At 44.6% G+C, this 62,119-nt stretch overlaps 4 protein-coding genes across 7 annotated transcripts; 2 read left to right on the forward strand and 2 right to left on the reverse strand.

The window, feature by feature from the left end:
• Positions 1-1,844: 1,844 nt before the first annotated feature.
• LOC114910470 (zona pellucida sperm-binding protein 3-like) lies at positions 1,845-4,317 on the forward strand. Of its 3 annotated transcripts, none has more exons than XM_029251676.1 (8): positions 1,845-2,456; positions 2,536-2,651; positions 2,816-2,919; positions 2,999-3,176; positions 3,534-3,651; positions 3,759-3,852; positions 3,923-3,999; positions 4,070-4,317. In XM_029251676.1, the coding sequence occupies exons 1-7, from the start codon at positions 1,875-1,877 to the stop codon at positions 3,979-3,981; spliced, it is 1,251 nt and encodes a 416-aa protein (XP_029107509.1). In that variant the 5' UTR covers positions 1,845-1,874; the 3' UTR covers positions 3,982-3,999; positions 4,070-4,317. The 3 variants fall into 3 exon arrangements, with proteins under 3 accessions (XP_029107509.1, XP_029107507.1, XP_029107508.1); XM_029251675.1 differs by having other exon boundaries at positions 1,846-2,456; positions 3,759-3,850; positions 3,920-3,999; XM_029251674.1 differs by having other exon boundaries at positions 3,759-3,999.
• A 10,632-nt stretch (positions 4,318-14,949) lies between these two features.
• LOC114910605 (SLAM family member 9-like) lies at positions 14,950-17,001 on the reverse strand. 2 transcript variants are annotated; one of them, XM_029252521.1, is made up of 5 exons: positions 16,937-17,001; positions 16,334-16,651; positions 15,838-16,095; positions 15,392-15,503; positions 14,950-15,216 (listed from the first exon to the last, which is right to left on the reverse strand). In XM_029252521.1, the coding sequence occupies exons 1-5, from the start codon at positions 16,986-16,988 to the stop codon at positions 15,150-15,152; spliced, it is 807 nt and encodes a 268-aa protein (XP_029108354.1). In that variant the 5' UTR covers positions 16,989-17,001; the 3' UTR covers positions 14,950-15,149. The 2 variants fall into 2 exon arrangements, with proteins under 2 accessions (XP_029108354.1, XP_029108355.1); XM_029252522.1 differs by having other exon boundaries at positions 16,334-16,669; positions 16,937-16,987.
• A 2,724-nt stretch (positions 17,002-19,725) lies between these two features.
• LOC108928310 (endonuclease domain-containing 1 protein) lies at positions 19,726-21,173 on the reverse strand. Its single transcript, XM_018742195.2, has 2 exons — positions 20,841-21,173; positions 19,726-20,256 (listed from the first exon to the last, which is right to left on the reverse strand). Exons 1-2 carry the CDS (start codon positions 21,162-21,164, stop codon positions 19,726-19,728), a joined length of 855 nt encoding a protein of 284 aa, XP_018597711.2. The 5' UTR covers positions 21,165-21,173.
• A 9,358-nt stretch (positions 21,174-30,531) lies between these two features.
• plekhg4 (pleckstrin homology domain containing, family G (with RhoGef domain) member 4) lies at positions 30,532-56,427 on the forward strand. The gene is made up of 20 exons (XM_018742194.2): positions 30,532-30,643; positions 32,261-32,473; positions 33,251-33,374; positions 33,463-33,556; positions 36,406-36,492; positions 37,247-37,363; positions 38,126-38,224; positions 38,938-39,083; positions 42,665-42,803; positions 43,036-43,158; positions 43,398-43,589; positions 49,111-50,009; positions 51,061-51,310; positions 52,703-52,792; positions 53,205-53,429; positions 53,943-54,113; positions 54,646-54,826; positions 55,029-55,145; positions 55,304-55,543; positions 55,659-56,427. Exons 1-20 carry the CDS (start codon positions 30,532-30,534, stop codon positions 55,886-55,888), a joined length of 3,849 nt encoding a protein of 1,282 aa, XP_018597710.2. The 3' UTR covers positions 55,889-56,427.
• The last annotated feature ends 5,692 nt before the right edge of the window (positions 56,428-62,119 follow it).

Genomic DNA, 62,119 nt, shown 5'->3' on the forward strand with positions numbered 1-62,119 from the left:
ATTACACAACGGCCGGTAGTCCATCTCGCACTGCGACACTTTATTGCTGTCGCTTCCACAGACTCAGTAAAACTGAACAGTTTTACTATTTATTGTACTTGTATCTATTCCGCCTTTGTGATTAGCACACGTCAGTCACTCTTACGATGCCATTTGCCCACCACTGTTTTCATTTATCTACTACATTGTAGCATCATCTCGACCATTCTTGTCTAAATGTGCTTGTTCATGCCAAATGCGTGTCTATACCGTCAGTGTCGGAATCTGAGCCTCGTCAGAAGCGTTTCAAGGCCGAGCGTACCCAGTGCAACGTACAAATGACAAACGACTCTGGCCACAAGTGTGAGGAGTACAGAAGGCTATTTCCGTGTTAGGAGGCTTACTTCCATAATTGCTCATGTAAATAACTCCAGGTCAACTCGGAATATTATGGATTTTCCCTTGAGCCTTTCACTCCGAGCAACGTTACTGCTATCTGAATAAAGATTGCTTACTGAATACCTTGCTTTCTGTATGCTGAGGGGGGAGGGGATGTTGCAAGAGCCTATTGGAATGGCACATAAGTCATAGTTAAATGGCATGTAAACTGAACAACTGGCCTTGGATGGCAGTTTCAGTTGTTCAGCTCTCCTATGTGGATAGGAAATTTCTGGACACAAACCTACTACAGATACTGCAGCAAAAATATGGGGGGCAGGGTGCAGCGTCACTCCAACTTCATTGCTCGGAGAAGCAAGTTTCAGAAGCTTCTTCATCTCTAGAGGCTACATCTCAGCAGTACCCAACATCTAGGCCAATGTGCTACTCAAGACTTTTACTGCTACACTCGCAAAGCAAATGGTCTCCCCCCACACCCTTATGAAATTTGTTCCAGAAAAAGCCCCTCATGAATTGATCCATTCGTATAAGACCTAAACTATTGCTGTTGATTTGGCTAATTCCTATGTTGAAAACTGCTTGCAGTAGTCATTGCACTAGTACTGTCAAGAGTTACACATAGCAAACACTACCATCACTAACATTTTTAGAATACACTGATTTTAGTGCCATTGTTACATGAATAGAAAAAAGAAATTTCAGGTAACCTTTATTATATAGAATTCTAAACATGCAAAGTGAGACCACAATGTCTTCAGTTCAATAACAATTGCTAAATAGGTAGGCTCAACAGCTAGCTGACTGTTAAGTTTGACCAGGCAGTTAACAGATGGTGCACAAACCACCCATTGCATGTAAATCAAGATGCTGGGAAAAATGCTTACATTTTTTGAAAAAAGGCAATCCAGCGACTTTAAGAAATCATTGAAACTTTTAAAACTGGAAGAGGTTTGGCCTATTTTGAGGAAAATCTGTATGACATAAAACATTGTTAAAAGAGCAGGTGGTTTGGTTGCCCGAAGTGGTACAACGAGATCACAGCAGAGTCTTGTGATGATTGTACTTGTTCACTGCTTGTGTAATGGAGAGGGTCCCTGGGAAAAACCCATTCATTCAGCTACCACAAATAGTTCTCCAATCAGGATGCAGCCTATGTCTCAACAAGGACTATTTTCTTTGCCTGCAAGTCTGGTTCACCAAGGTGGAGCTTCTCTCCTGCATAGATGACTGGCAACTTTAGACGGCTTCCAACATGTATCTTCTGAAAGACATCCTGGACATTTAGCGTTGTTGAACAGTGGAGAACCTGAACAGGCAATTGAAGGCAATTAAAAATCAATCAATGAAACGATTAGGTAAGGCTTCAGGGATGGAACGAAATTTGTCAAATCGTATTTCGGTTCAGCTGTTGGAAAAGCAACGGCTCTTCTGTTTGGTATAAAATTGGTTGGAAGACCCCCTGCTATCATGAGTCTTTTGTTATTAGCACTCCCACAATGGCCTTACTCTATTGCCTTGTAGTGCATCTGTTGTTGGCTTGTTTGTGTGATGGCCAGGCTTCCCAGGTGGGCCCTTTTTCCCAGCTGTCAAGTCAGGAGTCTTTACTACAGCCAGTCCAGCAAGCTGCCCAGGAGCAGTCTTCTCTGGTAGCAAGTGAAGTAGCTCAAAGGTCCCCTTCTCTCCAGCTACCCCAAGGAGTGTCTTCTCAGCAGCTTTCTTCAATGAGGCTAATGCAGTTGGATCCCCTGGCACAGAATTCTAACTTGGCTCTACCAGTTGAGCCAGTGTTTGTGCTGCCATACAGCCAGCCTTCTGTACCAGTTTCCCTGGTGCAGCCACCAGCCCAGGTTCCACCTGCTGTGAAACCCCAGTGGCTTGCTGCTCCCTCTGGTGTGAAGGTTGAATGCAGGGAAGACTCGGTTGTGGTAGAGGTGCAGCAGGACATGCTGAGTAATGGCCAGCTCATCCAGCCCTCAGAAATCACCCTGGGAGGTTGTGTGCCAGTTGGACGGGATCCCTCCAGAGGGGTTCTGCTGTTTGTGTCAGAGCTACATGGCTGTGGAAGTACGCTGATGACGGTATGGGACCTCCTGAATTCTTCCTTTCTTTTCAGGATGGGTTTACACTTGGTAAATGAGCCTTTTCTTTCCTATGCAGATGACCAATTCCCTGATCTACACTTTCACATTGGTGTATGTGCCCGAGGGACTCGGTTCCACCCCTATTGTGCGGTCTCATGGTGCGGTGATTAATATTGAGTGTCATTACTTGAGGTGAGATGTGGGTCAGTTCTAATGAGAACTAGAAGACACTTCCTTTGGCTATATGTATAGCCAAATTTGCTGAAAATGAGTAACTACACCCGAGCAGCTCCATCCATAAGGACTAATGCTGGACTTGCTGTACCCTGCCATTAGCTACTGCTTCCTATTTGTAGGAGGATCAATGTGAGCAGCAATGCTGTGATGCCATCATGGGTACCCTTCTCTGCTGCTCTGTCCGCTGAGGAGCGTTTGGTGTTCTCGCTCCAGTTCATGACCGGTGGGTAAAATGGTCTGTCTGTCTTAAATTTGTGTGCGCGTCTGCCTGTGTGTCAAAATGGTTCCTGTCTCTTCTCTAGACAACTGGGAACTGGAGAGGGCTTCAAACATCTACTTTCTGGGAGACATCCTGAACATAGAAGCTTCTGTAGTTGTGGCCAACCATCAGCCTTTGCGGCTGTTTGTGGACAGCTGTGTTGCCACCTTGGAACCTGATGTGACATCTGTCCCCAGATATGCCTTTGTGGGGAACTATGGGTGAGTAGCTGCATGCAAGTATGTCTTGTCCAGTGCTGACAGCACTGTCAAGTTCCCCATGAGCCTTCCTGTTTCAAGGAGACTGGTGTTCTGGGTAACATCAGTTAATATTCATATGTGGATAAAATTTATAAATATCCACATGAACATGTTCTGGAACAAAAGCCAGAAGCTGGATGTCTCATTGTACATGGGAGGGAAGCTCCTCCAGGATATGGAGCTGAATGAACTTGAGTAGCAATAACTATGATGCAGTTTTTTCTTTTTGACCAACGAAACTATTCCCTTCCCCCTCTAGTCCTGCATGTGTTACAGACTACATGTAGTCTGATCATGACAAATATCTAATGTACTCAGATGCCTGACTGATGCCAAGGTGACTGCATCCCGCTCCCAGTTCCTCCCCAGGAAGCAGGTCAACAAACTCCAAATGCAACTGGATGCCTTTAGGTTCTCGCAGGAGACCAGGAGCTCTGTGAGTACATGGCGGTCATCGTTGACTGAATGTAAAGCGGGCTTGGCATATTTCATCTGGGAGTGTTTATGGAACCTGTCATGCAGTCCAGCCTTTCTCCCCCCCAGATCTACATCACATGCATTCTGAAAGCAACCATGGCTTCCAAAAGACCTGATCCCCAGCACAAGGCTTGTTCCTATTCTGTGTTGGCAGATAGGTCAGTTCAGTTGAATGTCAGTAGTTCTGTTGTAGATGCTACAGAACGTCAGTGGTTTCCTGTTCATAGGTGGGAATCTGCAGATGGCGATGACCAAGTATGTGGCTGTTGTGACACAAGCTGTAATGTGAAGGGAAGAAGTGTAGCAGGTAAGACTGGTTTGAATTGACAGACAACTCATTTACTTGGGTTTGGGCTAAATGATCCTTTCCCTTCCAGATTTCCAAGGAAAAGCTGTTGCTGGACCCATTATTGTTCAGGATCGCTATTAGCCAGGCCATGAGGATAGCTGCGTCTGGGGGGGAAACGGCACCATGGCAACACTTGTAGCTGCAGCAGCTGTGCAGTGTATATCTCAAAGGATCTCCCTTCACGGCCTGAAGCGAAGGCTCATGCAGTCGTGTGTCGTTCTGAAACTTGTCCTTGATTCTTGAACTGACAATTCAGAATAAACCTTCTTAACAAAACTTGACTTTGTTCTGAGGCTAATTCCCTGCCGCTTACCCATTTGCAGTAAAGGGGTTCCTCAAAATGAGGCAGTGCTGGTAGTAGTCAAAAGCTACTGCTTTGTGACTTGAAGGTCAGAGGTTCAAATGCCACCTCTGGCTTCAGCACCTTCCAAGGTACTTAACCTAAACTGCTCCAGTAAAACTAGCGGGCTGTAGAAATAGGCTTGCTTTCAAGAAAGTCATCGGATAATCCATGACTAGTCTCGTTAGTCTGTAAATTGACAGATGAACGTTGTACCACATGGAAAGTGTTCAGCCCTCCTGTCAGATGTCTCGGGACTGTTAGTGAGTCCCAGGATGGTTGTATTATCAGGAAACTGGAAGATATTGGAGCTGGGCTTAGAATGGTCATAGGTGAAGGGGGAGTATGGGAGTGGGCTGAGCACACATCCCTGTGGTGCTAGTGCTGAATGTGAAGAAGATGTAGTTGTCAATCCTGATCACCTGGGGTCTGCCTGTCTGGAAGTCAAATTGAGCTACAGAGGTGACTCAAGACCCAGATCCTTCAGCCTGCCTACAAGTTTTGTAGGGAGGATGGTATTGAATGTAGTGCTATAATCAAACAGCCTCTGCATTTGTGTCTTTCCTCCGAGTATTCCAAGGCAGAGTGCATTGGGATGGCATTAGTGGATCCCTTAGAGCGGTAGGCAAATTGGTGTGAGTCTAAGGTAGCTGGTAGGAGCAGATGTGGGATTTGATGAGACACTCAAGCACTTTGTGATGAGGCAGTGCTACAAGGCAGTAGTCAGCTTTCTTGAGAACAGGGATGATAGTGGTCTGCATGAAGTATGTGGGGATCACTGTTAGACTCAAAGATGCTGGTGAAAACACCTAACTGGTCAGTGCAGGCCCTCAGGACGCATCCATTGCATATCAGATTCCGATTCCTTCCTTGCATTGACTCTCTTGAAGGCCCTGCTCGCTTCAGGAATAGTTAGAGCCAGAGGGCAGGTGTCATGGTCAGCAGGTATTTTCGCAGCAGGGAATGTATTGCCTGTCTCAAAGCAAATGTAGAATGTGTTGAGCTTGTCTGGTAAGGAGGCAGACATAGGCACATCACTGCTTTTCCTGTCTTTGTAGTCTGTTATAGTGCGCAGACCACATCTGTTTGAGGTCGGAGCCTAGAGTGAGGCAGAGCGTGGAGTCACACACCGGTTGCGGAGATGGCGTCTTTGGAAAGAATGGGGTCCCTGTTCGACATACGTTCTATCCTGAATGTATCGTCTGACGGCACACCAGTGCGTTGTGGACCATGTAACATGTATTGCTTAGTTCCACCTGCTGACATTTAGAACATTTCATTTGCTTGAAATGCGTGCCAAATAATGGCTTGGTGCGAAAGGTCCTCAATTTAGAAGCGCGCATGAAGAATTTGATTTCTATACGAGAAACACCGAGTTGGTTGGACTCGGTGTGTCCCGATGCCTCCGTAGTGTCGAACTCGGCGTCGACACTTGCAGGCCCCAGTACAGCTAATGAGAAGCCGGGTAGCACGGAGCGCTCTCACGGCGACTGGGTTACTGTTCAGAGTAAGAAGTCGAATAAGCGTAAGCCTCGGGTTCTCCCGTCCAAACCCAAAATAGATTTTCGGCTCTAAGCAGTTCACCTAATAATAATAAAATAATAATAATAATAATAATTATTATGTGATCATTTTGAGGGATTCGGCTATCCGAAATGTTGAGGTTCGGGGGCCCGGGAATCCAAATGTAAAGGTAAAGTGTTTCCCACGTGCACGTGTGTCTGACATGGAGGCTCGTGTCAGTTCTCTGGCCGATAATGCCGTGTCGACTATGATGGTGCATGTTGGTGGTAAAGCTATTCGTTTTCAACAGTCTGAGGTATTAGAGTTGCTTTATTTCTATGTGTAACAAGGCCAGAAGGAAATGTTGTAATCTAATAGTGCCTGGTCCTTAACGTAGACTCTTCATGGGGGACATAGTGTACAGTAGACTGGTGTCCTTTTAACACGTGCTTGGAGACATGGTGCCGCTCAAATTGTATATCATTTAGGGCTGTCACTATCGATTATTTTGGTAATCAGACAATAATTTTGGCGAGTGCTCGAGTAATTGTTTTTATTCACAATAAAAATAGAATCAAGTGAACAATAACATATCATGCTTTGCATTTCAAAATTGAAAATACTTTATTTGAAAATTAAGAGGCCTTTAAAAAGACTTCAGATACAAACATAACAAGGTTTTAATCCTGCATCAAAAACATATAAAAGACATGTCATAATATTAACCAATACTTTTGAACAGTATATGTGGAAATGTTAATGTAGCCTTTTAATCCTGCATAAAAAACATATGCCATAATATGAACCAATACCGTTAAGAGTATGTGCGAAAATGCTAAGTTTTTTTTTTTTCCCAAACATTCATAAATTCACGATTTTACAGCCCATACCCGTTAAACTATGTTTGCTGCAGTAAAGCCATGGTTAATTTTTGTAAAGGTTATAATTCCTTGATTTGTGTGATTAGGAACCATCAAGCATGTTAACCCAAGCAGGAGTTTATGAGTTATGAAATCACGATGAAAAGTAATGTGAACATTTTAAAACATGGATATAGTGATGCCTTAACTTCACATTTCACAATTGTGCTCTCTGCCGGGTGTTTAAGTGGTGAAACTCTTTATAATGCAAATACACTGCTCAAAAAAATTCAAGGAACACTTTGAAAACACATCACATCTCATTGAGGGGAAAAAAATCGTCCTTGATATCTATGCTGATATGGACTGGGTACTGTGTTAGGAACGAAAGGATGCCACATCGTTTGATGGAAATGAAAATTATCAACCTACAGAGGGGCTGAATTCAAGGACACCCCGAAAATCAAAGTGAAAAAATGATGCGGCAGGCTAGTCCATTTTGGTGAAATTTCATTGCAGCAACTCAAAATGGTACTCAGTAGTTTGTATGGCCCCCACGTGCTTGTATGCATGCCTGACAACGTCGGGGCATGCTCCTAATGAGACAACGGATGGTGTCCCAGGGTATTCCCTCCCAGGTCTGGACCATGTAGTGATCAGCTGTGTTTTCTGTTATTACCTATAGAGGCCAGAAGTGTTCGGAGAACCCAGCGTGAACATTAAACGAGGCTACGTGCCAGTTAACAAAATCAGTCTCAGTGTGTTTGAGTAAACACAACATGGTACCAGGAGTGCTCTGAGCAGCTGACAAACGCGAGGAATACGTAACGATGGATGTTGTTAAACCACCTTGAGTCCTTGAAACTAACCGGGAACGTCGACAGCAGCTGGCGGGCGTTCAAGCAGCAATTCTCGCTGTACATGCAAGCGGTTGGGCTGGATAACAAGCCGGATGCACGAAAGATTGCATTGCTTCTGACGGTGGCTGGACCTCAGGCACTAGACGTGTACATCACATTCGCAAGACCTGGTGATGGATAGGTTTTTGACGAAGTCGTCAGGAAATTTGACGAGCACTGCTCGCCCGAGAAAAATGAGACGTACGAGAGGTATGTGTTCCGCTCGTGCGTTCAGATTCAAGGAGAAAGCTTCGACTCTTTCTTCACCGACCTGAAGCTAAAAGCGAAAACGTGCAACTTTGGTGTTTTGACTGATTCGCTGATTAGGGATCAAATTGTCTTTGGCATTCACGAGAAGAAAGTGAGGGAAAGACTGCTTAGGGAAGTGGAGCTGACGTTAGATGATGCTGTCAAGATTTGTCATGCGAGTGAACTTCCTTTGCTGCATTCGAAAACTTTCAGTGACAAAGTGAGCGTTGCTGTTCCTGACAGTCCAGTAGTCGGCGCCGTCACTCCACAAATGAAAAAGCGAAGTGAACGATCCACGCCGAGGACAGGCACTGAGGCATTCAGTTGTAAAAGATGTGGTTCGGTGCATCAACCCAGGCGATGCCCGGCTTATGGGAAGCAATGTGCAAAATGCAAAGGTATGAACCACTTTGCTAAACAATGTTTCTCAAAGAAGAATAAGTCGAAGTCAACAACAAATGTGCATGCTGTGGAAGAGATGGCATTGTCAGAGACTTTCTTTGTGGGAATGATCAACGGTGATACAGAAAGTGTTCAGCAAAGCAATGAGAATAAAGAAGAGAATGTCTCAAATGTGGACAGTGTGTCTGGGGATAAATGGATTGTGTCATTAGAAATAAATGGGTCCATTGTCTCACTGAAACTTGATACTGGAGCTAAGGCTAATCTGATAAGCACAAGCGACATAAGGGAGATGAAAATTAGACCTCACATTCGGAAAAGTCCAGTGTCGCTTAAAGCTTACAATGGGCAGGACATAAAGACTCAAGGTGTGTGTAGACTCAAGGCACGTGTAAAGAGCAAAATTCATCGCCTTGTCTTTGTTGTAGTCCCCCATGATCATCACTCCCTTCTTGGTGACAAAGCCTGTGAGGAGTTAGGATTGGTCAAACGAGTCTATTGCATCAATAGTCATGATGTAGCATTGGCACAACAAGGAACTGCAAATGATATTGTCTGCAGATTTGAAGATGTTTTCAAGGGGCTGGGAGCTCTCCCATTCACTTACAAAATTCAGCTTAAAGATGATGCTCAGCCTGTGATACATGCTCCAAGAAGAGTTTCAGCACCACTAAAAGATAAACTGAAAAAGGAGCTTGACAGGATGACAGCTCTGGTAGTTATAAAGAAAGTGGAGGAACCCACAGACTGGGTGAACTCCATGGTTTGTGTGAAAAAGCAGAATGGTGATTTGAGGGTATGCATGGATCCTCGAGATTTAAATGCGAATATAAAAAGAGAACATTACCAGATTCCAAAGCGTGAGGAGATTACCAGTGAGATGGCTGGTGCTAAGTATTTCAGCAAACTTGATGCTTCTCAAGGGTTCTGGCAATTAAAACTTCACGAGGACAGCACCAAATACTGCACATTCAACTCACCATTTGGACGCTATTCCTTCCTACGACTCCCCTTTGGCATAATATCAGCATCTGAAATCTTTCATCGTGCCATGGAGCACATCACAGAAGGGCTTAGTGGAGTTCGTGCATATGTTGATGACATAGTGGTATGGGGATCGTCATTGCAGGAGCACAATGAGAGGCTTCTGAAGCTACTTCTAAGAATTCGGGAATATGGACTTCGACTCAACAAAGCCAAGTGTCAGTTTGGTGTAACTGAAATTACCTTTCTGGGCGACAAGTTGTCAGGACATGGTGTAGGGCCTGAGAAGTAAAATACAGGCAATCCTTGCCATGCCGAGTCCAGCGGATAAGAAAGGTGTGCTGCGGATCATGGGGATGGTGAACTTTGTTGGTAAATTCATCTCAAATCTCTCCACAAAAACAGCTAGACTCAGGGAACTGCTGAGTCACAAAAACGAGTTTCTGTGGACAAGCAAGCATGAGGAAGAATGGAATATCCTCAAGTCAACGTTAACAACGGCACCAGTTCTTGTATACTCTGATGCATCCAAGAAGATCAAAATCTCCACAGGTGCATCAAAATATGGGCTAGGCGCAGTCTTGCTCCAAGAAGAGGCTCACGGCTGGAAACCAGTAGCTTATGCCTCCAGAACAATGTCACAATCTGAAAGCCGATATGCTCAGATAGAGAAAGAGTGCCTGGGACTTGTGCTTGGATTTGAGAGATTTCATGACTACATATATGGTTTACCATCATTCACTGATGAAACAGATCACAAGCCTTTAATAGCAATCATTCCAAAGAATCTGAATGAGATGTCTCCACGCATTCAGCGTCTAATGATGAGACTGCAGCGTTATGACTTTGAACTAGTGTACACTCCAGGGAAGTACATTGTCTCAGCTGATGCATTGTCTCGCGCACCATCAGTATGCAAATCGCATGAAGTGAGCTCTACTGAAGTTGATGTGGACATGCATGTGAATCTTGTTGTGGAAAGCCTTCCAGTGTCCGATCAGAAGTCCAAGCAAATAGCTGAAGAGACGAGAAAAGATCCAATTCTGCAGATGGTGTTTACAAATCAAGAGTTCACGTCCACAGTTCTACAGTGTTGGAGCCGAGCTCAGTGTAGCAAATGGTCTTCTGTTGAGACAAAACAGAATTGTAATTCCACAGGTCCTGAGAAAGGAAATGCTTTGCAGGATACATGAAGGACATCTTGGAATAGAGAAATGCAAGAGAAGATCAAGGGATGCAATATATTGGCCTGGAATGAATGCTGACATTGAGAAAATGGTCAGTACGTGTGAAATTTGTCTCAAGCATCAGAACAAGCAGGCAAGAGAGCCCTTGGTCACAGTGGACTTACCTAAGTATCCATGGCAGAAGGTTGGTACTGATCTGTTCCATTTCGATGGGAAGGACTACCTTTTGGTAGTGGACTATTTTTCCAGTTACCCTGAGATAGCACTGTTGTCCAATTCTTCAAGTGCATGTGTGATACAGCACATGAAATCCGTTTTCGCCAGGCATGGCATTCCGACTGTAGTGATGAGTGACAATGGTCCTTGATACTGTTCAAGTGAGTTTCAGAACTTTGCCGCTCACTATGATTTCCAGCATGTGACTTCAAGTCCAGTTTCCTCAGTCCAATGGGAAGGCGGAGAAAGGAGTGCACATTGTGAAGCAATTGCTCAAGAAGGCGTCAGAGAGCAAATCAGATCCATATTTAGCTCTTCTGAGTTATCGCGCATCCCCTGCAGAACTCTTGATGGGTCGCAAAATCAGGACAACACTTCCTTACAGAGGTGACATGAAGCAAGATGTTATAAAGGACATCGCAAGGAAACAAAAAGCGCTACAAAAGAGACAGAAGACAAACTACGACAAAAATACCAAAAGTCTGGAACCGTTATCAAAGTATGACGTTGTCAGGTTTGGGGATTCAAACCACTGGGACAGGAAAGCTGTTGTGCTGGAAGAAGTGAATCCAAGATCATACATGGTTAGAGCAGAAAATGGACAGGTCTTCAGGAGAAATCGTAGCAGTCTTCTCAAGACACAAGAAACAAGCCAACCATTGGATGATCATCAGAGAGAAGAGGTTCAAGCCTCATCGCAGGATCAAGTGCCTTTGAGCACACAGGCTTCCTCGTCCATAGCACCTGGCAATGATCACTCTGCTGGGACGAGTGATCCTCCTGTACTAAGAAGATCACTGCGAACCATAAAGAAACCTGACAGACTCAATTTGTAGATGCCTGTTTTCTGTGGCATTTGTGTATATAGAATATGTATAATTTTGAAATTTCATGGTTTCTGTAACACTTGGCTATCTGTTGTAATATAGTATCTATTATGTCTTAGTTCTGTTTGTCTAGGTTTCTACTTTCAAAGGAAAGGGGATGTGGTGATCAGTTGTGTTTCTGTTATTACCTATAGAGGGCAGAAGTGTTCGGTAAGTACAGGAAGGATATGGAGGCAGCAAGGAAGCGGATTTAGTGGAGATACTAAAAAGCACATGGTTGTGAAAACCCAGCGTGAACATTAAACGAGGCTACGTGCCAGTTAACAAAATCATTCTCAGTGTGTTTATCGAGTAAACACAACAGACCAGGGCATCACTGAGCTCCTGGACAGTCTGAGGTACAACTGTCATTTGTATCGCATGTAAATGCTTTGACTAAGTCGTGCTTCCTTCAGTTAAGAAACATAGCTAAATTGCAGCGTTTCCTATGTAGACGGGATTCTGAGAAACTAGTTCATGCTTTTGTTTCCAGCAGGCTGGATTACTGTAATGCTTTATTGTCGGGTTGTCCATACCAGACTGTATCCAGGCTACAGTTGGTACGAAATGCTGCTGCGAGAATTGTCACTAGAATTAGGAAGTTTGATCATATAACACCTGTACTTAAATCATTGCATTGCCTACCGGTCGCTTAGAGTTGATTATAAAATGCTACTCTTGACCTATAAGGCAGTACATGGCATTGCTTCAGCTTACCTTTGTGAGATCATTAGTTCTTATATCCCAGAACGATATCTCCGTTCAATAGATGCGGGTTACCTTAACGTACCTGTGATCAATAAGACCTCAGTAAGAGGTCCCGCCTTTAGTTATAGAGCACCTAAACTGTGGAATAGTCTACCAGTTACTGTCAGAAATGCCCCGTCTGTTTCTGTTTTCAAATCCCGATTAAAGACTTACATGTTCACTCAGGCATTCCACCTAGTAATGTAATTTGACCTGCCTTGGTTGTTTATCACCTTTATAAAAATGCATATTAAATTTAAGTAACATATTACTATGTCTGTTCTATCTTCTTGAGCACTGCCTCACTACATAAGACCTGAGGAGGCCAGCCAGATGTGACAGACAAATCCTGTGCTGACTGAGGATGATGTCCGTCTTCTGAGCTGGGGATCCAAGATGCCATTTAGCAACATCATCATTAATTGTCGCACACCGGCTTACACACACACATTTTCAGAACCGCTCGTCCCATACGGGGTCGCGGGGAACCGGAGCCTACCCGGTAACACAGGGCGTAAGGCCAGAGGGGGAAGGGGACACACCCAGGACAGGACGCCAGTCCGCCACAAAGCACCCCAAGCAGGACTCGAACCCCAGACCCACCGGAGAGCAGGACTGTGGTCCAACCCACTGCGCCACCGCGCCACCACACCCCCTCCACCGGCTTACAGTTGTTGCTTAATCTAGAATGCCCAGGAGGGGTGGGCAATGTCTGTGTCAAAGCGCTCTGTTTCACTGCGTGAGAAGAGCGCTCTATAAAAATAAATTGAATTGAATATTTAGATTGAGTCATTTAGTACACTCATTTCTCCAAAGCTAGAAGTAACTTCAAGGCAAAGAGAAGAGCATTTCACAACAGCCTAAGAGCTTCAGATACAGACACCGGGTATCGAAACACAGCTTGTGCAACAGGACCATTTTTCTGAGAAATGGTCCTCCAGTAGCGGCGTATAGGATCGAGGATCAGAAAGGAGTGTGGTATGAAAGTTTGATTCTAAAGTTTTGCTATGCCTATATGCTTATGTATTAGCATGTCTAACTAGTGAAATGGGCTATGCAAGAAAGCGCCACATTCCAGGCAGCAGTCTGGTGCCAGTCTGTCCCTTTCTGTGTAAGCATGTACCCATAGCATATTGGGCGGAATACAGATTTACGTAGTTCCCATGAGACTGTGCGTAATGAGAATGATAACACCGGTGATGGTTAGGAGTGTTTTCATTAAAGGACGGGAGACTGGGGGGCACCTTGACCTGTCTGGAATGATGAAACAAAATATGTATCTCACGATGCTTCTGAAGAACCACCCTAGAATATGTATAAATATTTGCTTGTTTAACCGCTGGGGTGTGACTCTCTGGGAGGCTCACCCATGTGAGTGCATGAATGAACGAATGAACGAACTTCCCTGGAATCTGACTGTCTTGCTCAACTGAGTCTTTTCTTCCTTCCACAGGGCTGGAAGTGAGACACAAATACAGTCATCAACAGTGTGGTTCAGCCAAATGGATGTAAAACTGACTGCCTTGGTCAAACCTGTCAAAGTCCATGACTTCCAGTGACAGGATGTATAAAAAAAAAAAAAAAAAGACACACGGCCACAGAGCAGCACATAAGAGACACCAGAAGAGGATGGTGAAAGTACAATTCACCTGGTATTGAGGTACTAAACAAAGTAATTTTTCCACTCAGGCCATCCCATGATGAACACAGAGCATCAGTGTCACCCAGGCAGATGGGAGACAGGAGGTGAGGGAATGGACCCAAGTGCAGGTGGGTTTTATTCTTGAACAAGTTTGTTGGGCAGGACAAATAGTGATGGTCAGGGACAGGCAAATGTCTTCAAGGCGCAGACGTCAATATGCAGGACTGACTCAACTCAGTGGTCAAGAGAACACACAAGGGTCAGGAACCAGGAGTCTGATAACAAATGTGAAGGCAAAACCACTGAGACTGCAAATCCATACAAGGAGGTGTTTGCGAGAATCTGCAGTGGTCTGTAGTCATGGAGCTCCCTTTATACCTGGTCTCATCAAGGAGCTGCAGGTGTTACCACTCTGCTTGTTCCTAGGGTCTTGACAGTCAACTCCCTCTTTGTGCTTTGAGTTCCAGCCCCAGTTACTAGTTTCTGACGTTTTGTACGTTTTGCACGATGTGTCGACATGTCGAGTGGAACCAAACTGTGTTACTGCCTCTGTTTATTCACCCCAAGTGTCTTTATAAGTTGACCAAAAAAGGTATAAGATGCCCCCAGCAAAAAGACAACAGGAGAAATATTTCTTGAATACTTTTGAGTTGTTTACTTATGTCACTTAATTCCACATGAAGGAAGTTGCTCTGCTTTAACAAAAAGGCTGGATAACAAACATGGTCTCAGTTGTGGTGATAATAGTCGGAAACAGTATCAAATACCGTATCTTTACAGTGAGTCTCCACTCTGTACTAAAACAAATTCTGTATGAGATATCAGCTAATTATCAGGTCATATTCATACTTCCAGTTTTTATTCAGATGAGACAGGAATTGAAACAGATATTCTGCAGTAAATAAAAGCAGAGTAAGGAGTATAATACACATCAGGGGTGACCAACCGTAGTGCACTCCCCCATAACATCATAATCGCAGAGATGGTGAGAATATTTCAATTAGTGTCTGATTTACACCTCAGGACCAGATGATAGGACTTGTCTTACAAATGACTGTCTGAGAAGAGGAAAGAAAATTCGGTGCAAAATAAAAAACAGCTGAACCCTGCAGGCATTGAGGACCAGGGTTGACCCCCTGCAGACACACATGGTGCATTTAACTTTCAGCATTAACATGGAGCATCTAGAGTCTGTTCATTGGTGGAAAGTCTCTCATTTCATCTCCTGCCTTTGTTCTCTCCTACTTTGCCTCTTGGTCCTGCGCTCTTTCTCCCCTTCTCTATAAATATGGTGCAGGGTGTTAAGAAAGAGAAACTATTACATGAAATCATTGCTTGAAGTCACTGCTTTTGTAAAACCAACTTCAGTGACTTCAATTTAAAACACTGTTCAAATTATGAAGATGATCCACAGTGTGGCTGATTGATATGTCAATATTGATGACTGAAACTGACCTGCAGAGTCTCTCTCTAAGGTGGATGGTGAGGACAGCTGATACCATGATGACCAGTCCCACAGAGAACAGTACTGCCTTCATAAGGCACAGTGAGAGAGCAGGAGGGGGGGCTGCAGGAAAGATATTATGAGCAATAAAAGAAAGAGTTCACCAAAAATACTGAACTCACAAACCTGTCTGAGAACCACAATTAACACACAGTAAGAATAAGAAAACACAGTGAATATACACAGAACAGGTAAGTCTGTAATATGGGACAGTGAGTCTCTTTTGGAAAAGTGTTTCCTTTAGATGTCTGACAAGTATTTGCAGGAGGATTATTACAATGTGTTGCTTGTATATGTACAAGTTTTTACTGTATTTATCCGTTTTCCTTGATCACACAGGGTTTTGGTTCATCTATATTTACTTGCACGAAGTCATTGTGTCGGTGTGTGAGATCACCTGCAGAAGTGCACCTCACAGTGTCATTCGTGCTCTTCTCACTGACACCATTATGAACAGTACAGGTGAGAGTAACACCCCCCTCTGCTGGTGAGAGAGAGAAGTGCAGCTCTCTGCCCCTCACTGTCTGGTTCCCCTTCCTCCAGGTGTAGGAGGCACTTTGGTCACCTGATGAGCTGCACATCACATGTACCTCACAGGTTTGCTTCACTGGCAGCCAAGTGGTGTTTAGCTGGATTTTTACTGCTTTTACACTTTCTGGTCAGTAAAAACAGAGACAAGTGCATCAGTAGTGTTACAGCTGGTGATGTGGTGTACAGGAGGTACTGACTGTGACCAACACCAGCTCGTGATGTGGTGTAAAGGCAGTACTGATCGAATGTTGGTACTATAAGTGTGTTATAAACAGCTCCAATCAGGAGTTACTAGGCCACAACCAGAGAGCAAAGAAATCTGTTTTCATTAATATTGTCATCATAATTTTTGTATTTCTTACCATAGAGCTGCAAGTGGACGGTGTGTACGGGAATCTTCACTCTATCTTTCCTCAGCACTGAACGCTGATACACACCACTGTCCTGCAGTATCAGCCCTGTGATCGTCAAACTGAAATCAGAGCTGAGCTGCAGTCGCTCCCTGAACTGGCTATGAAGATTTACATCGTCTTTACCACCTGTGTTTTTTACAATATTTCTGTCATTAAAATACCACTGCATTGTGAAAAAGTCATTCCGTGTCATATTCCCCAGGGCTGAAGGCAGCTCCACAGATTCTCCTTCAGTGCCATTTATCAACAGATTCGAGCCACAAATACCTGGAACACAGAAAAAAACTAAAAATAGATGTGAGAAATTACATTTTAATGAGCGCAGACTTTCAGTGAAGTACGTATGAACTCATACACACTGAAACAAGTGTGAGCATTAAAAAAATTTAGTGATGCGAGAAATACTTCTTGAAAAAATTGCTATGCTAAAACAGTTTTTTTTAATAAGAAATAAATTAATCCATTTAGACAACCTGTGGAAACAAGATCACCATGTATGCAGTGAAAGACACACACACACACACACACACACACACACACACAGATACTCACTGTGTTTCCGATGCCAGAATAAAAGAAGCAGGAGGACCCATCTGAGCTCCATCACTGTGTGCAAATGCAAAGGTAAACCTGCCATTATGTGACTGATGTCGACACTGAATACGTTTCACCATGAATCTATAATAAGTATTTGGGACACAGTTCAGTAAAAGAGGAAGTTACTGTTCACTTGTTGGGGGGGGTTTGTTTCTCCCCTCCTTCCTGGTTCTATTTACATCTCTGGTGGCGCTTCCTTCATACTGAAGGAAGAGCTGAGTGCTGATGGAGAGAGTAGCTCCTTTTATGAACAGTCAGTTCAGATTCTGTATCCCAGGAAAAACTCCTGTTTTGTATGGAGGTGTGGACCACACACACATTCTCGGAAGCAATTGTCCCATACGGGGTCATGGGGAACCGGAGCCTACCCGTAACATAGGGCGTAAGGCCGGAGGGGGAGGGGACACACCCAGGACGGGGGTGTGGACCATAATTCCTGAAAATTATCCTCAATTGTTGCTGCTCAAGTGGGCTTCACAAGTTACTACAGCTTTTCACACATGGTTTCTGTCTAATGTAGCATTTTTTGTTGAATCATAAATAAAATTTATGCCAAAAATGTTTTAATAACAAATGAAAAAATAAAATTTATGAAATAGTACATTTAAGACTATTGCATTATTTAATACACACACATTAACTGAAACTGCTTCCGGCAAACTGTAGCCTAACCCAGCAACACAGTGCATAAGGCTGGAGGGGGAGGGGACATACTCCAGACAGGATGCCAGTCTGTTGCAAGGCACCCCAAGCCAGGCTCGAACCTCAGACCCACCAGAGAGTACGCACAGGCTAAACCCACTGCGCCACCACACCCCTCTGCATTATTTTGTACTAATGCAATTCATTTAAAAAAGTTTATGCTTAAATTTATTTAATTAACTTAAAAAAATTAGTAAATAGTACATTTAATGAATTAAAATGTTAGGTTTTGCAAAAACTGCATGGTCACCTGGCACGGAGACACAGTGAGTAGCACAAGCACTGCATGTCTTTTACAGTCCAGTACTGTTTTCTACATGAACGAGAAGACTTGCTTGTTCTCATCACCGTCATTAAATCAGTAAAATATGTAATAACAAGGATGGAAAGCTATAAAACCATTATTATTAAGAAGGGAAAAAATAAATGTAAAATGTAACTTGTATTTAGATTGAGTCATTTAGCATACGGTTTTCTCCAAAGCTAGAAGTAACTTCAGGGTAAAGAGAAGTGCATTTCACAACAGCCTAAAAGCTTCAGATTCAGACACCACGTATCGAAACACAGCTTATGCAACAGCACCATTTTCCTGAAAAACGATATTCAGGGACAGTAGCGACATATAGGATCGAGGATCAGAAAGGGCTTATGGGTAAAAGTGAGGTACAAATTCAGTCATCGACAGTGTGGTTCAGCCAAAAGGGTGTGAAACTGACTGCTTTGGTCAAACCTGTCAAAGTCCATGACTTCCGGTGACAGGATGTAAAACAAAATGACAGAACCACAGAGCAGCACATAAGAGACACCAGAAGAGGACGTTGACACCACAATTCACCCGACAAAGAGGTACTAAATATAAAGAGTAATTTTTCCACTCAGTCTATCCCATGAGCTCCCTCTTTGTACTTCGAATCACAGTCCCAGTTACTAGTCTCTGGCTTTATGTACATTTTGCACGAGATGCTGACATGTTGAATGGAACCAAACTGTGTTACTGCCTCTGTTTATTCACCCCAAGTGTCTTTACAAGTTGAGAAGTTGAAGAAGGTGTAAGACGCCCCCAGGAAACAGACAACGGGAGAAATACACACACACACACACACATTTTCAGAACCGCTTGTCCCATACGGGGTCACGGAGCCTAACCCGGCAACTCAGGGCGTAAGGCTGGAGGGGGAAGGGACACACCCAGGACGGGACGCCAGTCCGCCGCAAGGCACCCCAAGAGGGACCCGAACCCCAGACCCACCAGAGAGCAGGACCTGGTCCAACCCACTGCGCCACCACGCCCCCCCCAGGTATGAAATAACAAATCTTTAATTTTTGTATTTATTTCTAAAGTAAAACAAACAATAAAAAGCTTGTGTATAGGCTTGGCTCCCTCGTTCCTCCAGCTGTTTGAAGATTTTACTGTTGGGTTTGAAAAAGACCTCTTCATCTTTATTCTTGAGATGTCATGAGGTTGTGTTTTTTTCCTGGAGTGTGTTCACATTGCGTAAAACATCCACAAACACTCCAGCAGATATCAGCTCCATAGCTAGGTGCCAATATAAAAGCCTATGTTTACTGCTATAACCATAGGTGAGATTTTTTTAATAAACTTGTTCCAAAACATTCCAGCAGATATCAGCCCCACAGATGCAGTAGGTGCTGATATAAAATCCATTGTTTAGCGCTTTTTTAACTTGTCTTCCAGAAACATCCACAAGAAAATTAAATCACATAATAACACATGAAAATAAAGGGTTGATTGTGTACTTGGTATTTGGTGAAGGATCTTAAGAAATGCACAACCCAGAAGTACTTCAATGCAGCATATATATTTAATGTGTAATTGATGTGACAATACATGTTTTGTTGTTTGATTTTTTATTTATACATTTGGCAGAAGCATTTCTCCGAAGCGACGTACAACTGAGAGAAACAAAGCGCATTCCATAACAGAGAAGAGCTTTATATGAAAAAAACATCACCATAATCTGTGATATAGCCAGCAGATTCATCTTCCCCACATTAGCACAAGCTTAAAATCAGTAAACTGTCTACATTGTGAGGCATTGCTCCGGAAATATCTGAATACCTGTGCTGAAATCCTCCGTTAACTGCAATTCATTCACTGACTTTTGCTCCAGTTGAATATTTGCCTGTTCATCAGTGTTGTAACCCCAGTATGCCCCTGACAACCATTTCCCTGACTTGGTCTCGCAGCAGAATGCCGTCCACATCATCTTTGGGATGATCACTCTGTTCTTCAGCTTGCCTTCACCAGGGACAGCACCAATCAGCACATAAGCTTGTGAATCTTTGCAATCCGTCATCATGATCTTAACAACATGTTCCTCCATTTTACTCCAGCTGCCTTGATTGAAGTTTTTTTTCTGAGGAACAATGTTTGTAAGTGTACAGGTGGATTCGGCAGTGCTTTCATCTGTGGCATATTGCCGGGGTAATAAGTGACCTCTGTCGAATCCACTTGAATCCTTGTAATCTTCGTCGGTGGCTTGATTAGGGTAAATTTTCGTTCGGATTTCGTCTCCCATCTCTTTATTTTCTTCTGTGTGTAATTCATCAAGCTGTAGGTAAAAATGTTTTTTTTTTTTTTTTAGTAATTCAGGTGTTAGAAAACAACAACAAAACAAAATGACAGAATGACTGCAGTTTTACATTTCAACTTTTCAAAATGTTAAACAATGGATAGCTTATTTAGTACAGTTTAAGAAAGCCCAGTAGGAGCTTCAGAAGTACAGTCATGGCAGGAAAAGTGCAGTGGTGCAAGACAGACATACTGGGATGCACTGGATGTGTTTTCATTAGAATATGAGATAATTTTAATCACCTGATGCACTTGGAAATAAGTCCACAAATCTATTAATAATATATGATTAAGTAGTTTGCCAAAACTGGAGATCCAGGCTGGAGTGCAATGAACTCTCTGTGCCAGACCCTCCAGCAGACTATAATCCCATATGGAAAGTTCACCAAGCATCCGCTCAAACATATAACCAGTTGAATACTCCTAACTGCCAAAATGCATGAATTCAGTAAAAACATTACAATGTAATATATACCATTATCACTAAAGAAGGATAATATAAAATGCAAAAAATAAAATGTGCTAATTGTATCACACAACTCAAAAGTAATGAAAGGAACGTACCTGAGGCTCAATAAACCAGTATGCACTTCTTGCACCTGTGTTTTCTGTGCCAGTGAATTTATAAGCAGAAAAAACAGGAATCTTGTTGTCTGTGTCATAGAGCGTTGCAAACCTGTATTTGCCATTGTAATATTGACATATTGCCTTGTAGCGATTTTGATTTTTAATTGTTCCATCTTCAAGGATGCCAGGAATCTTTGGAAAGAATGCGCTCACAAAGAAATCTTTACATGTGTCAAATTTGTCAACAACCTCTTCTTGAGTGACAGGCAGAAAGTTCAACAGAATGAGACACAGAAGTGTGTGTGCAAACACATACATCATCTTCGCTGAACAAGAGCAAATAAAGTAAAGTGAGATGTGCACTTGCTGCTGAATGAGGTGTTACCCTTGTGCCTAAGTTACTAATATACTGATGGTACCTGAGCTGAGTCCACCCACAGCAACTCTACGAGAAGCCTATTGGCTGCTGAGTGTTCCAGCTCATCTGTTCATCTCTGCTTTTACCCTTTTTAAGTATTAAGTGTACTTCTGTTTCTTATTCACACCTCTGTGACATAACACTGAAGGGTGTTCTAAGCCTTTGTGTGGTGTTTGCATGCAGGACATAGCAAGGACAAGTTCTTTTTTGGAACCAATACCAGTAACATGTTTTTGTTTCATACTGTTGTTTCCAAATTAAAATTTGCAACTCCTGGAAGCCCCCTCCGTGAACCGCCACCTTACCGTGGTGGAGGGGTTTGAGTGCCTGAATGAGTCCAGGAGCTATGTTCTCTGGGGCTATATGCCCCTGGTAGGGTCTCCCATGGCAGACAGGTCCTGGATGACAGACGAGACAAAGCGCGGTTCAAAAACCCCTTATGAAGAAAAAAATCAAGGCTTTCGTTTACCCCGCCCGGTATGGGGTCACCGGGGCCCCACCCTGGAGCCAGGCCTGGGGGGGGGGCTCGCATGTGAGCGCCTGGTGGCCAGGTCTATGCCCACGGGGCCTGGCCGGGCTCAGCCCAAAGCCATGACGTGGAGCCGCTCTTCGGTGGGCTCACCACCTGCCGGAGGAACCGTAAGGGGCCGGTGCATTGTGATTTGGGCGGTGGTCGGGGCCGAGTGCCCGGCCGACCCAAACCTTGGGCGCCAACTCTGGTTTTTGGGACTTGGAATGTCACCTCACTGGCTGGGAAGGAGCCTGAGCTGGTGCGGGAAGTTGAGAGATACCATCTAGATATAGTCGGGCTCACTTCCACTCACAGCTTGGGTTCTGGAACCACTCTTCTTGATCAAGGGTGGACTCTCCACTATTCTGGCGTTGCCCAGGGTGAGAGGCGGCGGGCGGGTGTGGGCTTATTAATAGCCCCCCAGTTCAGCCGCCATGTGTTGGAGTCTACCCCGGTGAATGAGAGGGTCGTCTCCCTACGCCTTCGGGTCAGGGAACGGTCTCTCACTGTCGTTTGTGCTTATGCGCCTAGCGGCAGTGTAGAGTACCCGGCCTTTTTAGAGTCCTTGGGGGGCGTGCTGGAAAGCGCTCCCACTGGGGACTCTGTCGTTCTACTGGGGGACTTTAACGCCCACGTGGGCAGCGACAGTGATACCTGGAGGGGCATGATTGGGAGGAACGGCCTCCCTGATCTGAACCCGAGCGGTGAGTTGTTATTGGATTTCTGTGCTAGTCGCGGTTTATCCATAACGAACACCATGTTCATGCATAAGGGTGTCCATCAGTGCACATGGCACCAGGACGCCCTAGGTCGGAGGTCGATGATCGACTTTGTAGTCGTTTCTTCTGACCTTCGGCCATATGTTTTGGACACTCGGGTGAAGAGAGGGGCTGAGCTGTCAACTGATCACCACCTGGTGGTGAGTTGGATTCGATGGCGGGGGAAAAAGCTGGACAGACCTGGCAGGCCCAAACGCATAGTGAGGGTCTGTTGGGAACGTTTGGCGGAGGCCCCTGTCAGAGAGGTCTTCAACTCCCACCTCCGACAGAGCTTCAACCAAGTCCCGAGGGAGGTGGGGGACATCGAGTCTGAATGGACTATGTTCCGCGCCTCCATTGTCGGGGCGGCGGTTCGGAGCTGCGGCCATAAGGTCTCCGGCGCCTGTCACGGCGACAATCCCCGAACACGGTGGTGGACACCGGAAGTAAGGGATGCCGTCAAGCTGAAGAAGGAGTTCTATTGGGCCTGGCTGGCTCATGGGACTCCTGAAGCAGCTGACAGGTACCGACGGGCCAAACGGAGCGCGGCTCTGGCAGTCGCCGCGGCAAAAACTCGGGCTTGGGAGGAGTTCGGTGAGGCCATGGAGGAAGACTTTCGGTCGGCCTCAAAGAGATTCTGGCAAACCATCCGGCGACTCAGAGGGGGGAAGCGGTGTTCTACGAACACTGTTTACAGTGGAAGTGGTGCGCTGCTGACCTCAGCTGAAGATGTCCTCGGGCGGTGGAAGGAGTACTTTGAGGATCTCCTCAATCCCTCCGACACGCCTTCCGTAGAGGAAGCTGAGGCTGGGGACTTGGAGGGGGACTCGTCCATTACCCTGGCTGAAGTTGCTGAGGTAGTCAAAAAACTCCTCGGTGGCAAGGCTCCGGGGGTGGATGAGATCCGCCCTGAGTTTCTCAAGTCTCTGGATGTTGTGGGGCTGTCTTGGCTGACACGCCTCTGCAGCATCGCGTGGAGTTCGGGAACAGTGCCTCTGGACTGGCAGACCGGGGTGGTGGTCCCTCTTTTTAAGAAGGGGGACCGGAGATTGTGTTCCAACTACAGGGGGATCACACTCCTTAGCCTCCCTGGGAAAGTCTATGCCAGGGTACTGGAAAGGAGAATCCGACCGATAGTTGAACCTCGGATTCAGGAGGAGCAATGCGGTTTTCGCCCTGGCCGTGGAACACTGGACCAGCTCTATACCCTCACTAGGGTGCTGGAGGGTTCGTGGGAGTTTGCCCAACCAGTCCATCTGTGTTTTGTGGACCTGGAGAATGCATTCGACCGTGTCCCTCGTGGCATCCTATGGGGGGTACTTTGGGATTATGGGGTTCGGGGCTCGTTGCTACGGGCTGTTCGTTCCCTGTATGACCGGAGCAGGAGCTTGGTTCGCATTGCCGGCAGTAAGTCAGACCTGTTCCCGGTGCATGTTGGACTCCGCCAGGGCTGCCCTTTGTCACCGATTCTGTTCATTATCTTCATGGACAGAATTTCTAGGCGCAGCCAGGGAACGGAGGGTGTCTGTTTTGGTGGCCGTGAGATCTCGTCTCTGCTTTTTGCGGACGATGTGGTCCTGTTGGCTTCAACAAGTCAAGACTTGCAGCGTGCACTGGGGAGGTTTGCAGCCGAGTGCGAAGCGGTGGGGATGAGAATCAGCACCTCCAAATCCGAGGCCATGGTTCTCAGTCGGAAAAAGGTGGATTGCCCCCTCCGGGTTAGGGGGGAGTTGCTCCCTCAAGTGGAGGAGTTTAAGTATCTCGGGGTCTTGTTCACGAGTGAGGGAAAAATGGAGCGGCAGGTTGACGGACGGATCGGTGCGGCGTCCGCAGTAATGCGGTCATTGTACCAGTCTGTTGTGGTGAAGAGGGAGCTGAGTCGTAAGGCGAAGCTCTCAATTTACCGGTCGATCTACGTTCCTACCCTCACCTGTGGTCATGAACTCTGGATCATGACCGAAAGAATGAGATCGCGGATACAAGCGGCAGAAATGAATTTCCTCCGCAGAGTGGCTGGGTGCACCCTTAGGGATAGGGTGAGGAGCTCAGTCACCCGGGAGGAGCTCAGAGTAGAGCCGCTGCTCCTCCGCATCGAGAGGAGCCAGTTGAGGTGGCTCGGGCATCTGTTCCGGATGCCTCCTGGACGCCTCCCTGGGGAGGTGTTCCGGGCTTGTCCCACTGGGAGGAGGCCTCGGGGAAGACCCAGGACACGTTGGAGAGACTATGTCTCCCGGCTGGCCTGGGAACGCCTTGGGGTTCCCCCAGAGGAACTGGAGGAGGTGTGCGGGGAGAGGGAAGTCTGGAGGACTCTGCTCGGACTGCTGCCCCCGTGACCCGGCCCCGGATAAAAGCGGAGGAAGATGGATGGATGGAACTCCTGGAAGCCTGGCAGATACAAATCTCTTGCCAAAAAATGAGATATGTAATAGTTGATACTTATTTCCCACTTAGGGGAGCATACTGGTGTAGTGGTGCACTGGGCTTAGCCAGGTCTGGGGTTTGAGTCCTGCATGGGGTGCCTTGTGATGGAATGATGTCCTGTCCTGGGTGTGTCCCCTCCCCTTCAGCCTTGTACCCTGTGTTCCCAAGTTAGGCTCCAGTTCACCGGGACCCTGCTTGGGACAAGTGGTTTCAGTCAATGTGTATATTTCCCACTTAAAAGATCTGTGATGCTATACTGACTACCTTTAAGCATTTGATATACATTAATAGACAAATATAAAGTGCAATAAGTTTTCATATGCAAAATAATAGTCAGTAAGGCTGAACTATAACTCATCTTGTTATTAGAACAGATAAGCAGACTGAAACATAATACACACACATTTCTGAACCGCTTGTCCCATACGGGGTCACGGGTAACCGGAGCCTAACCCGGCAACACAGGGCGTAAGGCTGGAGGGGGAGGGGACACACCCAGGACGGGACGCCAGTCCATCGCAAGGCACCCCAAGTGGGACTCGAACCCCAGACCCACTGGAGAGCAGGACTGTGGTTCAACCCACTGCACCACCCCACCCCACCCCACCCCACCCCACCCCACCCCACCCCACCCCCTGAAACATAATACATTAACATTATTTCACATTATCTTGTTCTGGAAACATTGAAAGATTTTCTCTCTTCCATCCTCCCACGTGATGAGAAAGCCTACTATGTGCAATGACTGAAAGATATTCCGCTCTTTTGGAATTTGTGGAGTTCCTCTTTTTGCTGATAGCTGCCAATGATTCATTAAAATTTGTATTCGTTTCAAGTTCCTTCGTGTTGCAGCGCAGTCTATTCTGCGTGCAGTTTTTTTAAAGGATTTTACAGTTTCATGCTGCATCTTGTCACTATTTGACCTAGTTAGTGCTTAATATTAACCAAAGCTGTTAACACAGTGTTAAACAAGCAACCTTTTGCAGCTCCATACACTCCATGTACTCACACTCCCCCAATCTGTGTAACTGTCTTAAACTACATCATTATTACCATGTTTCTAGTGACCTCCTCATTCTCTTACTGCTTGACACATATATTATCATAAAAGCATATAAAAAATTACTACAGCAACACTTGTCAATTTTAATGTGACAGTTCTCATAGCACATGCAAAAATAGATCATTAGTCAAGCACCATGCTCAGCTCACACAAACAATTCAAAGAAAAATTGTGGTTTCAGCAGGTTGGTAGTTGTCACTTCTTACAGAATGGAGTACTCGTGCACCTTTCAACACACATATGTTACACGACAGTTTTTGGATTGATTATCATTGACATTCAAACTCCTAAATAACTTCCAAGACAAGTGTGGGTGTGTAACACTATGAAAATCATCACTCTTCTGCTGATGTTCTGAAGAAGGAACTGTTGCTATGCGGTGTGCACAGAACCAGTCCCTGTGTGACCATTCTGCACGGCTCACCCAGCATCAAAGTTACTGTATGTTAAGGATGGTCATTCATTTTTTAAAGAGAAACAGTGACTTCCAGCTGGGGCCTACAGCCCTTTGAGAACAATTGAGGATCCTATCTGGGTAGCATCACACTATTAAATTTAACCATGCTCTGGTTTCCTCCCACAGGCCAAAGACATGCAGTTCAGTTGGATTGGACACTCTGAATTGCTTCTAGTCCATGTAGAAGCGTAGTAGCTCCAGGTCCTTCCTGAGTGGTGGGTTTAATCTTTGATTAATTTTGTTCTTCTATAAAATACTTTCATATATGGGTGGCACAACAAGTAGCGCTGCTGTCTCACAGCGCCTGAGTGGTGCGAGAGAACATGGGTTTGGTCCCTGCTCAGCCTGTGTGGAGTTTGCATGTTCTCCCTGTGTTTGCGTGGGTTTCCTCTAGGTGCTCCGGTTTCCTCCCACACTCAAAAGACATGCTGTTCAGGTTCCCCCATAGTGTGTGAGTGAGAGAGAGTGTGTTCCACTGATGCATGGATGAGTGACCCATTGTAAATAGTGTATCTAACAGTGTAAGTCGCCTTGGTGAATAAGGTGTGTGGGCTGATAACACTACACAGAGTTCATTGGGAGTTGCTCTGGAGAAAAGCATCTGCTAAGTAAGTGCCTTGCTCAACATTACTATTGCCAGAGGTGGGGATCAAACCTGCAACTTTTGGGTCCAAAGGCAGTAAGTCTAAGCACTACAGTACCAGCTGTCCTCGTGACAGCTTTAAATTATTATATTGACGTGCATGAGACATTTTTGTAACAGTGCTTATTTTGAGGACTTATGAAGACTTTATGTAAAGGCATAGGATATTACCTAAACATTTTAGTTCTCTGTCCCTGGGCAAGGCTCCGGCGAAGGAAACAGGAGGTGGGTGATTGGTGCTGGCAGCTGGACCTGTCACTGGGCACGCACTTCCATGGGAATACTCCATTTACGGCAAGGGGCAGCCATGTGCCAAAAAGTCTGGCCAGACCGGTTTAGTCAGAGGAAGAGTAGATAGTGGAATCGTCGTCTGGCCTTTATGTCACTTTGGGCTAAAATCTTCAGCAGGCCCTGAACCACATTTCACATCAGTTCCTGACATGTACCAGTGCTTGTAGGTGCTTCTCTGGAAAATACGATCTGCTCTGGGACATCCCCTCTTTGTATGTATGTATGTGTATGTGTATATGTATCTGTGTATATGTATGGGTATGCTATGTTTTTAAAGAAAAACCCATGCAAGGTATGAATTTTCTTCTACTAAAAAAATTAACATTTACTCTGTACAGTATTTAATTGAATGCTGGACACCTCTTTGGAGGTGTAACTCGCGGTCAACAGTACTTGATCACATGTTCTAAATAGTGAATTTCTTTTCCCTTGTGTTATATATGCAGGTGTATTCATACCATGTCAACTCTTCAGTTTGTATGTTGGTGCTCTTGCAAAGAAAAGTTTTTCCTTCTTGATATTTATCACGGATCTGTCTTGTTGCTCTGTGTGACAGCATATTAATCTGTATTGCTGATTAGTGTGGGTATGTATTCTTGTGTTTCCTGTAGACTGCACAGGACTCGGAGTGCCTGGATAGCTGTGTGAAGAGCACATTGTCCATACTGTATTGGCTGTCCTATGCCTCCAGGGCCACTGTGCTCCGCCAAGTCTATGACACATGGTGATGGATTGCAGCTCTTGACTGACTTAGTCCCAGCCAAGTCCATCCTACAATCCATTCAGCAGGATGCCTTTGTAAGTATCACTGATTATTAACACCATCTCCTCTTAATAATATGATGCTATACAGAGTAAATGAGGCAAAGAAAGACACTGTAGACAGGTGTCATGGAATTTAATTATCACTCATTGAGAAAGTACATCTGGAATCTTTATTCAGCGGTCAGCAGTGTAACTTCAGAAAAAGTACAGCTTTGGGTGAGTCTATAAGGGCACTGACAACACTTACGAGAAGAGGTAGAACTCAGGGCTTATTTCAGGTGCAGGGAGGGAACAACAGCTTAGTCTCCCCAGCAACAAGCTGATATATAAACAACACTTACGGTAAATATAAATATGCATCTATCACAATGCCCAGCACATTCTGTGGTGAACACATTTTTTAAGGGTGCAAAGCGTATAGAACATGTGCAAAAGGTTGTGTGCACCATATGCAGTACAAGATGCAATGCATTGGTTACTGAGGCCTAGTTTATTAGGTTGAGAGAAAATTTGGAAAAAACAAAATTTCTCTGCACAGGGATCTTGCCATTGTGGTTTTTATTATTGAGAAAGGGTTAGAGTTAGGGTTGACGCTTCCTAAAAAGCCTGTCCTTGGTGACACTGCTCTAGTTTGAATCCTGATGCCACGGCTGTCCTCCATTATCCTGGGGTCTATTTCTAGGGTCTATTTCTGTTGGACATCTGACCCAGGGAGGATTTGCTCAGCAGTTGTTGTGACAGCCGGAATAAAGGTGGTTCTAAATTCACTCTTGCAGTGATTTGCTATAAAGTCTGAAATTTTAAAACATTGGTTAAACAGGCCTTAAGGAAGTTCACAGAATCACTGCCTTTGTCTTTCATTTTGCACAGCATGCAGCACCTATGCTGTTAGACACTGAATAATGTTAATAATTAATATTGGATGCTGAATGATCTTCATTTGGTTGCAACATTAAGGCTTTCTTTGTAATTGCATAAGCACATTCATGTTCTAAAAGCTGTTTTGTGTCATTGAAATTGAGTTAAATTGTATTAATATTTACATGTTCATAGTTTCTTAAAGTTAGCAGTGAACCTATAGTTTTAGTTATATTTATTGTTGTGTATTTAATTAATGCTTGTGATTGCCTAAAATTGTCAGTGTGATCCAGAGACTGTGAAAGATTCATATAGAACACTGGACTGTTGTATATACAATATATATAGAATTATATACACACACTCACATTTTCAGAACCGCTCGTCTGAAGCCTACCCGGCAACACAGGGCGTAAGGCCGGAGGGGGAAGGGGACACATCCAGGACGGGACACCAGTCCGCCGCAAGGCACCCCAAGCGGGACTCGAACCCCAGACTCACCGGAGAGCAGGACTGCGGTCCAACCCACTGCACCACCGCACCCCCCTACGGAATTATATACACTACAGTATTTATGAGTAGAGTCTCTTTTGTCTAAGGGGGCGTGGTGGTGCAGCTGGTTTGACCAGGTCTTGCCCTCTGGTGGGTCTGGGGTTCAAGTCCTGCTTGGGGTGCCTTGTGACGGACTGGCGTCCCGTCCTGGGTGTGTTCCCTCCCCTTGCGGCCTGTGTTGTCGGGTTAGGTGCTGGTTTACTGCGACCCCGCGTGGGACAAGCGGTTTCTGTGTGTGTGTGTGTGTGTGTGTGTGTGTGTGTGTGTGTGTATATTTTGTCTATGGAGGAAGTGTCACCCAGTTAATAAACTCTTTGAAGGAGTATCTCATTTATTGACTAAACCCCTTTAGCTTCTATTAAGGCAGAACAGTAATAATATTCTAGCAAAACAAAAACTTGATGTCTTTTAAGCTCCTAAATCAGTTATTCATAGCTATGTATGCTCAGAAATGTGTTTAGTATCGTCCTGTCATGTAAAAAATTCATCCCTACTTACCTCCTGTCACACTCTCCTGCAGTCTCCATTCAGAGGCCTCCTCTTCTGCCCTGACGGTTATCCGGTCTGTGTTTGCGAGAAGGTTGTAATTCAACTCTCTTCCCTGGAGTGGTGTGAGCTGCATCCTGGAGACTTCTACCTGCAGGTGTCAGAACGCTTGCAGGGTGCCCTACAAATTGTGCTTAAAATCCTGACTGGTGATAGGTGATATGTGGAGGAGCTGAAAGTACCTGAAGTGAGCTACACCTCAGTCTTCACCATGGCTTGGGTGGAACTGACCAACAAGGATGAAACATCAAGGGAACTGTAGGATCACCTTCTGCATAAGGGCATTGAAGTGTTTGTATACCCTGGAAGGGCACTGTCCATCCAGAGCTTGCCTACAAGCTTCCAGTTTTTGGTGGCAAGGCTGCTCGTTCAGGTGTGACAGGTGACTAAGCCTTTGGAAGCATCATGGCCAGTGCCAAGGTGGTCCAGACAAATGAGAACATTCAAAGCCAGGGGATCAAGCAGCTCCCATCCCACAGCCAGAGAGCTCAGGATGTTGATGCCCATGAAGGGCTTTGTGATGTTCTGGATGGCCCAGACAAAAGAGCGCTGGAGAATTCAGACCAAATGGTATCAGAATATTCACATAAAAAAACTGAAAACAATGTAGCAGATGATTCCGACCCAGAGGGGGACTATGTAGAACTGGCTGAGATTGTACCACCTTGTTGTCTCTCCCTGAAGAGATCAGTGACTCAGTCCATTAGTTTAACCCGCAAAAGTGAAACCAACATGAAGACCAGCAGATGTAATCCACCCAAATCAGCAGAACAATTTTATAACATCAACACTTGCTCTTGGACTATGGATTTTCCAAGCTTCAGAGAGGAAAACCTCAGCGGTGTAGCTTTCAAGCCTTCACCTTGCCTTGTAACCTTAACTGCTTCAGCACCTGGAATGGAGGGTAAGTTGCTCCTTTTAGGGGTTGAGAGAGCAAATGATATGAGGGGGCGCGGTAGCGCAGCGGTTTTGGCCAGGTCCTGCTCTCCAGCGGGTCTGGGGTTTAAGTTCTTCTGGGGTGCCTTGTGACGGACTGGTGTCCTGTCCTGGGTGTGTGTCCCCCTCTAGCCTTACTCCCTGTGTTGCCGGGTTAGGCTCCGGTTTGCCGTGACCCCTCTCAGGACAAGCGGTTCCAGTCAATGTGTGTGTGTGTGGTGTGTGACAGCAAGTGATTCAGAAGGTACATCTCAGGAGAACATTATTTCTAGATATATGGAGAAATATGTTTTCAATCTTTCTGAAGAAAGATGTGGTGAAGAGTAGTCATAGCAGCTCTGAAGTTGTCAAGAAGGCAGCAGATCTCCAGGTTGGTCAAAGATGTAGAGGAAGCCCTAATTCAAACACAGCACCTACTCCTAATAGCAGGTAGCTCTCAAGTTCTGGTTGAGTCACCAGAAGGGATCTTAGAACTAGTCCTCATTCTTGTGGTGAAGGATGGGTACATTCCCTAAATTGGTCAAGTAAAATCACTCACCTGTAAAAATGGGCAAATCAAGTAGCTTTGTGTTGTAAGTTGCTTTGTGGAGAATGTCAGCTAAACAACTATTTTTTAATGACTGTGTGCTGGATGTCACCTCCATGCTCAATCACATCCCCCCAGAGCAGTTCATTTGACAAGTCATCAACACTGAGTACAAGGTCAAGAAAAAGGCATAGCAGGAAAGGTGCAAGTTCTGGCCTGTGGATGGAGCTCAGGATCAGATCAGCCAGGAATTGTTGAAGAAGTAACCAGCTGAGGATATAGTGGCAAAGAGTGAAACAATGTCCCCTAGTGTTACAGAGCAGAGTTTGCTTAACAGTGGAGCATGGGGTGGACAACACAAATGTGGAATAGAACCAGGTCCACCCGCCTGGCATTACTAGTTACTGTCACATCCACAGACCTGTAGGGTAGACCTCTTATTACTTGTGCTAAATGTCTTTGTTTTTTCTTCTTTCTTGCATTTACAATCCTTTGTAACTTTGCCACTTTTTTCCCACCAATTTCATCTGTTTGTATAAAGAAAAAAACTGTTAAATTGTCTTCACTCCTGGGATAATAATAATAATAATAATAATAATAATAATAATAAAAGCAAAACAAACAAATGATTCTCTGTGTAAAGTCAATCTTGTAAGTGTCTTCTTTTCCTAGACCTGCAGAAGTGGGACGAGCAGAACCCAGTGATGATCGACATGCCACTGTCAATGGTTCAGACAGCCAGGAAGATTGGTCCCAAGGAGGATACCATTGTAGCAATGCATTCAGATACTTGCCCATCAGCATCCTGGAAGACCCACCGGTTTCTCTCCGATGTTCATAGCATCGATGCTGAAATGTTGGCCTCTGGAGCGCTGTGCCTGACTGGTGACTTCAGCTTTCTCCCCATATTCTCTGAATAATGTAGAGAAATTCACTCAAACACTTATTAGAGACTAAGGGTTCAGTTCTAACAGCAATAGAGAGAGTAATTGGCATGTATATATATATATTTATACTGTGGCGCAGCGGGCTTGGCCGGGTCCTGCTCTCTGGCGGCTCTGGGGTTTGAGTCCTGCTTGGGGTGCCTTGTGATGGACTGGCGTCCCATCCTGGGTGTGTCCCTTGCGCTCTGTGTTGCCGGGTTAGGCTCTGGCTCGCTGCGACCCCACTTGGGATAAGCGGTTTCAGCCTAAGTGTGTGTGTGTGTTTAATGTCTATGATGCATATAGAAATATATTTATATTATGATAGGGAATGAGTTGGGGCATAAAGCAGCATACATACAACAAAGAGGAGACATGAATAACACAGATATAAATATCAGTTAGAGCGGTATTAAAGTGTACAGAACAATATATTGTGCAAATAAATTAAAAGTAGTACTGAGAGCTCAGTACAGCTCTGGCAAAAGAGGTTGTCAGTATCAGCCTGACAGCATGATGAATAGACTTGAGCAAGATATTTAAACAGCTGTCTTCATTCAGCATAAATGAAACCATTTTAATGAGTGGTAACATTTCAGATTACTTGGATAAATGTTTTTACTAAGCAGCTGAATAATTGTTGCCATAGATCATGTCGATTGCCCATAATAACCATAATTATTTGTGTCACCCTGCTGATTAGTTGTAATCTGAGATGCTGTCCTGTTTTTGTTTGAAGGCGCGAGGGACAGATGTGGCCACGCACTTGTAACTGTGACGACTCGAAACACCATTTGGTTGAATCCAAATTGCAGAAGTAGTGAGCTGGTGCGGATCCTGGTTTATTTCCACACCATCCTTAGGTAACACACTTCTCGTTCCGTTGGTGTCTGTTCCCTGGCGGCCGCTGTGCATGCTGGAATTCAAAAGTGTGTCGCTGTTTCCCAACAGGAAGGAGGTGCGTTCCTTGGGACTGACTGTGCTGGTGGATGCACGCCGCCGTCCCCCTGTCCCTGTACTCTTCACAGCACTGGACATCCTGCAGGTGGGTCTCTTGAAGAGAAAACACCCAGGCACCAGCTATATCCTTGCTGAGATGAGAATTAATATACTAATGTATATTAATATACTAATAATATTTGCTGAAGGGGGGCGTAGTGGCACAGTGGGTTGGACCGGGTCCTGCTCTCCGGTGGGTCTGGGGTTTGAGTCCCGCTTGAGGTGCCTTGCGATGGACTGGCGTCCCATCCTGGGTGTGTCCTCTCCCCCTTTAGCCCCCCCTGTGTTGCTGGGTTAGGCTTCGGCTCCATGCGAGCCTGTATGGGGCAAGCATTTTCTGACAGTGTATGTGTGTGTGTGTGTGTGTGTGTGTGTGTGAGTGTGTGTGTGTGTGTGTATTTGCTGAGCCACCAGGTTTACATGCAAGGTTGTATAGCTCACAGTTTTAAGGTTCTGCCCTTTAATAAAGATAAGTAATATCTGTAAAGTTTTGCAAAACAGTAATGTCCAATGTGACACCCAGTGACGTGACATGCCTGACCCAGGAAATGACCAGGTTCAGGACAGCAACAGGTGGACTTGTGACGCATGCTATTGGGTTTTGGTGGCAAAAAGAGTAGCACTGGTGCCTCACAGCTCCTGCTCTGTGGATTCAGATTTAACTTCGCACCCGTCTCAGTCTATAGAGTTTGCATGTTTGCATTGGCTTCCTGCTAGTGCTCTGGTTTCCTCCCACAGTCCAAATACACGTGTTTCAGCTGGACCGGTGCCTATAAAATGACAGCAGCTTGTGAATGTATGAGTGCTGTTGTGCTGTGACTGGCCTTGCATCCCATCCAGGATGTACCCTGTCCCTTCTACTCCTCCCTGTGCCTCTGGGATAGGCTCTAGACCATTGTGACTCTACACTGGACAAGAAGTAATTATACTGGATATATGGATGGGTTGTTTGCAATCCTGTGGGCCAAACACATACTTAACCGCAATGGCCACTCAGCTCCAGCATGTCTGAAGGAAAGTGGAGGGACCAAAATGGTAAAGTAGCCAGGAACCTAGTAAATAAGACATATGCATTATGCCTTTACTATTTACGTATAAGACTTGAAATATAAAGTCAAGGTTTCAGGAAACAAAACAGAAATCTTTCACAAAACCAACAGTTCTATCCACATCCTCCTGTCCTCAGCTGTGTTTCACAACTCAGAGCGCAGTGGCTCCCAGAACCCTGCGACCCGAGACTGAAACCCCTGACCCAGTGCCCAAGCTTCTCACTCACTCGCTACTTTCCTTTAATTAGACAAAGTGGTGTTTGTTTCCTGTCTGCGAGCCCCCCCAGGTGCTCCTGTCACTCTGCGCTTGGCTCCTGCCTGCCTCATCCACAAATGTGGGGTTGCCAAAAATACAACTGGGTTATAGTTAGACATATCTTTACACGTGCAGGGAAAGCAACCTTGCTTTGGGATACTTGTTGGTGCCTACTTTAAGTAATTATTCTGGGACTGAAGTCTCCTGAACCAGTAGATCCCTTGCTGCCAGTATTACTGTAAGGCTAAACTATAATCACACACATTTTCAGAACCGCTTGTCCCATATGGGGTCACGGAGCCTACCCGGCAACACAGGGCGTAAGGCCGGAGGGGGAGGGGACACACCCAGGACGGGACGCCAGTCCATCGCAAGGCACCCCAAGCGGGACTCAAACCCCAGACCCACCGGAAAGCAGGACTGTGGGCCAACCCACTGCGCCACCGCACCCCTAACTATAAACATGAAATTAAAATTATTTGTATTGCTGGATTTTTTTTTTTTTTTCTAGTCAATTTCTGTTCTTTGGAGCCGGACAGTGAAGAGATGTAGAGTTGGGTTCAAAGTCAAAGTGGCTTCATTGTCATGATAAATTTTCAATACTGAAAATTTTCTTTATAATTTTTTCTTTATATTTTTGAATATATTTTAATATTTTTATTTATTTATTATTTATAGTTTTATTTTATAGTATGAGGCGGTGCAGAGGCACAGTGGGTTTGGCCAAGGTCTGCTTTCCGGTGGGTCTGGGGTTCGAGTCCCGCTTGGGTTGCCTTGTAAGTGCATGTGTGTATTATACAGAGGAATATAAGGAAAAGCTCACAGGAGGTTTGTGTGATCCCCAGAGCCCTGGGTTTGAGAAGTCTTAACAACACTGAATATAGCACTTGGATATGAAGTGCACATGTTAAGTTAATTTTGGGCATTGCTTAACATAACAGTGAATATTAATGACACTTAACCAAAAAGTATGTGCAATACATAAAAAAGAAAGGAAACAGCATTACTGCAGAAACTGACATTTTCGGTCTCTTATAAGGGAAGAACATAACATTCATATGACCTGTCAATGTATGACTTAGACAAAAGCTCTCTGGAATAAACAAGATTAAGTGAAAAAAGGCACTGAATACACTTACAGATTGATTCCATATAATGAATATTCTGGATCAGTGGAATGAATAGATGTCTCAGCTGTTCATGGTCAGTGTTTGCGATGAATGGGCCCAGCCCAAGCTCCAAAATGCCAGACTCATTGTCGCTTTGTTTTCATCGCACCACCAGTGCAGTTTAGAGACTGAGCCAAACCTCTGGCTCGGGCTATAGGGCTGCGTATGCTGACCATCTCTCAAATTAAAGACAGAAAAACTTCTGAAGCACCCATCAAATCCTTTTATATTTGATCTTTTTTATGTTTTTATTGTACGTACTGCTTTAGTACTGAAGTGAGCAGGCTTTTTTTTTGTATTTTTAGTTTTTTTGGGCGGGTCTGGATATCTATTTCTACGGAACCCTTTGCAAGACATATATTTCTCATAATCTGTAGCTGAATACAGTATCTCACCTGTTAATCCTCTTTATCTGCGGCAGGATGCAGCGCCTGGCTCCATTCACACCGTTCTGCTGCTGACCAACAGAGACCTCACTTTCTCCGCTGAGAAGCCCTCGGGCGTGCAGGTAATTTGCTGTGCATCCTTATTAGCACCCGACCCTATTAACTCTACACCTCTTCAGCCCACACTTTATTTCTTTCTTCATGGGAGTCTCCACTGTTTCAGAGGAACAACAAATATCCAGGAAAGAAAAGAGCTCTGATAAGTAGGCTCAAATAAGGAGCTGTGCAAACAAACATATTGCTTCATCAGAACTCTATCATCTTAATCTGACATTAATAACTGCTTGTTTTTAATCCATTAAGGCAGCTAATTTAATTTGTACAAAAGACGTGCAACTCATTTTTGGGCTGCTTATTATTTGACAACATATTACAAATTATACTGTTTGTCATAAAGAGAAATACACACAAACTCTTACATTTAATCAGTCATGTGAACTGCCTGCCCATGTCTGTGATCAAGTACGGGCATGAATAGACAGTTTGCATCTAAATAAATACTCATGAATGACATGAATTCTCCAACTGAGGCTGAGTTGAGCAGATCAGGGTCTATTTCAGGGCTGGATGCTCAGCTTTGGTTATCTCAATGGGCAGGAACCCATGCCAGCTAAAAAAGCTTGCTGTGATGCTTGGTCTTAAGTAAAAAGTGCTGTTATTCATTATCACACTTTTATTGCGTGTCTTGCATTACTAAGCATCACTATACTTAGCAAAAGAATCCCTTAGTGTGACTACAGTGATGGGGAACTTACTGTTAGAAGTAAGCTGTTGGCATCAACAGCATCTTTTCCACCCCTTTATTCTGTATCACAGTTTGAGCTTCTTACCTCAATCAAAGCCCTTCACAAACATGTGGACAGCACCCAACTGCCGGCCGCCTTTGGTGGGACCTTTCCTTTCTGCCACAAAACCTGGATTGGCTTCCGTATGGTGAGAATAGAGTCTTCTCTTATCCTGATTTCTTTTACAATTTTGAGTGAGTTGCCTTAGAATGCTGACAAAAGAATACTGCAGAAAGCAAAAAAGTATGAAACAAATAGAATAACTGAAAACAAACGCGTATATTTAATTAAGAAAGTGTGGAGGGAAACCAGAAAGCAATGAATCATTGAAAAAACTTCTGGGAGGCCAAGGTCAACTGTCCACTCGCCAGTCCTAGCCAGATTATACAGTTATGGAATGAAAATGTTAGAATTAGCACATCCAGTGCCAGTGTAGCACGGGATCTTCATTGGAACGATAATTAGAGATAGATTACAAGTGAAGTTTACTCTGAGAACCTCAGAGGACGAACACATAAACATCTTAAGAACTGGTCTGTACTGGTCAACATCAAGACATTAGTACATGTATGAGAAGGCTTAGGGTTAGGCACTGCATAGGGTCTGTAGGATAATACAACTACCTTCATTAGAGAACAGCAGTATCATGTTATGAGTATCTCAATATCTTTGTGGTTTGTACTGTTTATAGAAATACTGAGAGAAATAAAATACTGCATAGCCTATGTTTGGATACCTGAACGATGGCTGACTTAGTAGAGTTATCTTAGCAGAGTTGTCATAATCTTTCATACCGTTTTGTTATCGGAGATGATGCGTTAGTAAACATGCACTGAAAGATCCAAATTAAGTTTTTGGAAGAACACTTTGGCGCTGTCATGGCCTTTCGCCCCCTTCTCCTGTCTGGTAGAAAGTGGAGAAACTGAAGAGCAGCTGCCAGGGCGCCATCACCCTCCTCAGGAACACCATCGCCATTATGGAGGGATTGGTCTTGCCTGGAAGCGCTCAGGTAGCTTTTGTACCTCATCCATGTGTGGAGCTCCTGTTCAGTAATTGTAATGGTATCCAGACATATATAATTTTACTAATAAATTTTTTTTCTGAGATTACAGAGTAACCTGCACATTATTGTTAAAAACTATAAAAGAAATACTAACTGGAATGAATGGCTTTCATTAGTAAACAAACCCCAGAATTACCAGTAGCTCTTCCCCAGTGGTACATCTGTGTAATTGAAGCCCTTTTCATATGTCATACAAGTCAAATCAATTGTTCTGGAGTCCTTAATAAATATACAGTATATATACACACACACACATTTTCTGAACCGCTTGTCCCATATGGGGTCACGGGGAACCGGAGCCTACCCGGCAACACAGGACGTAAGGCCGGAGGGGTAGGGGTAGGGGACACACCGAGGACGGGACGCCAGGCCGTCGCAAGGCACCCCAAGCGGGACTCGAACCCCAGACCCACCACAGAGGAGGACTGTGGTCCAACCCACTGCGCCACCGCACCCCCTATACAGTATATATAAAAATGATAAAGATAAGCTTTTTGAAGATTACCTGTTGCTTTGGAGTTATGTCGACTGTCCGCCCCTGTATTTTTCCAGTTGTTACCACACTTGAAAAACTTCTCCATTCCCAGGGAAACGAAGCAGCTCATTCTTATTCGGGAGGAATGCTTGTGAACGTATAGGATTTTATCTGTCTCTCTCAGGAGGCCCAGCTGCTGCTGTGTAAGACGGAGAAGTTGATGCACAGTGTCTTGGAAGATGAACGACTTGCACAATTGCAACTGGAAGGGGGTGCGGCTTTGTCTAACCTCCAGAAAGAAAGTGTCAGCAGCCTTACAGAGGACCACAGGTATTCTCATGTCATCCCCTTGGCCTTTCAACCTTACCATGAGTGAAGATTAGTTGGTTGTGTTGTAAAGAAGTCAATGTGACTCTGTACAGTGGACAGTACACACACAAATTGTCTGAAACTGCTTGTCCCATGCGGGGTCAGGGGGAACCAAAGCCTAACCCAGCAACAGAGGGCAGTAGGGGGAGGGAACACACCCAAGACAGGACGCCAGTTCGTCGCAAGGCACCCCAAGCAGGACTTGAACCCCAGACCCACCGGAGAGCAGGACCCGGTCAAACACACTGCACCATCTCACAGTGGGCAGTACTCCTTTTTAAAAGCTTATATTCCTGTAGAAGAGTCCTGGTGGAATGTCAAAGCGGAAAATGGATACTGAATACTGAATAATGAATACTTACTTACTTGTTAAACACTGGTTTACAAATTGTTACTTTCTAGAATGCCCAGGAGGGGTGGGCAACCACTGGCCCGTGGACCCCCAAAGGTTTTTTTTCTCCCTCAACCTTCAGCTGGGAGTTTTTGTTCCTTTCCCTGGTGGCCAGTAGGTATACTTGTAGCTCTATAATAAGTTCTTCATTATGGTAGCCATTAGTTGACTGTCTTCTTTGTTTGTATCAATTTTTCTTGCTGTATGCCTGTGTTAAAGCACTCTGTGTCACTACGTGAGAAGAGCGCTCTATAAAAATAAAAATAATAATAATAATAAAATGGAAATGCAGCAGTGTGCACCATGGGCATAATTCATCACTGGCTAGAGTGAAGGCCTTGGAACATACAATCATTTACAAATTTATTAACAACTAAGTGTTTTACTAGAGCAATTCGGGTTAAGTCCAGGTAACCAAGGATGGAGTCCTGAGTTAGATTAAAACTTACATCCACTAACCAGTTTAGAAGCTCTGATGTGTTGGCTTTATCCATCATGCTCGGGATCCCTTTAGAAAAAATATTATCCATACCACTTATCCACATTAAAGATGGGAGGAACTCCTACAAATCAATGTTCCTGCTGCACTCAGCATTTTGTGTCCCGCTCATGCTGTTGTGTCAGACTTCTTCCCAGCGGCTTTCTCTTCTTCATTTTCAGCTCTTCAAATTAACCACTGTTTCTCCTCCTGTGGCACTTCTGCTTTGGACCATCTGTTTTCTCTCCTCTTCGAGCCCTGCTGGTAGTCTGCCTTTGTGAACTAGACTGTGCCTTCATTTCTCTGGAACTGTAGTATCTGTGTCTCCCAGAGAACTCTGCTCCTGAGTAACACTGAGGCTTCCAAGGTTCCCCTGAACTACCTGTCACCAGTGCAATGGCCCATTGTTGATCCCCTACCCTTGATGCCCTTCCCAGGGATACTCCCGTGGTCTCTCTTTTTCTAGTGCCCAGTGGGTATTCTCACAAGGGGACTGCAATTTCTTCATGCGGATCTGTTTTCAGCAAGGGTAGGGCTCCAGTAATGCTTGTTTTTGTTGGTCCTTCTTATCAAAGGTGTTTCTTCAACATTGGGTGGAAGCTCAGGACTAGCAGATAGGGATGGTGATTGTTCCCACAATCAATTGATAACACTTCTAAGCCTTCCTTGGAAAGGTTTTGTCAGAGTGCTAGAGAATATGCCTATGCCTATGCCTACTGCTGAGCCTTTGATTTACAAGGAACAACATAGACTTCATTCTGGCCGTGGAACAGTTGAGCAACTCTTTACCCTGGAAAGGACACTGGAGGGGTCATGGGAATTTGCAAACCGAGTTTAGATGAACTTTGTTGACCAGGAGACAGCCTTTGATCATGTGCACCGACACATTTTGTGGGAGGTGCTGTAGCAATGTAGGTTGCCAGGGCCTCTTCTGCATGCCATTTGTTCCCTGTATCTGCAGAGCGAGAGCTGCATCTGCATTTTTTGTGTTCAGTCAAATTTGTTCAGTGTAGGTGTTGGATTCTGCCGAGGGTGTGTCTCATCTACACGAACAGGATATGAAGGCACATGGTTTGGACAGTTTGGACAGTATCCAGGTTGGGGAGATTAGGGTTTCATCGCAACTGTTTGCAGATGGCGTGCTCCTGTTGGCTGTTTTGAAATGTGATCTTCAGTGTACAATTGAACAGAACGTAGTGCGGTACAGTTGGGATGAAGTTCAACAGCTCCAAATCTGATCCTGGTTCTCCACAGGGATGAGGTAGGTTGCTCTTTCCAGCTTGGTAGGGAGTAGCTTTTCAAGGTGAAGGAGATGCATAAGTGATATGAGAATCACCACTGCAAGAGTTGGGTTGCAGCTGTACAGTACTGTGGTAGCGAAATGAGAGTTGGGTCTTGGACAAAGCTTGTGAAACTGGTGTAAGTAAAGCTTATGGCAGGGCTCATGCTCCATCATGGAGTGTGGAGGTCTGCGGTCAGACAGATCATGGATAGAGCAAATAGATTGGAGTAGATCCTTCAGGCTGAGAAATATCAGAGTAAACAGCTTTATAGTTATATGGAACTATCAGTGTAGCATAAGGTTTCATCACTTTCATCTAGTTGCTTGTCACTGTTCGTCAATGGAGTTTACCCCTACTGTATTTTCCAGTAACCAGTTTTGGAATCAGGTCATTGACAGGTCTCGGCGGTTGTGTTTTTGTTGAACGTCAGTGGGTGGGGGGATCCTCTTTATGTCAGAGGCTCTTGCAGTCTTGTATAAATCTGGTAAACAGTCAGTGATTTATTTACATGTCACTAGATGTTGGTTGTGAGTTGTATTTTTAATGAGTAACATTTTGTCCAGCTCAGCAGACTACCCACTAGTGATAAAGGTCGAAGGGCTATTTCACTCAAGGGACACTGTGCAGTGCTGTGTGACTGAATTTCTGAAGTCCTACAATGATGATGTCATCTTTGCTAGACAAGAACCCTGATACTGTCCACTGTCATTGGGGACACATTTCTTTGTGCAGATCAGTTGAGTATAAACACAAAGGAGACCATCCTGATGAAAACATATGGGAACACGGGCTCACACTCACACACTCACACTCGTGTCTGCAGCAATAAACATCCAGGCAGCTGCAGACTGAAAAATACATTTTCAGATATCATTTTACTAACCTGTGGGTATAGAAACATATTTATTTATACAAAGCACACAACAAATGTGAAGAGGGCCCAATACACACTGGCACAGTAGACGTGTGTGTTCAGGGAGGTTGTCCATGGTGTGGCTGTGCAGCAAAGTTGAGGACAAGGATCCTGCCTGTTTGGCCATCCTGCAGCCCTCCCACCACAGCTAGCTGTCTCTCCAGCCATCCTCTGTGCTCTGCCTACCCCCTGCGGTGTTGCGGAGTACCAGCCTCTCATAGCAACCCATTCAAATGGTCTGTTATTGCAACGCATACTACTGAGGAAGCTGTCGCTGTGAAATTGCCAACCAATACTGGAAACGTTCAGTGAGGAGATATTGTCAAAAAGCTAAGCAGATTGAATCAAGTCCGGATAATTATTTTAGTGTTCAACCAGCAGAGTAATGGCTCAGTTGCTTGCCTTGGATGCCGTGATCTGGAGGATGTCACTAAAACTGAGCTGACCTGGCTGCCTGGTGTTGTCGCTGTGTTGTAGTGATGCCATTGAAGCAGTCAGCCAGCTGTATGAGCAGGTGGACGACCTAGTGCATGGGCTGGTGAAGCTCTCCAACAGGCGAACACAGGAACTAGAGTTTATCATGGAGTTCAAAAGTCTGGAGGAGGACTTCCAGGAGGTGAGATTTCCTGCACTGAGGACCTTGGTCTAGTAAGATCAGAGAAAAACACTGTCAAAGTTTCATGAAGGCTACTTATGTTGTGTATTGTTGCTCATGGTTAGGACCTACTCTTGTTTGAGGTCCATGTTGCTGGAACTTGTCCCTGGAGGAGACTTTAGAATGTTGGCAGGAGTGTAAACATTTCCTATGTAAATATTCATGAAATTTGTGCATTGTTGTGCGTGTTGAGGTGAGGGACTGGATCGAGGAGGTCGGAGAGAGTCGCCTGAAGACGCTCAGTGAGCTTGGAGACTCCCTGGAGCAGCTGCATAAGAAACAAGCCCTCTTCAGGGACTTCTACTCTGCTGCATATGTGAGTTTGCATTTCAGCTCCCTTCTTTAGCCAAACACTTTCTAATGATGAATTTTGGTAGTTAGAATTAAACATGACACAGTGGCACACTTAGACAGCAGGGAAATATTGCCATATGTTTGGAGTGCTGAAGTTGAGCATGTTTTCAATGTTTTGGCCAAAGAGGGAAAGTGGTGGGTGATATATAGTTTTGACATGGATACCTGATGAGCACCTTCCGGTTTTCATCTGCTCCACAGGAGCACTGCAAGAGTGGAGAAGCCCTTCTGAAGAGGCTGGAGCGCTGGGAGGACATGTCCTCGGCTGAGCTGCAGGTTTACGAAGTGAAGGTCCGTTCTTTCTGGGTGCACCTCCACGACTTTTCCCAGAGAGTGGAGGACACCAAGGACAAGATCAACAAAACCGTTCAACTCTACGAGTTTTTTGACAAGGTGAGACATGTGACTATTGATATATCGGCTCAAGAGTATGGAAGCCTTTAATAAGGAAACACTGCTCTTAGTGCTTCTCAGGGAACTAGAAAAAAATGTTGTTCTTGACACATTAAATACAAGGGGACACTAATGATCATCCATTAGTTTGGATGATCACCAGAACTGGCCTATATGTTTTTTGGTTGTCACAACTGTTTGACTTTTTTTGCTCCGCTACTATATTTTCTGCGTACTCTGTACAGAAATAATTATGTGTTTTTATATCAGTAAAATTTTAAGTTTGCTGTGCTGTCTAACTCGACGATAATGTTTTTCAAGTTCAAAGACAGTGAGGTCAAAGCCTTTCTGTTTCATGCGGAGGTTTACAGGATGTCTGCTAGCTTTGTTAGTGTGATGTGACTTCACTGCCATCCAGTAACAATGACTGGTTTCAAATTTGAATCTGTTGGTCTTGTATGCCTGCTTTGTCTTCTCGTGGCTTCAGTAGCCACAACGATGAATGAGTGACACATACATTTCCAATAGATGTCAGAAGGTAAAAGGATCTGTTCACACATCAGCTATAATGCGCAGTATACATCCTGAGTCTGAGGCTATCAGCTCCTTTATTATTATGGCTGCAAATGCCAGAAACACCTCAGAATGTGATACAAAAAAGGCATGTTTTGTGTTAGTGAGATCATCCCAATACTCTTTATTAACTGTGCCTGTAATTCAGAGCAGTTGTTGGGCTTTGGTGTATCTCGCAACTCAGATTTACTACACAGGAGCGGATGTGTCACTCAGTTTTAGTTGGAAGGATCTGTTATCAGTGGCATGAAACTGGGAAAAAAAATCAATGTTGAGAAAATGGCAGATGTGTACAAGGGGAGTTTGGTATTGTGTGGAAATGCTAGACTAATCCTTTCTTCCACAATGAGGGAGCTGCAACAGGCTCTGTAACAAGTCCTATGATCAGGCCCACGTCGCCATTCTTCATTGCATCTGCCCCTACTGACCTTAGAGGACCATGATTCCTATTCATTTGATTTGTCTGCAAAGGGAAGTCCTGCTGGCCGAAAATATACAGCTCTGGCAGCATTGCTAATTTGTTCTAGAAACCATTCCATGAAAAAGTAAATACAGTACCAATGTAAAGGTTTGAGTGCACTTGCTGGAAATTGCATTTTTTTTTTTGTAAGAGGCATTCAGTTAGCACATTTCAACAGGAGCTGCCATGTTTTCACAGAGATGTAGGACACTTGTGGGTTTTCTCTGTCCATTCTGTCTTGTTTGTCCTATGCAGGGACTGTCCAGGTTGCCCAGGTGTACTGAATCTTTTGACTGGTTCTGTACACATGCACACAAGGGCTTTTTGCTGGCAATAGTTGGGTTATACTTGCCCAAACATTTATTTATTTATTTATTTATTTATTTATTTATTGTTTGGTTGTTTTTTCCACTGCAATTCTTCACCTTTTAATTTTGATTACAAAAAAAAAAAAATTGCATGCTCGGTTCCCAGTTTCTGAGAATAAACAAATTTGAGTTTGACTTTCTGTTTAACCTGGTTCCTAAAGACCAGAGTCCTGCTTTGCTAGTGTTTCTTAAAGTAAGTTAAAAACAGTTAAACTGCTCAACTGGTGCAGAATAATATTTCAGTATTTAAATTATTGTCTACGCTTTTTTTTAGAGGTGCAGCATCACACACATCACTGGTGTGTGTAGCTCAGTAGTGTGTGATGTAGCTCAGGAGAAACAGAAGAACTTGTTGCGGTAACAGCAATCAATGAGGACATCAATCCAGAGTTTGCCTCCTCGCTGCTGCTCCCAGAGGAGTAGCCACCTCTTTCATTCCCAAACTGAACATTGGGAGGATTTGCATATGAATACTAACCTTAACAGTCAAAAAATGCAATGATGCAAAAACAGCAGAGACCAAAACTGCACATCAAGGAGGTAGTAAGACAACAAAACACACCATTTCAGTTCACAGGCTTTTTGTTTCATTACAATCATCCCCTATTTGAATGTTTTGCAAAGTGACAGTGGACAGCGGACTCTTTTTTTTTTAAATCCCTGACAGAACCGATTCTGATCATGCACCAGGTCCAGTGTGGTCATTGTTGCTTAACCGGGTCCTGATTGTAATCCAGTGCCAAGTTTTATCTCCCTCCAAGCTCCGTGTCCACACTCCAGTGGCTTTGTAGCGTTGGGGACAGATACCCATCCCCCAAAGCCCCCAACTCCCCCCCCCCCGTCACTGGGGGGCTCTTTCCCATCTGGTACAGAGACCACCATTTGTCTGGTGAATTGACCGAGGTGGTGTGGACTGGTTCTCGGTGTGCACAGGATGTCGGCAGCTTCTTCCCATGAACAAGAGGTTACATCTGGGTACAGCCAGGTATGACACCCCCCCAGTGACAGCAGGCCTAGTTTACAATGTGTCAGAACTTTTTAGCTTCTTAATTTTTTATTTTAATGTTTTAGTTGTTCCTATATTTGATCTAAATATTTCCAGTATATAGATGTGTTGGTCTTGGAAAAGAGGGCAGCTCTAAGCCCCCTCTGATATGCTGTTATATCAGTGTGTATTACATGTCTTATATGTTTCTTTGGAGGATGGTAAGCAGCCCCTGGTGTTCAGTAAACTGAAGAGCTGCAGGTTGGAAGGAGCCTTGTTGAAAGGCACTGGTGGTTTGCAGATTGCTGATTGGAAGGAGCAGATTGCTGACTGTAAGCAGGCTAAATTTGCGTGTGTGTGTGTGTGTGTGTGTGTGTGTGTGTGTGTGTGTGTGTGTGTTTGTGCGCGAGTGTAATAGCTGATGCAACATTTTCACCATATAAAGGCTGAACTGTGGGTTGAAACAGAGATCGTCGACATGGCTGTTAGTATTTTCTCATGCATTTACCCAGGGGAGTGTGTTTTCTTCCTAATGGAGAGATGTGCAGCTGCTCTCCTGTTGCTGAAGATTAAGGTGACTTGTGTTTCATTGTGTATCTGTGTGTGTTTGTGTGTGTGCATGTGTGGCTGGACAGAGATGAGCAAAGCTGGATTGAAGGCAGGATAATCTACATATAGTATAAATTTTGGGCTCTTCGTGATTTTTAAACCTTGCTGACATATGGGACGCTGTGCTTAAACAGAGGTCCACCTTGCATGTAAGGATAATGGAAAGAAGGGAAGCGAAAGGAAAAGAGACCTCACAGCAGAGTGTATCTTTTCATCTCCGTGGCTACCGAAACCACAAGACGACAACTTTCCCTTTCCCTTTCATCTGTGGGTGTCCTGGTGAAAGAATGAGCACAGTGCTGGATAACAGTACTGAAAGCATAGGGCCATGTGGGCCCCAGAAAGTGTCTTTGGGCACCATTAGGGAGGCATTAGAGAAACCTGAAAATAAAGTGTGTCCGTTTGCTATTCACTTCCCTGACAAGCAGTAATCAGCTGCAGAATGACTCCATACCATCCAACACTTCATTTGTTTTTCTCTCTGCAGTAGCATCGGTATGGACCCTTTTAAACCTTACGGCAAAAGACCGCACCGGGATGTGGTTTAGATGGAGTATTTGGAACCTGCGGAGATGCTTCAGATTGTGTCCTTTGCACTCTCTCTCTAAACTGGAAGATATTTAATTCATTCAGATGGATCATTCATTGATTCAGCAGATGCTTTTCTCCAATGCTCAATTTAGAAACACCAGCTCACAGGAAACACGCATCTTTAGACTGTGGAAGAATACACATGCAAACATGGGAAAACATGCAAACTAACACACTAAGCAGGGGTTGAACCTTTGTCCAACTGCGTAGCCCAGGTGCTGTGAGATACCCACACTACCCACTGGACCACCCAAGATGCAGTCATGAGAAGGAGTGTAGAGTGCAGTTGTAGTGGGAGCACAGTGTGTCCTAAGGTCACAGGGAAGGTGACCTCTGCCCTTGGAGCACATTTCCGAGAGGGCTGTGAAACAAGGCTGTTCTCCAGTAATATGGATAGGAAGTTCAGAAAGTTCTCCTTCTGATGAGATTTGAAAATGAGGCACAGTAGGCTTCCTTCCCGGACCCAGTTTTTTCATCTCTGACTTGAAATCGCCTGTCATTTAAAACCCCTTCAGACCCTCGCCTTTGCTTTTCTCCTACACCCATGTAAAGTCCAGCCAAGGGGTTTCTTTCATTTAAAGAAACTAGAATATTCTTCATTGTTAAGCTTTGATTCCTCATCCATCTGATGTGTCAGCAACGGGGAGCCTTTGTAATTTGCAATGCAATTGTTAAGTCCATTGCACCTGGAAAAAAGTACCAACCTAGAAGGAATTAACCCTCAAAGCATTTCCTGCTCAAGCAATAAGGATTGTGAGACTGTGAGCCCCATAAGCAGTAGTACATCACCCTCACTATTTCTGAAGCCATCATTAGCCGCTATAAAAGCAGGGAACTGGCTTTACTAAAGCATGCCACGGCCTCCAAAACCCATCTATCTGTTGCTGAAAACTTGTAGATGCTTAGAAGTGTAACAAGAGACAGTAGTTTTACCACAAATAGTTGGGTACCACTTGGAAGCAGACCGTAACAGGAAGGTAAATGTCGGATGCATTCCTGCTGAAGCTAATAAAGAGGTCCGACTCTGTCTGAGTTTTCCCTTTGTGACGCTGAGAAGGGGGGACCCTCTGAAATAAAGGCTAGCACACTCTGGACCCTCCACATGGCCCATTCAACCTTCAAAGGGTCTGAGCTGCTGAAAATCTCTAGGATGATGTCATGTTTGAAAGTCCAGTAACAAAGCCAAAGCAGGTTATTTTTTTTTTCTTTCCATTTGAGATACATGTCTGAAAAGGTAAATTTCATGGCTGGTTTATTGTTGCAGGTATCAGAAAGTGTCTGATTTGGCCATGTGCAACCCTGCTCAGAGGTGCAAATATTAAATGACTTTTTTCCATTACATGCAGTGCAGTGAACTGTCCGGCTCCTTAGGGCTGCTGTTTGCCGATATTTACAGTAGAGGCAAGCGCTATTGTCTGTGGTCCCTCTAATTAGCATACCCATAATGGCCAGGAAGACAAAGATCTGGGGAACCATTGGACTCTGTTATACAGCTGTCTTCCGGCAATAAGCCATTACCTCAACTCTGATGATTTGTGTGTGAAAACCTTGCAACACCTCCATAAATTATGCACTTGTTTACAAGAGAACAGAGATCCTCTGAGAGGGCATTCTCACCCTGACTCGTGAACCCAGCTTCCTGCTCTGAGCTTTCCCCTTCACAGGAGCTCGGGTCCCAGACAACCACCCTCATGCCGCAGTGGAAAAGAGAACTGCCTTTCAGTCTGGGTTCCAGCAGAGGCATCCCCATAAAGCTGGCCTTGTGCTCTCTAATGTGCGTAAAAAGCAGTCCTATTGTAACCCAGGATCGTTTTCTTGGCCGCCAGCGGGTTGTGCCACACAGTGTCGTTTTCAAGCGCTCCGAGGCACCAGAGCTCAATGTTTCCTTTATTTGGCTCTAAGGATGATTTGATGGCATTTTGTATCTTCTCCTAGGCTTACGAGTGGGCACTAGAGGGCATGCGGCACCTCGCAGGCATCAGTATGGAGGACTGCAGTAAGCCAGGCAAGTGTGGCACAGTCATAAGGTGCCTAGAGGACTACTGGCAGCAGCATCCCAACATCCCTGATGTGAAATTCCAAGAAATGAAAGAGCTAGCATCTGAGCTGAAAAGCCACCAAGGGCTGAAGCAGTGGAAATTTGCCTGGTCCAAGTGCCAGGAGACCAAGGAAATGTTTGAGAAGAAACTGGAAGTGGCACTGCGGACCCGGCACTCACTTCCTATGGACAGTGGCAGGTGGGAGAGTGAGGAGACCGCACCTCGCCGGCACTCTGAAAGTTCTGCCCAACGGCCGCCCCAGGAGCGCAGCGGAAGCTTGTCCTCTTGCAGACAGGGGAGCACAATGGGCTGGACTAGGGAGAGATGGGGTACACATTCAGGTGCCTCACCTTGCAGCCCGGAGGCAGTGCGCAGCCACACCAGAACCCCAACTGCCTACGCGTTAGGCCAAGAATACTGCATAGTCCGCACTCCTCCTTGCACCCAACGGCTCATACGAAGTGTCTCCTCAGAAGAGTCCCCCCAGCACCATGCAGAGTCTTGTGCCTTCAGCACTAGCCTGGCCTCCAGAGAGCACAGGCAGCGGATGCTAAGAAAAACACAAAGTTTTGATGCGCCATGTAACATGGAACCACTGTGCCACGGTGCATGCCCACGCACACTGAGTGAGCCCTCCCGACGGGGCAATACAGGTGTCTTCATCAAGGGTCTCGAGGTGAGCAGCACAGAAGTGGTGGAGTGCACGTACAGCCCCTTTCTGTCACCTCGCGGTTGGACTGGTGCAGAAACTGTGAGGAACAGCACCACCATTGCGGAGCCAAGGGCAAAGGGGAGGTGGGTACCAAGAGGCTTGCTGCTTGATAGCTTAGCGATAGCTACTGTAGTGTCTTCACCAATAGCTTACCAGAAAAATCCAAATCTCTTCAAAACACTGCTAATAATTCACTTCCTGCTCTCCGCCAAAGCTAACAGAAATTTCATACTCTTCAGTCCAAACTCTCAGCTGGGAAGGTGAGAATGTGCAAAACCACGACAAGTGTCTTAAGGTTTGGCCCAACCCATTGTTGAAAAACCACTTCAACCCAGTTCTCCACTCTTCCTTTACATCTGTCACATAGCTAAGGAAAATGTGTACGGTTAACAGAAATTTTACTGTAGAATTTCAGTACATTTTAGGCCTGACAGATGTTGGAAAAGCTTCTACACAATTCCTGGGCCCCATATCCATGTCAGCAAAAGACTTCAGTTTTTCAGAGATCCTTTTCTTTTAAATGTCACAAAACAGAGGCATTTTTGAAAAATATAAAGAAATTTTTTCGAGGACCCACTTTGAAAAGAATTTGGAAATGTTATGGTTTAATAATTCTGTGTTTAGAATTGTACAATAATGGATAAATCTTCACGCAGCTACTCGCCTCATGTATACTGGTTGATATGGTGGAATGTGACAAATTAACTGTACTTAAGAATCACGTATTTGCATCCAAATCTCCCCTGTTGATGCAATGTTGTCTTTGTACTGTTCTCTGAGATCTACGTCGCTTTGGACAAAAGCGTCTGCTAAATGAATCACTGTAAATTTAACTTTAGCACTAGCACTATTTTGGCTCACTTCTGTACAGTATTTTAAGGGAGATACAAGACCAGATATCTAACATCTAAACATCTAAAGACTATGTAAGAAATGAATATGCAAGCTTGATATGGATGTCTGTCACAGAGATTTCAAGAAAAAAAAAACAAGAAAAAATTGTCTGCAGTGGCAACGTCATTGACCCTGATGTGACATGTGTGGTTGGTGGACTAGGTCCATGGCCCTAACTAGAGATGGGTGTGAAACATTCTTTGATGAGAGCACCTGCTAATCAGATCTATGACTTTGCAGTAAGTTACGGCACATTGTGGACGAGATGGTGACAACGGAACGCGAGTACGTCCGTTCGCTGCACTATGTCATGGAGCAGTACTTCCCCGAGATGGAGCGGCTCGACCTACCACAGGACCTGAGGGGCAAGCGCAGCGTCATCTTTGGTAACTTGGAGAAGCTGGTGGACTTCCATAGCCAATACTTCCTGAAGGAGCTAGAGAGCTGCTGCAACCACCCATTGCGTGTTAGCCACTGCTTCCTGCGACATGTAAGAGCAGCCCACCATCCCAAAATAGCCCGCTCTGGGCTTCCATGTAGGCAATGACAGGGTTAAAACGGTGATTTAATAACAGCTTTTGCCATGTTGCTTACATTACATGCACTGGCTCCTTGTGATACAAATGGTTGAGTTATGCAGTTTCCAATATTCAAACATTTTCCATTCTATTTATTTTTAAATGCATTTTCTTCACAAAGCTATTTTATAAAATTTCTGCCTATACTAGAGGCAACAGTCTGTTTTCATTTGGCCGACCGATAGCTGGCAATAAAGCAAATCCAAACAGGAATATCCGGCTGCCTTAATTTATGTTGAATCAGTAATTAAGTCGATGAACATCACACATGTTTATGGGATAAATCAGTCAACAGCTGATCTTTTAGAGAGAAAGGTTTTTCAGTTACGATAAATTAGTTTTAATGTAACTCTAAGTTAAATATGGGATGTCAGTATGATTAAGGTTTCATTGATTTTTGACTTTCTCATAAAAATGACTTTACATTTATAAACAAATCAATTTTCCAGTACACTTCCAGTCACTATTTTGTTTATAAGACAAGGTGGCAGTGTACCTAAAGTTATGTGTGCAGTTGCAAGAAAGTTTTGGAATCCTTTGGAATTACAGTACCTGGAATTCAACATTAATTACTCAGAAAATGTGGTCTGAGTGTGAAATAAGTCACTTTAAGAGACAAACACACACACACACACACACACACATTTTCAGAACCGCTTGTCCCAGACGAGGTCGCGGGGAACCGGAGCCTACCCGGTAACACAGGGCGTAAGGCCAGAGGGGGAGGGGACACACCCAGGACCGGATGCCAGTCCGCTGTAAGGCACCCCAAGCGGGACTTGAACCGCAGACCCACTGGAGAGCAGGACCTGGTCCACCCCACCGCGCCCCCCAGAGACAAACACAATGTACTTAATCTAAAAACACATTAATTCCAAATGGTTCATAAACTTTTTTCTTGCAACTGTATAAGCAAGAGACATGTTATTATTATAACAGAATTTTAAAAGTTCATTAAAAACTTTACATGTCATGCTGATCAATTTTATGATAAGGCATGGAAGAGAATAAAATGGATAAGATTTTGTGATCAATTAATATTTTATCTTCGCTAGGTTTTATAGCATTTAGAGATATAAAGGTCTTTGATTGGTAATGAAGGAAAACTAAATTAAGTGCTCAAATAGGCCAGTTCAGGAATGTTTGACTGCTGCTATGTATACTTCATTACTATTGCTCTAAATTAAGCTTCTCAGCTCTCCATTTTAATATGAGCAATTAGTTTAGATATTTATATAACCTGCTTAAAATATTGCATATTCTTACACTGGTTGCTTGAAATGAATGTTTCCGTTCAATTGCAGCAAGACCAGTTTGGGCTGTATGCCTTGTACAGCAAGAACAAGCCCAAGTCTGATGCCTTGCTGGCTAGCCATGGAAACACCTTCTTTAGGGTGAGTGACATCTTCTCACATGGTCTCAACCACAAAGTTGGGGGGGGTTCTGTGGCGCAGTGGGTCTGGCTGGGGCCCTCTCTGTGGTGGGTCTTGGGTTCGAGCCCTCCTTGACGTACCTAGTGGCGGACTGGCATCCCATCCAGGGTGTTTTCCCTCCAGCCCTGTGCCACCAGACCAGGCTCTGGCCTGTTGGGACCCCGCTTGGAAGGAGCGGTTGCAAACATAGTGTGTGTGAATAATGATCAGATGTATTTGCAGGAAGTCATTTATTTCATAGTTTTCCAGCCTAATTCTTCAGCTGATGTGTACCTCTATGTGTCTGTTAGTGAAATATCCTGCAAGCTATTCATCTTAGTACAGCTGGGTGAATAGCCAGGGCATTAAATTCTGCCCCCCCCCCCACACACAGAACAAGCAGCTGGAGCTGGAGGACAAGATGGACTTGGCCTCCTACCTACTGAAACCTATCCAGCGCATGAGCAAGTATGCCCTGCTGCTCAAAGACCTCATCAAGGAAGTGAACGAGACACAGGAGCAGGAGCTGACCTACCTGCGGGCCGCTGCTGAGATGGTCAAGTTCCAGTTGCGTCATGGCAACGACCTTCTAGCCATGGATGCCATTCGGGACTGCGATGTGAGTGTGTGGGTTGGAAGATTATCTCATCGTGCATTAATCATCAAGACTGTTTGGAACACCAGAAGCTGAAGAAAGATTATGCTCTGAAGAAAGCTAGCATGAAATATCTGAGTTGATTTAAATTGAAAGTAGTCTGACATCATGTTAATCGAGAAAAAGAAGTTTTGTGAAGTGATACAGAAATGAAAATTTGGTTGCATGCTGTGTAAAGATGAAATACAGTAGAATATTTTCTTATTTATTGTATATAATAAATAAATAAGAAAATATAATAATATCTTATTATTATTATATATTTATTTTTATTATATTTTATACATATTTGTGCTACTTTCACGCTGTTTAGAAATCACGTACTTTTTACTGACCTTTTAATAGTATGGAAGCATTAAACAGTTAATGTAGAGTTCCTTCAAGAGAGTGGAAAAGCAATAATATAAAGGGCGGTTTCGAACTGTGATAGGAAGCAGCATTATGAACATTAATGGCTTGTGTCCTCTTCCCCCCTAGGTCAATCTGAAGGAGCAGGGTCAGCTAGTGAGACAGGATGAATTCACTGTTTGGTATGGCAGGAAGAAGTGCCAGAGACATATTTTTTTGTTTGAGGATCTGGTTCTTTTCAGCAAGCCCAAACGAATCGAGGGAGGTCTGGACATCTATGTCTACAAGCACTCCTTTAAGGTACATGAACACCTTCCAAGCAGCAGTGGCACTGTATAGACAATTTCCCCAAATGGGCTGTCATACTCAGTCCATGGCATATGTATATAGTTTTTTTTAAAGCGGGGGTGCGGTGGCGCAGTGGTGCGGTGGGTTGGACCACGGTCCTACTCTCTGGTGGGTCTGGGGTTTGAGTCCCGCTTGGGGTGCCTTGCAATGGACTGGCGTCCCGTCCTGGGTGTGTCTCATCCCCCTCCAGCCTTACGCCCTGAGTTGCCAGGTTAGGCTCCGGTTTCCCGTGACCCCGTATGGGACCCGCGGTTCCGGAAATGTGTGTGTGTATTTTTTTTAAAAGAATTTTTTTTTCCTAATTTATGAATGCATTCAATTGAAGAATATACACTTCCCACACTCCTACACAAGGTCATAAGGACAATAAATGCTTTTCCCACCTCTGGGTACCAGCACATAGGACCCCATGTCTTAAAGAAGCAGGTGTCTCTAACAAAATATTATAAAAACACATTTTAAATTCATGTCAACATTTTCCTAGACTGCAGACGTGGGAATGACCGAGACGTCAGGTGACAGCGGCCTGCGGTTCGAAATATGGTTCAGGAGGAGGACTTCGAAGAACCACGCACATGTCCTGCAGGCAGGCACAGCAGAGATCAAGCAGGCTTGGACGTCTGACATTGCCAGGATCCTTTGGCAGCAGGCCACTAGAAACAAAGGTGATGCAGAAAGCCAGATAACTTTTTATCCATAGTGGAGATTCAACAACCCATGTTACACACCCCTCTCGGGACTCTCTGAAATTTTCATCACTTTCTTGGTTCTTTGGACCAGCTGTAGCCGGTGCGGAGTTGACTTGTTGTTCCTGTGGGTCCTTTTGCTGTTCCTGTTGTTCATAATAACACAACATTTGTTTTGAAGAAATTCGCATGCAGGAGATGGTCTCGATGGGAATGGGAAACAAACCTTTCCTGGACATAAAACCTAGTGACGCCGCTATCAATGACAGGGCCATCGATTACATCATGAAGGGCAGAGGTACAACCAGGGCTGCACTAATGACTCACATTTGACATCATGCGCAATCTCTGTTCCGCATAAGAGTGACATTAAAAAATATTAGTGAAGAAACTATCATTACACAGGTGACAAGGAAAATAATGCATCATTTGTGTCACATCTGATTCTGTCCCAAGGAGCCAGGACGCGGGCTTCAATCGCAGTCTCCCTGTTCGACCACTCTAACCCCTTCAAGCGAGGACAGGTCAATACATTAGGTAGCGGGCCCCCAGCGGTGGGTGGGCCGTCCTCTTCGTCTTTGTTGGGGCCCCTCAATCTGCACATGTATAGCAGCCAAACCCTACTGCCTGGAGGGCGACCATTTGTCGTGGAGGAGGATGAACTGGAGCATGAGACCAGCAGCCAGCCATCGATGAGTGAGTACGCTAACAGTCTGCTCTTGCAGGATCTGGCACTGATGTACGTACGAGCAGGTTTGTACGTAGACAGACACTTGCTTGGCGTGCTAACATCTCGTTTTTCTCCTCGCAGCCACTGAGAGTTCAGAGTCTTCCTCCCACTGCATGTCTGCAAGTGGCTCCAGCGGCTCCGACAGCGGCTGTGCCTCCGGACACCTCCCCGAGGCCCTGTCAGAAGAGCCTGGCTCCCCCTGCGAGTCCTCGTGTTACTCCACTGTGACGTCGCCGATGGACGAGAAGCCACGATTCAACAGCCAGTACATTTCGGCGGTGAGTTCTGCCGCCATGTTCCCAGGCATCTAAACAAATCTTGGCTGTCAAATCCACATGTACTTTAAATGTTTCAGTTTTGAAGAACAGGCCACCCATGTAGTATTGAACTGCAGGTGAAACTTTCAGAATTGATTTGCAGATTTGAAAAAAGTTGTAAGCTAACAGACTACCATGTTTAGTTCACCCCTCCATAACTGACTACAGGAAGTACTTACTTTCTTTTCAAATCCTACATTGTACAATGCACCTGGACTCAGTGATGTCATCTGTAGTCACTGCGTGTTTTACATGTTACAGCATCAGATACCCTCACTCATGCAACCCAACCAAGGTTGCTTCCATGTAGTGTCACCTTGAACCTACAGCTCACCCCTTCTGATCCACAGCCATCTAGATGCCCCCTCTGTACCCTCAGTAATGTCCTTCATAGGCTTCCACTGCTGACTGATTGTGATACCCAGCATGGTGTAAACCCAGTACAGCGACCTTCCTGCAAAGCCCAATGAGCACACGCCTTTTCATTGCATTGTTTCCCCAATTCCTCACGCTCCATCTTCCTGCTCTCATTGGCCTCCTCCACCTGTTCTTCCTTGCAGACTGCAAGCTCCAGCAAGATGACTTGTGTAGAAACTTCAAACAGTCAGACAATATCTGGTCTTAAAGACGTCTCTGTAATGACTGGAAATCTAAATTGCCTTCCTAAGTCTACTATTACCTGCCAGTATGGTCCCATCATCAGGGGCACTGAGTGCTGAATCCACTCTTTCACTTTAACTGATGCTCTGGCTTGCCTTCCTGGCAAGGAACTCCTGCTTTATGCTATCCCCATACTGATGGAGTGCAACAGCCTTGAGCACCTGGTCATGGTAACAATGGTAGCAGCCCTCACTCAGCACTTTTGTCCAGCTTTAAACCTTTGGATATAACAGGAGTGATGAAGAAGGACTTCGGAACTCATTAAAAGCTCAATAACTTTATGCAGTGGGGCTTTGCTCTCAAGAGCTCTGACCATGAGACTCAGTGCCTCATCCATAACCCATGCTGCCACATCTCCACCATCCTTGTCACACATTCACCTTTCCTCTGCTACATACACACTCCTCCTTAATCAGTGTGTGCTTCTCCTTCCCCTGGACCTAGTCATAATGCTGTGGTGGAACACTACTCACACCACCACTTTCAGATGCTGCCAGCATCGCTGTAGGTGTTGCGCAGGTAGTCATCAATTTACTCCTCGAAGCAGAGAAGCTGTCTATTGTGTTTGTGACCGAGCTGCTGTCTTGTGAATCCAAATAGATCTGCCAGGATTATTAGTCACATTAAATTTTATGTTAAATATACAGATAAGTGGCCTAAACTAGTTTAAACATTAATTTTTTTGCTCTTTGACTGCATGTTTTTGTTAATACAGTGGATTTGCATTTCATGCATGTTTAAAGTATGCGATTTTAAAATAATCAAGTCAAATCACTAAATAATACTTTATTATAATAATCACATTTTTTTTAAAATCACAAATAACGTGATACACCCGGAAATGCATGTATTTTTAAATTATGTGCCAAGTAAAAATAGCACAAATCACATAGCTCCACCACTCGTGCTTTATTTTACAGGTTTAACAGCCAGCGACTCTCGTGAAGAAAGCAGCAACGCATAAAGGGACAACTGCTGTTTTCCTTTACCATGCCAGGAACTGTAATCTGAGACGGACCATCCGAAGTGGAGCGGAGACATAGGAGCCCAGAAAAAGAACTGCTGGACGTGTACTTTCGGACGTAGCTTTTTGTAGCTAGGTTGATATATGTGTTTATTATATTTATCTTTTTTCGTGTGTTCTGTGCTGTATGAAAAACTGTAAATAATTATATGGTAATAGTTCACCATGCAGTTTTAAACTGTCTGGTGACCCCTTTGCTGGAGACTGCAAATAATACTGCAAAAGGTGCCTTCATATGAGAAGGTATTCCTGATTAGGAATGGTATAAATATATTCTAGGTTTCAAACACAGCATGCTTGACTTTTTAAGACGTATACTTAACTTTCTTTACATTGTCTTTACATTTTTTATAATTACCATATTAGTATGCCATGGTTTCACAGTCCAGCGTCCAAAATCCAAAGTACACCTACCCCTCACATAGTGGGATTACTTCATTGCAAACCACCCCCTTTACGTGAATTCCTGCTGTGAGGGAATTAACAAACAATTATCCCTTGAGTTATCATTATTTTGTGTGGGAAAAAAACTCAGTTCCAAGAAATATTTGACCAAAAGTTAAGCAAATTTCAGCCGAGTTAATCAAAATACCAGAATAAAACGTTTCTATGAGATCAGCACCGAAAACACCCGTATATTTCATAATATTTCCAGAGAAATTATTTCTGTCTCATCTTCTAGTATTATCTTTTCATTCATTTATTCATTCATTATTGATAACCACTTGTCCTAATGCAGAGTCATGGAGGTTATCCCAGAAGCATAGGGTATAAGATATGGTACACCCTAGACAGAGCACCAGCCCATTGCAGTAAATGGCATAATGTTATATGTTTTCTTTCACATTCATCTTTCTCAATGTCTTTTACAGTTTGATCGTTTGGCACACAGGTGTATAGTACAACATCACTAAACATACCTTCCAGTCAGCAAAATACACAAACATTGTGCTGTTAAGGACTCTGTTTGATGTTGTAATCAAATTATGCTAGATGGTCTTTTATAATTACAAGAATATGGGTTAAATTACACTAATGTCATTGTTTCCAAGGTAATATAGAATTTAATGACTTTATCTAGCCAAAAAATAGGTACATGAATGCCAGTGAGGGACAAGAATCTTTTGGGTTTAGACATCAAGTGTTGTTTTACAGCATAAAATACCCGTTGTATGAAAGGGGGATTTGTTCTCATAAGGCATTGTTGTAGTTTTTTGTGGTACAGGACCACATTATGCAAGGCATGGGTATACTTCCATCACGGTATGGGGGCTCCACGGATGGGCTGCTGGGGTTGGAATCACCCGTGTGGACATGGAAAGTTGTGCTTCCAGCTTAGTTGAAGAGTGGCATTTAAAAAAAAAAAAATGTGCACACTGATTTGTAAATATTTTATGCTGCTGGAGCTCAGCGACTCTAGCGGTGAAAGACCTGTACACATGTTTATGTTAACCAGTGAAACAGGGCGTCACTAAACGCCATTCCTACAAGTTCCGTGTCCAAACCCCACCTGAGATTTCACTGATCTCTTAATCTTCACTAGTTCTCCAGTGTCTAATAAAGATGGGCTGCTTAACATGAGGGCCTGCTTTGATTGAATCTCTTTCTCAGGTTATTTACACCTGCAAAGTAAAGAAGCGTTTAGACATGAAAATGAAGAGAAATTACTTTTACTTGTCAGCTGAGAAGTGTCGTGTAAATTTGATAGGTGTAACAGTCCAGTGTACTGCAAAGTGGAAAATGGCAAACAAAATGATGAGTATAATTATATTATGAGTATATAATTATTAAATATAACAATTATATAGTCAATCATTTCCGAAACATATTGAAGTACACACACACAGTGTGAAACTGCTTATCTTGAGGCGAACCGAAGCCTAACCCAGCAACACAGGGCACAAGGCTGGAGGGGAAGGGGACACACCCAGGGGGGAATGTCAGTCTATCACAAGGCACCCCAAGTGGGACTCGAACGCTAGACCCACCAGAGCGCAGGACCCAGCCAAGCTCTCTGTGCCAGCGCACATATTGAAGTTTAATATTTTCAATTTTTCAATATTTTAATTTTAATTTTTAATTCAATATTTTAATTTTGGGGTGCGGTGGCGCAGTGGGTTGGACCGGGTCCTGCTCTCCAGTGGGTCTGGGGTTCAAGTCCCGCTTGGGGTGCCTTGCGACGGACTGCCGTCCAGTCCTGGGTGTGTCCCCTCCCCCTCCGGCCCTACGCCCTGTGTTGCCAGGTAGGCTCCGGTTCCCCGCGACCCTGTATGGGACAAGCGGTTCTGAAAATATGTGTGTGTGTATTTTAATTTTAATTTTAATAATTAATTCAAGGGGGGTGCGGTGGCGCAGTGGGTTGGACCACGGTCCTGCTCTCCGGTGGGTCTGGGGTTCGAGTCCCGCTTGGGGTGCCTTGTGACGGACTGGCGTCCCGTCCTGGGTGTTCCCCCTCCCCCTCCAGCCTTACTACGCCCTGTGTTACCGGGTAGGCTGCGGTTCCCCGTGACCCCGTATGGGAGAAGCGGTTCTGAAGGTGTGTGTGTGTGTAATTAATTCAATATTTGAATTTTAATTTTCAATATTTTAATATTTTCAAGTATATATTTTTGAAGTGTACAAAATTCTTGACTATTCATAACACAAGGAGCCAGTTTACTTTTCTAAAAAGTTATTTTGTAATTGCTCATCTTTATAATGCATTTCGTTGCATGTTCATTGATGACATTTAATGTGTTCATTTTACACTGATATTTTTGTTTGCCATATTTCACTTATTTTTATGACATGCATGAAAACGTATGATAATTCCATCATTTGGGGTAAACAAAAACAAAAACGTGAAGTATCAGTAATGCTGAGGCCTGACAGAATTGACTGAATAACAGAGAAACAGCAATGGTAGGAGAGCAGAGAGAAGAACGAGGCCCTCGCTCCTGATTGGAAGGAGACTGGAAAAGAGAAGCGATAATGTGTATTTGTGTTTGGGGCTTAAATTTTAAACAAAAATGGTGAAAATGAAAAGGCACTAATTATGGGCATGAACATTTGTGAGCACTATAGGGGTATTTTAGTTTATTAAAATGTATCTAATAACTAAAACACACACACGCACTTTCTGAACCGCTTGTCCCATACGGGGTCGCGGGGAACCGGAGCCTACCCAGCAACACAGGGCGTAGGGCCGGAGGAGGAGGGGACACACACCCAGGACGGGATGCCAGTCCGTTGCAAGGCACCCCAAGCGGGACTCGAACCCCAGACCCACTGGAGAGCAGGACTCAGTCCAACCCACTGCACCACCGTGCACCCCGCTAAAACATATGAAATGTTTAAAATAACCTGATGAATATAACTGGCTCCCCCTCCTGGTTGGACTCTTGGACCCCTCACAGATATCAGAGAGACTCCTGACCCCTGGTGGAGGGTGTTGATGAATGACGACTAATCCTGGTGAGAATCCAACCTTCCATCCTGCGTCTTTTCCTGCTTCCCAATCACAGTTATGAAGTCATTTTCTTTGTTTGCACGACAATCTTATTTTTCTGGGGAACCACAGCTCTGCTGGTCAAAGTGGAAGTAAGGACACATAGAGATGTTTTCTTTGTCTTGAGCTGGCCACCACTAGGTGGAGTAGTCAAACTAAATATTGGGAGTCACCCATCTTTTCATTTTTATGAACCACTTGTCTTCATCAGGGTTGAACAGGTCCAGAGCCTATCCCAGAATCACTGGACACAAGGCTGAAGGAAGTGCACCCTGGATGGGATACCAGTCAGCCGTATACTATTATTATTATTATTATTATTATTATTATTATATTTACATAGTAGACGCTTTTCTCCAAAGCAACTTCTAATGAACTCTATGCGGTGTTATCAGTCCACACACCTTATTCACCACCATGACTTTCACTGCTAGATACACTACTTACAATGGGTCACTCATCCATACATCAGTGGAACACATGCTCTCTGTCACTCACACACTATGGGTGAACCTGAACAGAATGTCTTTGGAGTGTGGCAGGAAACCAGAGCACCTGGAGGAAACCCACATAGACATGGGGAGGATATGCAAACTCCACACAGACTAAGTGGGGATCAAACCCATGTTTTCTCACACCACCCAGGTGCTGTGAGACAGCAGAGCTACTCACTGTGCCACCGTGCTATTATTATTATTATTATTATTATTATTATTATTAGTGGGTCGCAGTGGCACAGTGGGTTTGACCGAGTCCTGCTCTGTTGGTGGGTCTGGGGTTCGAGCCCTGCTTGGGGTGCCTTGTGATGGACTGGTGTCCCATCCTGGGTGTGTCCCCTCCCCCTCCAGCCTTATGCCCTGTGTTGCCAGATTAGGTTCCGGCTCCCCGCAACCCCGCATGGGACAAGTGGTTTTAGACAATGTGTGTGTGTGTGTGTGGGTGTGTGTGTGTGTGTGAGATTATTAGTATTATTATTATTTGTAAGTATGCGTATACATCAGGGAGATTTCCAAATGTTGAAGTTATGCAGTTGTGTGTTTTTATTAAAGCTCCC

Source organism: Scleropages formosus, chromosome 5 (assembly GCF_900964775.1).
Source record: "Scleropages formosus chromosome 5, fSclFor1.1, whole genome shotgun sequence".
Classification (NCBI taxonomy): domain Eukaryota; kingdom Metazoa; phylum Chordata; class Actinopteri; order Osteoglossiformes; family Osteoglossidae; genus Scleropages; species Scleropages formosus.

What these genes read in the sequence shown, in the direction of transcription:
- LOC108928310 (XM_018742195.2), bottom strand. Translation starts at nt 21,164, where the DNA reads ATGATGTATGTGTTTGCACACACACTTCTGTGTCTCATTCTGTTGAAC. An exon ending in ACTGGTTTATTGAGCCTCAG is followed by an intron (nt 20,257 to 20,840) that starts GTACGTTCCTTT and finishes TTTTACCTACAG; the next exon opens with CTTGATGAATTACACACAGA.
- plekhg4 (XM_018742194.2), top strand. Translation starts at nt 30,532, where the DNA reads ATGGCCAGTGCCAAGGTGGTCCAGACAAATGAGAACATTCAAAGCCAG. An exon ending in ACTTCTACTCTGCTGCATAT is followed by an intron (nt 43,159 to 43,397) that starts GTGAGTTTGCAT and finishes TCTGCTCCACAG; the next exon opens with GAGCACTGCAAGAGTGGAGA. An exon ending in CAGCAGCCAGCCATCGATGA is followed by an intron (nt 55,544 to 55,658) that starts GTGAGTACGCTA and finishes TTCTCCTCGCAG; the next exon opens with CCACTGAGAGTTCAGAGTCT.
- LOC114910470 (XM_029251674.1), top strand. Translation starts at nt 1,875, where the DNA reads ATGGCCTTACTCTATTGCCTTGTAGTGCATCTGTTGTTGGCTTGTTTG. An exon ending in GTGGAAGTACGCTGATGACG is followed by an intron (nt 2,457 to 2,535) that starts GTATGGGACCTC and finishes TTTCCTATGCAG; the next exon opens with ATGACCAATTCCCTGATCTA. An exon ending in GCCTTTGTGGGGAACTATGG is followed by an intron (nt 3,177 to 3,533) that starts GTGAGTAGCTGC and finishes TAATGTACTCAG; the next exon opens with ATGCCTGACTGATGCCAAGG.
- LOC114910605 (XM_029252521.1), bottom strand. Translation starts at nt 16,988, where the DNA reads ATGGAGCTCAGATGGGTCCTCCTGCTTCTTTTATTCTGGCATCGGAAA. An exon ending in CGTCCACTTGCAGCTCTATG is followed by an intron (nt 16,096 to 16,333) that starts GTAAGAAATACA and finishes TTTACTGACCAG; the next exon opens with AAAGTGTAAAAGCAGTAAAA. An exon ending in TGTGAGGTGCACTTCTGCAG is followed by an intron (nt 15,504 to 15,837) that starts GTGATCTCACAC and finishes TCTTTCCTGCAG; the next exon opens with CCCCCCCTCCTGCTCTCTCA.